This window comes from Zeus faber (assembly GCF_960531495.2).
Source record: "Zeus faber genome assembly, chromosome: 6".
NCBI classification, from domain to species: Eukaryota; Metazoa; Chordata; class Actinopteri; order Zeiformes; family Zeidae; genus Zeus; species Zeus faber.
The window spans coordinates 21847211-21899949 of NC_137201.1; the positions used below are offsets into that span (position 1 = coordinate 21847211).

The window sequence follows — 52739 nt, forward strand, 5'->3', positions numbered from 1 at the left end:
ACTCCTAAGGTTTTGTGCGCCACAAACTGGATATGAATTTCCCACATTGTCCATTATTAAATCTGTTTGTTGTACAGTAAATGCTCCGTGTTGGCCGACCTAGACGGTCAGCGGCTCATGATGAACGAAGAGGGTAACCTCACACAGGTGAGTGCCAGACTCTTGAGTTAACAGGAAAGAAATATTTCCGTGCTTAACTTGGCCGAAAGTCTCAGCAGACCTTCCTCTGCTCAGTTTTTCTGTCCGCATGGCTGAACACTTGTACTGGATCGGTAAGGGAAGAGCCAAGGGCTTCTCAAAAGCCTCCTGTGATGTGTCCGTTGTGACACCACCATGCCTCTCCACGGCTCCCTGGGCTTCACGGATGCCTACGCTGTGAGATCACATCCCTCCGACTTCAGCGAGTGGCCGTTCAGGGGCCGTGGCGTTTAACCATAACGTATAAATGAGAAGCAGACAATTAACAGAGACTCACCAGTACTCTGGGGCAAAATGTGCCAAGCTGAGCGGCACTCCAACAGCTCAGTGCATTCAGCATTTCAGTGCAATTGTTGGCATAGCCCGAATTTAATTTTCAATTAAGCATGAAAAAGAATGGAGACTGGATTCCGTCAAGCGCTACCAAAAGAAACCCCCGGGAACCTCTGTGTGAGGCGCTTTCACATGACTGTCATTGTAATTTCCTCACAGGAAGGTTTGTGGTTCCCCTCGTATGAAGTTTTCTGTGAGTAAGGTAATAACTGTGGCCTCTGAACTGAGTGACTGAACAGCGGGCGCACATTCCCCGAAACCACCAAGCGCTATCCCTGATGCTATCTCATTTATGCAGTGCTGAAAAATGAGAACTTTAACTAGGAATGCCGTTTGGTTGGACTGTTGCTGGCATGTTAGGTGAGTATAAGTGGTCCAGGACAGGGGTTCCAAACCTTTAGTCCCCTCAGAGACCCCCTTAATTAAACTTGATTCAATTTGGGACCAAAAAGACTTCGAATACACTGGGGTTTTCATTTTTGTCCCAATTGGTTCTGTTGTAAATCGGATCCTCTGTTGTATGATCAAGGTTTTTCGGGCAGACAATACATTATTACGTATAATCATGGATTTTTGGTACAATTTATATTTGAACTGACACACATTTTTGGAACCAGGCGGCTGAACTCGTCCAAGGCCCCGCGACCCCACCCCCCACCGCAGGGGTCATCGGTCCAGCAGGTGCACTATTTGGAACCGTCATGTTTATCGCCCTTCAAGGTGATCGGCCCAACGGGTCAATACTTGTAATAACTCATGGTTTGGATTGGTAAAGCACCAGGATCCAATCGGTGCTCGAAAGCCTCACACGGTGCTGCGTCCTGCCAGCGGTGGAGGACAAATGTGCCAAAAATCGCTGGGTTTGGCTGCTTCGCCCCCTCGACTTATAACACCGATGTATCCAGCTGAGGTACAATAATTTGACACCTCTTAAGCAGCAGGACTCTTTAGCGTGACAACCACGGCTTTGTTTTATATTCCTGCCTATTTTGAATGCAATAAAAATTACAGTCAGCAACATCCAAACTGTGTTTTTATCCACTTTGGACGTTTGGCCCTCCCAACCCCCGTCAGTCTCCTTTATTTCTTCCTTTCCTATGTGGGATTTAACATACACTTTGTGGTAACCTTGCTAAGTTATCATTTTTTTTTTTCTCGGTGTTCCTCAACACTGAATAAAGGCTTGTTTCTCTGTGCTTGCTTGTTAAGACTTCAAGGACAGCTCCCTCCATCTGGCATTAAGTATTCCGTGTGCCAGTGTCGGGTTAACTGACACTCCTGTACTTAAGCTAATGGCAGCGAACAGTCATCTCCCATGAGGTGCTCACCTTGGAAAAAATCACCCTGCTCCCTCATCCCCAATCATAGTGGTGCTCTCACCACCCACTGAATGAAACCGTGGGCATGAAAAGAGGGATTGTTTCACTATTCAGGCATATATGAGGGCAAATGAAAACATGTAATACGAATGTCCTCCCCTGTATTTGCCCTCCTTCCGAATTCAATGAGACATTGAGAAGTGCAAAGAGTGAAAGGTTTTGCGAACGCAAAAAAGGGCTGAGTCAGCAGATTCTCAATAATATCGCAACTCGGTCGGAGCAAAAACATTCCTTCAACAATTGCAGCTTAAATGTTTAAATTCTAATTACGTTGCGAACGTCCTTGTGCTTTTACAAAGCCTCTGGAAATGAGCAGCGCTCGAAGATTTTAACCCTGAAAACCTGTGAAGTGCCTCAAAATGCTGCTCTCACTGAGGCTTAAGTCCGGCGGTTCCTGTCTGTTTCACAAACATTGACCTAAGGAGAGGATGTCACTCACTATGATGTGATCCAAGGCATAAAGTCTGATATCAAATACCTGGAGACACCAAAGAGAAAAATATGTTTACGTGCAAAATTTTGAATTGTAGTGTTATTAAAGTGTTATTATAGTTTAAAACTACAATTTGGAGGGACTGTGCATGTATTGTATGCCACTTAAAACAATTTGCATGTATTTATTAATCCCTTTGCAGGAAATTAATCCTCTGCATTTGACCCATCCTATACCTTGGAGCAGTGGGCAGCTGCATTGCAGGGACCAACTCCAGCTCTTTTGCCAGTGCCTTGGTCAGGGGCAGCAACAGGAGTATTAACCCCTAACATACATGTTTTTTTATGGTGGGAGGAAACTAGCGCACCCGGAGGAAACCCACACAAACGGGACCTGTGACAGCTGGGATTGGAACCCGGAACGTTCTTGCTGCGAGGTGATGGTGCTAACCACGGAACCACCAGAAATATTTATTTATTTTGATAAATTGTATGGAGCCGGACTCAGGAAAATTAGGTTCTAATCCTAGTATTTGAAGCACAGTCAATTTTATTACGTGATGTTCACAAACATCACACAATGAGTGTGGTGGTTTAAAAATATACAAATGTACAATTATACATATATACACACATTATATATAATATAATATATTAATTATGTTATATTCAATAAACAAATAAATAGATACAAGAAAATAATTATAAATAGATAGATAGATAGATAGATAGATAGATAGATAGATAGATAGATAGATAGATAGATAGATAGATAGATAGATAGATAGATAGATAAACAGACAAATACATAGATAAACAGATACATAAATAGATAAATAAAACAAACAAAAAAATAAATAAATAGATAAATAAATAAATAACTACATAGATAAACAGATAAATAAATAGATAAATAAATAAATAAACAAACAAATAAATAAATAAACAAATATGAATAAATAAATAAATAGATAGATAGATAGATAGATAGATAAACAATCAAACAAACAAACAAACAAACAAACAGATAAATAAACAATCAAACAAACAAACAAACAAAACAACTAAACAAACAAATAAATAAATAATAACAATAATAATGTCTAATATGGTGTACATACTTTAATCAATGACCCCTGTTGTGAGTTTGAAGGCTGGTTTGGGGAGGGTGACTATCTCTGGCCAGAGAGACCGTTACATAAAAATGCACTAAAGGTGAGTGTGGTTGGGAGAGGAGCACCTCTAAGAGCATCGCGGCCCGTCCTCCTCTGAACCCCCTTCTCAATGGAAACCTAAACAGCTTTTTAAGAATGAAGAGGTTTTTCAGTTTGTTGCTAAATTTAGGCCAGCCCAGTGGGAGGCGGCAGCTTCCAGAGCCATTTTCAACAAAGATGAGCCCCAGGTCCTGCCCAGCGCCCAGCGGGTGGTGGCTGCCGGTGGTCCGCCTTTCTCTTATGCACCGGCTCTTAAGTAAACATCAAAATCCTGCGGTCAACTACAGCATGGCAACCAGCGAAAGGACTCACTGTGCAGCCGTACACAGCTAAGGTGTGTTGTCTCCCCCGCCTCCCTCCATCTCAGCCGCCTCCCCCCTCCCAGAGGCCTGGCCAGGGGTCGAGGGCCAGCGACGAACCTTGATGTGCCACAGCTCAAGCCTGCGGGGAGCTCCTGCTGGGGGCAGTGTTGGACTGCAGCTCCCACCCTGTTACCACAGCAACCACATCATTACTGCAATAGCCGGATCAGATTTTTGCGATTGTCGTCGAATTGTCATTGATTAATTCAGTTGAATCATTACCACACAGACTCGGTACGGGAACGGGAACTACGGGAACATTTCACATTCCATTAATTAGGACTCATTTCAAGGTAAATGTCGGCTCGGCTCCATTATGGCAGTGAAAGCACATTTGATAGATTTCACATTTTGGTGAAACATAAAGATAACCTGAATGTTATCTACCGCCGTACATTTGCAAAACCGCTTTCATACCACATTTTGGCAGGCCATAGAGTGTTATTTACTGAGATGAGTCGATGCCTGCGTCTGATTAAAATAATTAAGGCGTTTCGTTCGTTCGTGTAGGGCTACACAGGCAATTGGGACATTAGCCAAGAAGTGGTATCGTCATCCAGTTCAATGAGGCCGCTGACTCCATGTGGTGATTTGAAGATTGGGCATTCATCAATGATGTGCTTTGAGGAATCAATAAAACAATATGTCTGTGCATTGCACAAATTTCCGCCTTTTTCGACACTGTTATCGCAGGATTTGCTTCCAATAAACAGCTGTGAAATTGACAGTCCCCGACTTTACCTGTGGATAAACACAAGGGGCAATAGGTGGGCCTTTATCCATTATGCTTTGTTCTTGTGTGCTCCCCTACACATGGAGACCATAATTTGGGGAGTCTCAGTGGCTACCTGTGAGGACCACAGGGGTGGCAAATAGCAAGGCTGTGGCTTTCTGAGCTTCTTAGCAGTGCAAGCAGAAGGATTTACGGTAACTCTCAGACAAGCGTTCACAGCTTGGACTCTTGGCAAGGATTCGATATTGTCCCTGGCCGAGCATCAAACCCACTGGACTTGAAGTCCAAAAGTACGTACACAAAACCCTGGGATGTTTGAATGATAAATCGCCGACATTTAGCGGCAGGATGAAAAAAAAGAAAAAAAAGGAAAAAAAATTGGCCTTGCTGGGGATATCAATTTTAATTTTAATTCACATTCAGAATGCGCGCTGGGTGGCTTGATTGACCATCGCTCGTCCCCCGGCTCAATTGACATATTTCTTTATTTTTTTTCCCCCGCAAATTCAGCACAGGTGTCAAAGTAAAAAGTAACCCCTCGAGTTTGAGAGAGCATCGAATGCCAATCACTCTGACACTGACTTCACCCCGTGGCTCAGATTTTTTATTTTTTATTTTTTTTTAAACTCAATGTTTTCAAGTTGCTATCTAGAATCTTTCTTCACGTATTTCCCCTCAGTGTAACTGCGCCCCATTCTTGCGCCGGTGCCAGCTTGCCATCGCCAGTACTTATGGTTTTGATAAAGGGGAAGCCGGTTCCGAGAGCTTTCCCGACTGGGGTCCAGCTCGGGAAAATAACGCTTAACACGCAGCGAAACATCCCCGATTTAAGCGGTCCCTCCTGCTCCAAAGCGGAGATCGCCGGCGACCGGAGGCGTCTCTTCGCGCGGCTGGAACCTGCTTCACGCGCGTCGCCAAGTCACACCAAATGAACATTTGCATCCTGTATTAACAGTATTAACAGTATTCTATTAGAGCGCTGACAGACGACGGTGCCAGGGGCTGTTTTATGAAGCCGCAGCACCGAATCTAAGGTCAACGAGGATATTTTGAGCCAAACACACCGAGCCGCCACCCCGGAGTAAAAAGCTCCGGTGCTAATATTAGGGAAAGACTGATTACGGTGCTACTATTAGGTCTTGGCGTAAATTTTTGCAAAGTGTAAAGTCGGAACGCCCTCAGCGCCGCTCTTTGGTGCTCGGGCCCTCGGTCCTCAATGGCACACTAGATGATATTATGAAGAGCCAGTCCAAACATGCCAAAGCAGACCACAGGGTTACTCACAGCCCCTGCACATTCTTTTGAGGGTGAAATGTGACCCGGTCCTATTTTTCAGCAGCTTGTCAGACTCGGTGTGGTGCACGGAGGTAAACTAAGAGGGAAAACTGTTGTCACCTTTCTATAGCTCTTATTTTCTCTCGCTTACAAGATGGCAACCTTAGGTGGCAAGACGAAAATATGCGGGTAGGCGGGGCGATGGCGAGAAGTCGCGGGGGGAAAAGTGGAAAGCTCGAACGGGCCGCGGCGATCGCAGGGTTCATGGAAACCTCAGTGGAAGCGAAGCGTAGCGGCAAATTGGACGGCGTTTGTGCGAATCTCAACTCGGCATCAATATGGTGCTCCGACAGGGGTTCCCAAACTTTTTTTTTTTTTTTTAATGGCTTGGAAGACTAAGCTCTGCCTGAGGACACCACCCACTCCCCCCGCCCCAAAAAAAAAAAAAGTTGTATATACTTTGTCTGCCCATAATAACTGTCGTGTGGTTTAACATTTGACTTAAACAAACAAAAAGTGGAAAATCTCACAACAAAAATTCACCATTCATCGGTGGAGTCGTAGGATATCGACAATATGTCGAGAATATGTTTTATGACATTTATTTACATAAAAGACGAAGGAAATCATTTTGCCGTGGACCCCCTGCGATTCCCTTGAGGAAGCCCTGGGGGGCCGCGGACCCCAGCTTGGGAACCCCTGTGCTCTGACACCATTGCGTTGTTGCGCTAGGGATCATAGCGAGCAGCATGAACGTCCTTCTCACGTGGGACCCTCTAGCTTCGGGCCAGGGCAAATACTTGGAGAAAATTATTTCTCTGGGGGCAATGTCTGGGATTTATCATGCATAATTAAAACATGCATGTAGAAAGATTATAGATTTGTGACTTCGTGTTCGGGACCGAATTGGATACATCACCCCGGCTGCGGTACGGCAGAGAGACCTCGGCGGAGAGAAAGACATCTTCTCTGCGTCCCCGCCCCGTTGCCCCATTAAAGTCTTTGTGGGACGCCATCTTCAAAGGCCCGGACGGGGGAAACCCCGCCGGGCATTCAATATGTCCGAGCTTGTCATCGAACGAGGCTCACTTTGAGAAATGCTTGTTATGACTGCCGCGAGGCGTGTCCGCCCACTCGGTGCCCGGCGAGAGGGACAGAGCGGCGGAAGTCTTCCAGCCGCTCCGGTCGTACTTCATCTCAGCGGCCTGTCCACGCTGGGGGAGCTGGAGGAGATGGCGCTGGACCGGGCGCCTCCACCCGCCTCCACCAAGAAACACAAGGAGCTTTAAAACAGCAGGCCGATCTCATAACTGAGTTGTGAGGGAGGGAATGAAAGCCGGGTTATTAAAAAAAAATAATTGGGGGGAAAAAAAAATCCTTCCTGGTCCCACACTAAAAACATTTTAATGATAAACAATGTTTTTGTCTGGTGGATGTAAGTATTTTATCACAGTAGGGCCCCGAGGAAGAATAATATACCAACATGTCATTTTTTTTTTTTTTACGGTTTAGAAAAATGTTGAGAACAATAATATTATGTGGACAATAATGTTCTCAATAAATATGAATTTCTTTTTAAGGAAAAAGGAAACAGAGCAAAACGTGCTTTTTCTTACGGAAGCACCAGAGACCTTCTCCAAACAGTTGCATCTGGATTTAACATTGACTCCAGATGTGGACGTATCCTTACACATATGATCCATCATCCATCCATCCGTCCGTCCATCCATCCCCCAATCCGCCCATCCGCCCATCCGCCCATCATCCATCCGTCCATTCGTCTGTCCATCCGTCCATCCATCCATCCATCAATCCACCCATCCATCCACTCATCCATCCATCTGTCCATCCATTCTAGAACTGTTCATTTATTCATTAATTGTGTCCATCCACATGTCATTTTGTAAATCTCATCATCCATCCATGCATCCATCCATCCATCCATCCATCCATCCATCCATCTATCCATCTATTCATCCACCCATCCACTCATCCATCCGCCCATCCATTCTATAACAATGCATTAATTCATTAATTGTGTCTATCCACATGTCATTTTGCAATCTCACCATCCATCCATCCATCCATCCATCCATCCACCCATCCATCTACCCATTCATCCATCCACCTAACAATAACATTGACTCCAGATGTGGACGTATCCTTACACATATGATCCATCCATCCAACCATCCATCCATCTATCCATCCATCCATCCATCCACCCATCCACCCATCCATCCACCCAGCCATTCACTCACCCATCCATCCACCCAGCCATCCACCCACCCCTCCATCCACCCACTCATCCATCAATCCACCCACCCATCCATCCATCCACCCATCCATCCATCCATCCAGCCATCCATCCAGTCCAGAAGCATGTGATATTTTGCTGATTGGTCCATCCATTGCTTCCTTATAGGACCAATTATTCCAGCTGAAAAGGTTCCCTGAGCCACAAACCTAAACATTCCTCGAGCCGCAAAAGGAGTTCACCTCCCCATTGACCAAAGCTCACAGTTCAGGTTTTAAAAAAGGGGGCTTGGCCATCCAAGACATACAGTACAGCCAAGTTTACCACTGAAATAATGATTTCAATATATTTTAATTTCCGCAGCCACTTTCCCACATTACAAGAGCGTAATGAATTACCAAACAAAAGCCTCAAAAGAACTCCCTTCTATTTCTCTTTATTTAATGAATTACCGTCCACCACACAAAGAAAACAATAACGGCAAGTTTATTTTTCTGTGGTGTGGCCATTTCAGCGGGGCGATTATTCACTGACACCGGCTTCAAAAATTCCTCAATCAAGTGTTTCAAACGCCGCTGAATTTACTTTTGAAAGAACGAGAGAAAACTGTATTTTGCACATTAGCATTTGTTAAGAAGTGACGCATTTCACACAAGTTTTCAACTAAAACATCGTATTTTATTATGGCAGGAGCGGTGTTAGAGCGTGTTTCTGGGATACGAGAGGATTCAATGCAGCGGCTTCATAAATGGAATAAATGTGAACAGGAAATGTCTACTCCCTGCAGCAGATTGTTTAAAATTGATTAAAAATAATCAAGACGAGTTCGTACTAAGTTAACTAAACACATGATGCAAACGATTGAACACTGATATGCAAATGAGCCGTTGTATTTATTGATTGGAAAACAAATAAAATATCTGTGTAAAATATCTAGACAATCTTTAACTTTGGTAATTGCACATCTTTCTGGAATTGAGCTTGAACATTTCAAGCCGGTGGAGATACTCGGCGTCTTGTCTTCATGGGGGAAAGTGGTTCTAACAATATACATAAATACATAAATCTAAGTTGCCTGAAAGTGTACGCATACGCACGCATGTTTGTCTTGTTGTATTTGGTGGCACCGCCAACGATAGGACGGCTGTAGTGAATGTTTGTGTGCTTGTTGGTGAGTGTTTGTATAAATGTGGGTGTATATGTGTGTATAAGTGGCCTGTGTGTGGCCAGACTCGCTGGGCTGATCTTGGCCCCCGGCTGTTTCTGGCGTTCAGCACGTCTGTAAAGAAGCAGCTGGAGGCAAAGCCAACACCGGTCCTGCTTCAGGAGCGCCCTGCCAGCAGCGACAGATTCCAGAACTTTCCATGGTCCCGCGTCGCCATGCCAACAGGTCTTGGCACGGCGCGGCCGCCCCGGTCCGCACACCTGGCCCACCAAGAGTCCAGAATCACCTCTCCTGTCACTGTGTGATGAACAGGTCATTTAGAACCCAAGTGTTTGTGTGTTTTTAAGAGTTATGGGCCCAGGTAAAGAAAACAGCGTGGCAGTGGACCTCCTGTGTGTTGCCCTAATCAAACAGCGCTGAGGAGCCGAGCAGCGGCGGAGAGCTGCACGGAGCGCCGCCTCATTCAGAGCTTTAACGGTGGAAAAGCCACACAGAGGGATATTCACAGAAGCTGCATTATGAGAATGGAGCCGCATGAGGGTCCTGATAATAATACTCGAGCCGCGGCTCTGATCTTGTCCAGGGCGGCGCGGCGGCGTCGTTCGCTGCTCGCACGGGCCCGCAGAGCCTTCTAGTTGTGCATGGAAATATTCCCCCACGCCTCGAATGATTGCGAAATGTGGAGATGACTTTGAAAAAATACAAATCACAGCCAGGGTATTTTTTTTTAAATGTCTTATACTTCTTCTGAAGTTTATGTTTCACTTGTAGAATGAAAAAGTAAAGCTTCAGCTGAAATTCTAAAACATATTTTATTCTTCCATTTGACCATTCGTATATAATATATCCACCTAATAATCATAATTATTTATTAGTTCATATATATTTTACGAATAAATCAAATTTGTTTGTTATTTTTACTGTGATCATCTGGAGCTATTATACAATCCATGATGGGAACCGCATTATATTATTATATGGATACAATATATTACATTTTATATGATAATATATCATATAATATTTATATATATAGTATCATATATATACACCATATATATAAGATGATATATATATATAATATATAATTATTATATATAAGGTAAAGGGTCCAATGTGATCCACTCCAAAGATGATTGAGAGGTATTTATTGTCTCCTTTGTATTACATTACATTACTTCATATAAACAGACTTAAAAACATTTGACATCAGTATTCGACTATATCACATCGTCATCATCAAATCCTTTAAGAGGAACAGGTGCCAGTGGTTGACTCACAGAATTTTTTTTATTGTAAGATTTCTGCTCATTTAGGATTTTTTTTTTTTGGGGTATAAATCCAGCATCTGACTTTAACTCTCAAACATCAGGACCAATGTACGAAGAAGCAGCATCACAGGCGATTATTTTAACATTGACCTGGATTCTTTTCACAGTAATGGAAAAGAAGAAAAAGAACACGACGATCCCATGGTTCAGAATACTGAAAGTATTCAACTCGTTCAAATCACATTAGAATGAATCCTGCTTGTTGACGGGGATACACTCTGTGAGTGTACTGCGAAGCGGCCTTGGATTTATTTTGGACAATATTGTGTTCTCTGGAAAGGCCGATGAGCGGCTCCTGTTCCTGGGAGGCATGTCGACACGATCCCTGTAACACTAGTTCTCCCTCCGAGCCGCGCCAGCTCCCTGACAGCAAACACATGCGACAGATCTCGTATATCCCTAATCTAATATCATGTGAAAAGTGGTAATTTGATCAAGATATTTTAGGCTTGGTGAAAGAGAGCTCTGATCGCACGGAGAGGACTGAACCCAGTGAATCGCGGCGATCATCATCGCTCCGGCGCTCCGACAGCATCTGGGCTTGGAAGCCCTTCCACGTATCCTTGAATCGGTTTGCGACTAGTCCACTCTAATTCAATTATGGGGGGAAAAAAACAGCTCAAGAGCTGATATTTAAGGAGGAAAAATAAGAGGTTATGCACATCATAAAAATGCTCATTTCATCTGGTGTATCTTGGCGGGACATTTCGCAGGAAAAGGCCGGGAGTCGTTGACATGGGAGACAAAGTTATAATTTCTTTTTAAAACGCCGTTTTGCAGAGACTCTCTGCAAAGTTCAGGTACGACTCCCACCGACAACTTCTAACCCTAAACTGGCAAACGGTCACGGAAACCCCATCCAACAAATAAGACACACCTTCACACTTTGCACGGTGAGGTAGCCGGAGCGGGGGGGGGGGGTTGATTTGATTTGTGTGCGCACGTCATGCGCCCGAGCGCCGTGATGGACGAGCAGCGGCAGAACGAGCCTCTGTCCTGGTCCTGGTGAGACACCGGGTCCTGCCAGCGCCCGAGGATGCGTGGGCCTCGGTAAGTGATCAGGTGTTTGACTCTGTCTGCGAGGAAGGAAGTCCTTATTAATGTTGAGGAGGCAGCAGAGTCCAAGCAACCTCAGGTATGCCTGACCACACACACACACACACACGCACGCACGCACGTGCACACGCACGCACGCACGTGCACACGCACGCACGCACGCACGCACGCACGCACACACACGCACACATACACACACACACACACACACACACACACACACGGTCTACCATGTCAATAGCGAAAGGTCTCTGCTCTCGCTGTGCTTCGTTACTGTAGGTGAAGCTGTGCTTTCACAGGAAAAGTCCTGATTGGGAACAGATATCTCCGCAGCTGCGAAGGTGTCAGCGCAAAGCCGCCGACACGTTTAACTCCTTTCTTTTGGCCGGAGCTCCCCGAAAAATCTCGCTGCTAGATGGAGGCGTCGTCTCCATCTTGACCCACCGGGGGCAAAACACCCAGACCCCCCCCTGTTTGGCCGCACCAAACTGGACGCAAAACGCCGGTGACATGCAAAAACGAAGAGATCACACCTACACAACCACTTTGCTCCCACCATAAACACTGCATTTAAAGGTCTGCAACACCTCCTTTTCCCCCTGTAATCCATCTGCACCGCACAGTTCGGCTCTTACAACCCCAGCCCTTGGGACAATGAAACACAAACATATTCAGTGTGCCTCAATTTTTCCAAAGTCACCCAACTGGAGCCAAAGCCCATCTGGGCGAAAGGGGGATCCAGCGCTGAATCAGTGGCGCTTTATTTACGGCTCTTAGAATACAAACTCTTAAAAAAAAAAAAGAGCCCATTTCCCTTCTGCTCCTACATTAGACGGCATGAAAGCCAAGCCTTATGCGACACGCAGCACAAAACAAACAGTGGAGAGCGCTGCCTTCCTTCCTTCACTTTACAAGGGGGATGCAGATTGGAGAAGTATGTTGGCTGTTGTGAGCAAATCCGCCTCCTGGATTTGGAGCCTGTTGGAAAAGCACCGTCAGGCCGCCTGGCGGGGCCCATGTTTGGGTTACACACAGCGCTGATTTATCTCCTGCCCAGAGTGTGTAATCGAACGTCTAATGGACTCACTGCTCATTAGTGAATTAACACTTTTAAACATTTACCTCACCAAGGTCAAGCAAACCCTCACAGGACAAATTATATTGACGTACACTGAAAAATATGATGTGAGGTGTTAATAAATATATTTGAATATACAGAGCACTCCACATGTGTTTTGCAATATAGGCCAATATGTTTTCATGACCTTTTTTCCAGACTGGTATGGCTCAAGATCATATTAATAGAATTAACTAATATAATTAATTAATTAATTATCATTAATAATTCATTATTATTACGTAAATAATAATTATTATATATTCATTAATCAATATTATGTTGTAAATATAATACTTCAATTGTAGGAAATATTTACTAAATATATATATATAGATATATAATAAATATATATCTCTTAGAATATATGAACATTTGAATAATAATGAAATTTATAATGAACTTTTCAACTCATGAAGATGATAGTTATTTCTCTTGGTTTCAGTGTAATTACAAGCTGAACACGTTGTTGCAGTAAATTGTCGCCAACACTGAAACACAGAGGACGTCAATGTGTTGGATCTCCAAACATGGAAATGATATTTCCACTGCATAAGCACATGGTTTCAATTTCACAGTTAAAAGGTATTTTTTGGGGGGGGTTTTCAAGGGCGGGTATTTATATATACAGATTTTTCCAAGTAATCTTTTCGGGGAGGATAATGTGGCGCCCTCTGTTGAAATCAAATCTCCCCAGACCTGCCTGCATGTTGTGGTTGATTTTGTTGTCGTCGTTGTTGTTGTTGTTGTTGTTGTTGTTGTTGTTGTTGTTGTTTGTATAGTAGTTTGAGTCTCATATTTAAACATTATTTTTCATTTGTATGTTTTCCTCATAAACAATAATCAATGTACACAAACGCACGCAAACATATCCGAACATTCAATGAGATGCAAATTGTATCTTCATAATTTGAGTTCAAATTGAAGTTTAAATCTCATGTTTAACACATGATTTGATTTGATTTGTTCTTTTTTTCGCATCCATTTTCTTTTGTTTTTCCATTCTGTTCTGGAGAGATGCCAACACGTCAATACGTCCGTACGCCAATACGCCATGTGAATACGAATATCACAAGATCAACATCATTTTACAAATATCAACACCTGAGCCTCATTTAAAAAACCGGAGTACAAATGCTTGGGAGTTTCGTTCCATTTTTTTAGCTCCAACCCAGTGACTGAGAATAACACCGCGTCAGCAATTCTTCCATTTTCACTAAACCCTTAAAAACCTCGTATCACATCTTGCGTTGGTGAGATTCTCTCGGTTCACATTTTGCCACAGACGGATCCAAACTTTTTGAAATTCGAGTTTATTTATTTTTTCTTCGTGAGTCGAGCGGAGGCCTTTGATAGTCCTCTCCATGGCCCCCACGCCCCTTGCCCCGCGCCCCGGTGTGCAGGCGGGGCGGGTGGCCCTCCTCTCCCCCTCCCGCCAGGTTGAGCCGTCCAGAAGCCGCTCGGCTGCCAAGCGGCCGCTGGGACGTCCCGGGACGAGACGCCTGAGCATTGAGTCGGCTCCATTTAAAATAAGCTACGGATAAATAAATACAGGGCCTATAAGTTCACTGTGCAGTAATTGGTCAGGAAACCAACAGAGACAAGCTCATTTACGGTAAATGGATCAGCTTTGAGTCGGTGAAGTGCTCTTGGCTCGCGCCGTGAATTATAATGATTTGGAAATTTTCTAGTGAAGCACTTTTTTTTTTTCAATGTGTAAATGTTCCCCTGAAATGTCTCCTAGATATATCTTTTCTTTTTTTTTTTTTTTTTTTCCTCTGGACAAACAGAACGGTATCTGTGCCTCAGACTCTCCAGTAAATATAGAAGGTTCTTAAAAATAGCAACATGACATGAGTGTTTATGGATGACGTACTGTAAGAGCGAGTTTAGGTGGGGAACGAAAATAAAGGAAGTTTGACAAATTTTGATAATTCCAGTTGAGCATGTTACATTTTTCTTACATACACACATACACGCACACACACAAACACATGCAATCACACACACACACACACATACACACACACACACACACACACACACAGACTCACACACACGCACGCACACACGGCACGCACGCACGCACGCACGCACACACACACACACACACACACACACACACACACACACACACACACACACACACACACACGGTGGTTAGTCTGACCAACCATGTTGACCAACTGGCTTAGCTGTGGTTACGCACCGTGCACAGGGCACTCATTACTGGTTAGAGCCGCTCTTCACTTGTACAAACAAACCCTGTGTTTGTGTGTGTGTTTGTGTGTGTGGTGTGTGTGGTGGGTGGGTGTGTGTGTGTGTGTGTGTGTGTGTGTGTGTGTGGTCCGTGCAATCTGGCTTTTATTAATCCTCTGCCCATTAATACGACGCAAGACGAAGACCTGCAAAGTTTCAAGAAAACATTTTTCATCAGCCTCAAATCTTGTGCACAGTAGTTTGCGGCGGCGGAGGCCCCGTTCCTCCAACCACCGCCCCGCCCACCACCACCACCACCCTCCACCGCCCCCGCCAGCCGACCCCCCCCCCCCACCCTCGCCGGACGGCGTGCCATGCCACCGCCACAGACCACAAAACATAAAACACCACGGTGGGTTTTATGTTGCGTGTAAAATGCCGTTATAACTCTCCTCCGCTCTTAACTAACTCCGCGCTTTTCCGCTCAGACAGAACTATCTGTACCCGGGGCAAGGCGGGCGGAGGTGCAGAAAGAGAGAGAGAGAGAGAGAGAGAGAGAGAGAGAGAGAGAGAGAGAGGGAGAGAGCGGGCAGGGCGGAGCTGGGTGGTGGTAGAGGTGGCGGGGGGGAGTGGGGGCTCCTGGCTATATGTGTGTGTGTGTGTGTGTGTGTGTGTGTGTGTGTGTGTGTGTGTGTGTGTTGCTTGGCAGCGGGACAGGACTTTATGGTAATGTTTTGGGTGATAGGTCAGGGGCAGGAGGGTGGCGATGGTCGGTGGCGGCGGTGCGGTGGCTGTATGGGGTTTCAGGACGCCTCCAGCTGGCCTGGGGTCCGCCTCTGAGGTCAGAGCGGGGAGAGGGGGCATCAGACACTGGGCAGCTTGTGGTTTGGGTTTGGGGAGGGTGGCGAGGACCCCCCCCTCCCCCACCCCCCACACCCATCCCGATCCTCAGAGCCTCCGAGCCGGAGCACAGGGCCGCTGCAGTCAGACACCCCGCTAACAACATCTGCCAAGAAAGAAATGCTAATGCTGCGGCCGCCGCATGAGGCCGGGTCAAAGACTCCGAGTTTTGGATTTGTTTTTCGGCTCCTCCAACCGCTCTGGATCACATCGAGCGTGTAATCAAACACATATTCACCCATTTTTATCACGGGGGGGGGGGGGGCTTCTCCCGCTATTGGAAATTTCTGGTGGAACCAGGCCCGTTATTAGAAGAAAAAAAAAAAGTGCACAAATTCGATTCCACTCGCAGAATTAGATGAGGGCAGAAACGCTGCCAGGCAGGAATCATTTCATCTTAAAATTACATTTCGCAGGCAAAATGTCTGATGGCAGATATTTCCTGTATGAAAAATAATTATTTAATGTACCTGTGCTCTAGACGGAGAGCGAACAACAAGCTTTTGTCCCGGCGGGGACCTCCCGACTCACTGTCTCCAGGAACTTGACATTTATGGCTGCATTAAAAAAAAAAATCAAGCTGTAAATAAGAAATCTGCCTCCAGGTATTTCCTAACATGGATCACTGTATATCACCAACAGCCAGAGCGGGCGAGTAACACACTACATGTAATGAGGATTACGTAATCAGACGCGAGAAAGTAACTGCAATCCACCCAGCTTCTACCCAGAGGAGTTTCACTAGTTTTGATAATTGCAACGAGTGGGTTTATATACGATACAGTAATTCCTATTTGTTATTATTATTTAAATTATTCGGAAACCTTTTGCTATTTGCTACGGACTCTTAAAAATTGCCCACAATTCATTTTCTCTCAGTTTTTAAATAGATACTTGAAAACTGTCATCCAGTTTGGTTGAAATACTTCATGTTTTATGTTGTACAAACTTTTCTAAACAACTTTATTGAAGGTACTACATTGTGCATGTTTGCAAATGTTTCCAGCGCCATGAAAGCGACATTTCTCATCTTTCATCTTCTTCATTGCAACGTAAACTGTGAAATTAAGGATATCTGGGCCACTAGGTGATCCAGAACCAATGTGAAAGCATTCTGACCACTCGTGCTCATTTTTTCCACTTTCCACGTTTCTCTGCTTTCGTTAAACTTGAGTCGACTCGGGGGCTCCGGACGGAGTCGGACATTCCAGGTTCAGGAAGTAAAAGTCCGGCTTTAGTAATTATCACGACCAAGAGGTTTTCGACTAATGAGAGGAATCAGAATCCAACGTGACAGGATTTGACTTCCCGGACGCAGAGTGGTCCACCTCGGGGTCTCGACCTGGGAAACTTAAACTCCGCTCACACATAAAAGCCCCCCCGATCGTGGAAATTGCTGAAACATTTACAGGTAAAAGTGCACGTGTGAAAAGCCCGAAACCACAAGTCAAAACAGCTAAATCTCTCAGTCCTTCTCCAACAGATGAGTGACAGCGGAGGTCGTGTTTTTCTAACCTTGAACAGGCATTAGGTAATTTTCAGGATCCGCCGAGCGCAGTGTGTGTGCGTCAGGAGCCGGTCACGGCTCCACAGGCACACACACACACGCACACACACACACACACACACGCATGCACGCACGCACGCATGCACACACACATACACACACACACACACACACACACACACTCAACCTGTGCATTGTGCTCTGAAACCACAGCGAAACGCCAGATACATTTCATTTTGATGTAAAAATAACACAGAATATTGTGTTATCAAGCCGAGGTGTTATCGTTGTGATAAGGGAAACTTAAATAGTTTGCATGATTTAAATAGTTTGCAATTTTTTTTTTTTTAATCAAGTGCTGCATGTAATGGAAACGTGGGTCGACAATGTAGGACATTTGCTCTCCGTAATGGAAACATCTGTTAAAATATTATTTTCATGAATGTTCTGCCAAACATACACATTTAAACATGATTTCAGTGTGACACATGCCCCCATATCTATTTGGTAGACTGACATTGTCAATAAATTAATGTAAAAGCTATATATTTAATACTCGATGGAACATAAACTCATAAATATCTCTGCAATGCAAAATATTCCTGTTTTTACAGGAACACACCCCTTGTCATCCTCAATATCAAAGTTCTGACAAACAACAGAAGGGGTGCATGTGTGTGTGTGTGTGTGTGTGTGTGTGTGTGTGTGTGTGTGTGTGTGTGTGTGTGTGTGTGTGTGTGTGCGTGTGCATGTCTGTGTGTGTGTGTGTGTGTGTGTGTGTGTGTGTGTGTGTGTGTGTGTGTTGGTGTGTGCGGGAGTGTGCACGGTTGTATAGCATTACTACGGAGGGGAATCTTTCCATATTAAACAAAATATAGACAAAGACGTCTGATCCCGGTGCACAAAAATGTGATCCTGAAAGAATTTTGACACGTGAATAAACCCCCAAACCGAAAAGAAAATAATTAGCATCAATGTCCACCGCCACCATAACCTATGTAGCGTATACAGTGTATATATATCTATATATCAAATAGCTGTGTGGGTTTTCCAAGCCGTTGTAGCAGTGGAGAGGGCGCAGGCAGCGTGGAGGAAGGCCCATTCCACGGATGACAGTTATGATTGGTAGGTGTGAATGATTAAGAGAACGCCGTCCAACTGCTCAATGTGCAACATTGTGGGCAAACCTCAGATGAACCAGGAGAACACCGCGCTGCCCATATTTCATGCCTAAAAAACCATTACGAGGAAAAGTAACTCTGTAAAAGCAATTCTTCAAGTGAGGTTTTCCGAGCTAACAAACCTTCGGGCTCCCATGTGAAGACGGGGGCCCGAGGGCCGTTACCGAGCGATAAACCTGCGGCTTTGTGTTTGTTGAACGCTGCGTTTGATCAAAGGGAAAATGGTGGGAATTTATACAGAACACCTCGTTGCCTTTTTATATGTTCGCTTTTTTTTCTCGCGTCGCAGTTACATTTCCCATAGAGTCCACGGAGATCTTTGCAGTGTTTGCAGTGAAGTGGGTTATTAAATCTTAACGGCGCTCGCCGATCGATGACAACTTTAAAGTCGGGACAATGGCCGTGACTCGCTGTGGGTGTGGGGTGCAGGACACGTAAAGGAACCAAAAAAAAACAAAAAAAAAACAACCCAAAAAACCCCAGCTTGCGGAGAACTAAACGAGTCCACATGCGGCTCCACAACAACAGAGAGACCTGTTTCCCAAACGCGAAAAACGTTATTTATGACATAACAGGGTGGGCCAACGCACAACGCGTCTAAAAATAGAGGGTGAGCTCCGATATTATACCATTACAACATGATATCATTATTATAGAATGAGGGTGTTTCTCTTGAATGGGTTTATGTGGACGCGGAATAAAGTGACTACAGTGAATAAAGTGACTACAGTGACTAAAAGTGACTAAAAGTGATTAAAGTGAATGCAGTGACCTGTTGACATGTGTGAATGTGAAGAGGATGAAGAGCGGACAGGATCGCTGCTCTGTGTTGAGAGTGCAATTTAACAGGAATCAAAAGCAGCTTTCTGGCTCCTGGTCCGTGCGACGCTGTCTGCCAGGAAATGGGGATTTTTTTTTTTTTTCTCATATTTTTTTGCAGGTAAAGTCTTAGCAGAATGGAATCAAATGAGGTATTTTTTCCCCCCCTACCGAATGCTACACTGGTGGTGGAGGGAGGTTTGGGGCAAAGCAGTTGGAAACAAGAAAGAGAGTCGAATATTGAAGAACGAGGGTGTGTGTGTGTGTGTGTGTGTGTGTGTGTGTGTGTGTGTGTGTGTGTGTGTGTGTGTGTGTGTGGGGAGGGGGGGGGTCGGGTCGGCCACGGTCCCCGAAGTCCTCCAGGACCCCCGAGCTGAATTCAATCATGACTCCTTGTAAAATGCTGAGCACGTTATTAAGTAAATTGCCACCCACTGGGTATAAAGTTTAGCACGTATTAACCCCCCTAAAGTACTGTGGAAATATAACGCTCGAGTGTCCTTCATGGAAAGGGATTCGGAACAAGTAACTCTGAACTCTCTCACAACGTTGCTTTGCATGTTTTTTGGGAAGCATTGAATGAAAGCAAAGAGCTGGGAGGGGTGGACGATACTGCAGATTTGTTTTAGATCGAAGGTCGTTTTGATTTGGTGCTGGAAACATCGGCCGCGGAAGAAATGATCAACAGTGACGACAGCCGTTCGAAAATAGCGACGCGGGCCTAACCTCGCACTCCCTCGTGACGCGACCTCCTGGGAAACCAATCCTGCAGTGCTTGAAATTGACGAAAGCCCATATTTGCCGCATTTAACGCGGCGCACTTTGACTCCACTGCGCGCCGATGAGAACGGAGATCTGGTCGTACCGCCGAACCACGCCCCCCACCAGAAGGAACTGCAGAAAATGTTTTGTATTTTTGGATACCCATAGATTTTACAACTCTAATAGCAGATTTTAAATCTGTGAGATGGATGTTTTCTAGTGTTCGGATCTATAATTTCCACGTTTGCACACTTATGATCGTTTTCCCCCAAATTCTGATCATCAGTATAAATGATTTGTGAATACAGGTGTGAGCGGAGTCGACACTTTTGCTGCGTGCGATCTACAGCCTTCCTGGGGAGATGCTGCCGGTGTTGGCCCGACAGCTTTGTGCGGTGGTAATTCCCTGAAGAAGGCTGTGGACCAAACCGTTGACAAGGTATTTAACTCCTCCCTAGTCTCCAGAAACCCCATTCTGTAACATATAATGAAGATGAGACCCAAATCTTTAGTGTTATATGAAATACTGACATCGGCATCTGAACATTGGGACAATATTTAATTTGCAACCAAAACATATGGCAATAATACAGATTATATATCAACGATTAATTGGTTATTGATAATCACTGACTCCTGTTAGCTTTTACGTATTTTGTCTAAATCACAATAATTGATTTACCATTTGGCAGACGGTCTAAAATAAAAATAAAATAATGATTTTCTATGTGATTTTTTTATTTAAATTAGGAACACAATAATAAAAGTAAACTAAAAGAAAAAATCAATGGATTCTAACGTTAATGTCAAATTATTATTTGATTACATTTTTCATTATAACCATTTCGATCATTGCGTTTCATCATGTTGTTGTAGGGTCACAGTGGGCTGCTCTTGACCAACATGAGAAGTATTTCACACCATGTTGTCTTATACATTGGGTTGGTTGGTTGAACTATCCTTAATTAATGAACTGTGAACGCATTCATACGTTTGCAAGAGACACGTCGAGTGATGCTCCACTGAGTGAACGTGCACAAGGCAGCCCATAAACCCCGCCGAGCTCCCTGTGCGACGCTGGGTGTGGGTCGCCGGGCAGCGCATGCTGGGCAAGCACGGCGGACACCTCGAAGCCCCCCGGTGACCGTTCGGTGGTGAGCTGGTGTGTGGAGGCGGAGTGGAGTGGAGCTCAATGCTCCTCAGTGAGCGCCTGTGGCTTGGGTTTCTCTGAGGTTATGGTCATTCTCCCCTGGGGAAGTGGTGAGGCCTGCCTGTTTGCATTGGAGCTACCACCACCGCCACCACCACCACCGCCACCGCCACCGCCGCCCGCCTCCGCCGCCACCCTCCCCTCATACAGCCTCTGCCTGGTGCACCACCCTTACCTCCACCCGTGCACACCTGTCACATCTGCTCCATCAGGGCTGCGATGACGAGCGGCCAGTCTCATTCGCGGCGCGCCTTTACCTTTTGAACGTGGCACAGGTGCCGCCGCGTTTGTGCACTGTGCAGGTGTGTGAGTGTGTGTGTGTGTGTGTGTGTGTGTGTGTGTGTGTGTGCGTCAGTGTGTGTGTGTGTGTGTGTGTGTGTGTGTGTGTGTGCCCACGTGTGTGTGTGTGTGTGTGTGTGTGTGTGTGTGTGTGCGTGCGTGTGTGTGTGTGCTCACGTGTGTGTGTGTGTGTGTGCGCGTGCGTGCGTGTGTGTTTGTGTGTGGTCAGTGCGTCGTTGCGATGGGGCTGGGTGTGAGGTGTGAGGAGCGTGGCAGGACCGGACCTAATGGGCAGGGGCTAAGGTAGAGCCTGCATCTCGTACCCAAAGAGGAGTTCCACTTACTCCCCCTGCTCTGAGGTGATGCCTCCACTCCGCTGCTCCTGAAAGCTGAAGTTAGGAAGGACCCAGTTGGTGCTGCAGCGCTGTGGCTGCTGCCGGGCTGCTGCGGCTCTTTCTATCTTTATCTGTGTTTTCATTGGGACGCTCGGGAGAAATAAATAGCTCAACATACACTGTTGGGAGGCAACTGAATGGGACGGACTGGCAGGGGGGGTTCCCCAGGCTGCCCTCTCACCAATGGATCTTGACAGAATTTGTGAATTAGTTGAAGTGCGCTTGGCAGTGTGACCTTTTTTTTTTTTTTTTTTTTTTTCTCATTTACTTTTTTTTCCTCCCCCCCCTCCGAGTATACAAAGTAAGCTCCTGTAAGGAACTTGCGGACCGTGGACTTTGTGGATCCTTTGTCTGCAGGGAAATCACATGTAAGTCTCTCTCGCTCCGTGTTTGATTTTTGATTGCATTGTGTATCGATGGAGGAAAGGAAAAAAAAATGTCATCCACTCCATTTTTTACTTGATAAGTATATTTGATGTCTTCGTGCACCAGGGGTGATATCGGACCGGTCGATATGTTAATGAGTAGGTATGCATGCATGTGTGTGTCGGACAAAGCGCCGATTTATCAGTGCGCGCTGAAGGAGGAAAGAAGATACCAGATGTTGTGTTTTTCAGATGTTTGGCTCCAGGATGTGTTCTGTGTGGATCCTCCATCAGTGGAGTCTTGCCGTGTTCTTGCTCTTCACCCCATTGACTCTTTATGGGAGGCCAGTTGAGGCACTTAGCAGCAGGACGTGAGTTACTTTTAAGTTATTTTCATATTATATTTCTATTCATTACATCATCTACACGAGCGCTATTGATCTATTTCAAAGTGAAGACCCATAAAGTATCATTAAAAATGGAATCTTTGAGCTGCATGTTACTGAACTATGCTGATCAAATGAAATTAATTTCAACATGAGATCTTTCTGATTTGTTGTCACGTACTTTCTCATTGTTGCTTGAATATTGTCGCTAAAATAGTTGCTTATTCAGATTCGCAGCCACATTCTGGGGGTAAAGATTGAAAAAAAAAAGTTTTGAAAAAAACAACAACATTTTGCCTTGGGGTTAGTTAGTAGATTCAGGGCTGCAAAGTCTTGTTTTTGCTGCCACCTACTGTCTCAAGTGTTCCTTAAGCATGACCTTGGGTTCTTGGTAGTGAGCCACTTCTAAGTCTTTCCAGTTGCAAACAGACACACACACATACACACACACACACACACACACGCACACACACACACACGCACTCGCCCACACACACGCACACACACACGCACTCGCCCACACGCACGCACATGCACGTATGCACACGCACACACACGCACACACACACACACACACACACACACACACACACACACACACACACACACACACATACACACACCAGAATAAAGGCATAAAAGAAGTTTGGGAAATATATTTTCGGCATTGAGTTGGATTTTAAAGCTGTTTTGTTGCCATTCTAACCACAATGCTGGCAGTCCTTTGTATAGTGCTGTTATAAAATCCCAGTATTTACCTCCAAAGGTTTCTATAGAAACTTAATCCAAGTAACTCCAGTGCCGTCTGTGCTCCTTGGTGCAGGAGGAGGTCAGTGAGCCACGCCCAGCTGATGCACGACAAGGGGCGCTCGCTGCAGGAGTTCAAGCGCCGCATGTGGCTCCAGGAGCTCCTGGAGGAGGTGCACACGGCCGACGAGCCCAGCCCGTCCCTGCAGAGCGGGACGGGGGGCCATGCCGGGGCCGGGGCCGGGACCGGGGCCGGGACCGGGGCCGGGACCGAGGCTGGTGGCGGCGGCGGTGGTGGTGGCGGCGGCGGCGGCGGCAGCAGCACCACCCTGCGGCAGAAGCCCCCAGGGGCCACCAAGAACCACCCTTTGAGGTTCAGGCTGGACAGGGAGGGGGCAAACCTGCCCCAGGAGACCAACAAGGCCCTGGCCTACCAGGACCAACCGCTCAAAGTGGCCACCAAGAGGAAAAAGAAGGTGAGGCTGGGCAGGAGGAAGGAGAGCGATAAGAAGAGGAGGAAGACGCGTTCCGTCCCGGCAGACGACGCCCAAAGGACACGATACCCACAATGCCCCGCTCTCGCAGCTCCAGGCTTTTGGACACTTCTGCACTGAGACAATGACACAGAAGTTCAAGAGACTCAAAACCCACGACTGAATCACTTCATATTCTCGCTGTGGGGCCTTCGCTTGTATGATTATAATCCGCTGTCTTTTTGTTGTTGTTTGTTAATTTCACGTCTTATCTTAACGACATGTTTTTAGATTGATATTTATTTGAACAATCTGTAAAGCTCAATAACCCGGAAGTACTTCAAAAGAATACAATATCATATGGTCTTAGCCCCTTCCCATTGTGTGCACACGTAGAGCTAAGTGATGGAATATTTATTGTCTCCTGTACATAGTGTATGGTGGTCTGCATTTGGGTCGCTTTTCACGTAGTTAACTATTTTTGACACACACTCATGCCGAAACTGGTCGCTGAATCCATCTGTTAGAACTGTTCTTCCATAATTTATTTGTGTATTTATTTTTGTGAATGTATTGTGGTGCTGCTGACTGAATTCCATAATGCACTTTAGTTACATCCTGTACATGTTCTCATGTGGTTGGTTTGTTAATTCGCTGTTTCGTTTCGTTGTTTCTTTCCAAACCTATGATCCCTCACAGATTTAGAACGTATTGGATGCTATATTGAACCCACTGTAATCATTTAACATTATAGTTTATTTTTATATAATAAGCCACAGTCAGTGACTTTCCAATTCATTTGATTGTCTTCACTTGCACTGAGGGTATAATGTACATGTTTCCAAATAATCAAACATTAAAACTGTAGCCGTTGAAAACACGCTTGGTGGTCTTTGTCCTCCAGCTGTTTCTCATTGAACAGACTGTTATTCATTTGGGCACTTTGGAGAAAAGATGCATTTGTAGAACAAAGAGCAGATTCCAGAGTGGGATGAACAATGTATCCTGGATCAATGTGTCCTCTCATCCCAACCCGGGGTGCCGGAACCCCGCAGCTGGTTGCAAGAGGCAACAGGAGGGTCGCCATCCGAGGCGTATGTTTCCTAATAGTCAAATATTGGTTCAATAATCCAAAAGAGTGTCAGTTCAAATATAAATTGCGGCAAAATCCACACAGCAAAATCCACGACTATATGCTGACCACTAAGCAAAGAAAAAAAATTATAGATAGGCCTGTCTCAGATTGAATCCGTTTTGTCGGTGGTCTCTGAGGAGAATCGGTTGCTCAGTACGTACCTTGTTATGGTCAAAAAGGATATTCATGATATTAACTTTGTGACACTGGTAAAATACACATGAAGTTCCCCGTTACTCTTTTCTTCAGTCCACACTTTTCTATCCAGTTCAAATTGATTCAGAGACACGAGAGTGAGTTCAACACAAAGGACGGATTTGACATCTCACCTGTCATCGTACTCGTATGAGCGTACAATAAAATACAACTTTCAATCCAGAATCTTCAAACACGTCGTGACCCCACGACAGCTGGCGTGTCCTGGTTTCATGTTATTCGTGTGACCACAGCACTAAATCTGACTGATCCCGGAATTCAAACTGCCTGTGGATGGGGGGAAAAGCAGACAATCGACAAGAACATTCAATTACACATTGCAAGGGGTAAAACATTCCCCTTTTGCGGCATGTAAAAGTATGTGCCTTGGTAGAATAAAGACAACAAATAAAAACAGGTTTCTTGTTACTTTTGGGTAGGACGGAGAGGACAATGAGTTTGTTAATGTCGCTCGAGAACATGTGGCCAATTTTAATGGCCACCAGCTCCGCGGCACAGGCAAGGTAATGGAGGGCAGAGCAAATGCATCAGTGTCAGCTATATCCTGTGCTAAGAGCTGCAGTGTGGGCCATTAGCTGACACAGAGCCATAAATGCTGTGGCATAGCCTGATAAAGCTGCCGTCGAAAGCCTGCAGCTCACACCGAAGAAATCAATCTCACAATGGGAAAGGCATTAATAACTCACAGGGAAGGGAAAACACGGAGAACACAATCAATGGATGGGTCATTTTTCCTGAGCGAGGATCCGTCTTATGGTAGTTAGAGGTGCTGCTTATGGAAGATACTCTTCCATACAGCAGCTTCACGGCTGGGGAACGGCAGGGGAACGCGGATAAAAATGGGGACAGGTCGGAAAACGGTCAACGAAAAGCCATGTAGCCCCGGGTCACTGAGGTATCGAAAATACAAACGGAATCCCAGAGAATGCACAGTAAAATGGGTTCCTGTATATTTGTGTTTTGAGGAAATATTTGATAGCTGGAAGTTTAAACCCCGGTCTACATACTTCTCCCTTTCTCTCCTTTACTGCCCTAGCTATCACAGTAAGAGGCCGCGCGCCGCCATTGCTGTTCCAATTTTCGTCGCCTACATTAAATGTGGTTTGTCTAATACATGTTGTCGTCTGATGTTTCTATGTTCATGTTTCGTCAAGTACATATTGAATTTTGTCTGCTCGTTTATCCGTCTTACCTGCGGTGATTCTCCCTCCCTGTCTTAGAGGAGCAATGACGATTAGTTGAGAGGGCCAGAGAGCTGAACACGATGATGAGCATCGGGACAAAGTAGTAAAGTACAAACTGGCTCGGCACCACCTGGCAGGGCTGCTTGTGGAAGGCAGGGAGGCAGAAGGTGACGTTGGCCACGCTGGGGCCCCATGCTCTCTCCTTGGTGGCGAACATGCGCAGCGGCAGGCGGATGAAGAAGCTGAGAGGGCTCAGATCGGGACGAACATGAGGAGGACCAGGTTCTCCAAAGAGGTGGCGTTGGTGGCGTTCTTGTATAACAAAAAAAAAACGTGATGTTGTCATCCCACAGGTCGTCCATGGGACAGGGTTGTTGCAAGCGGCTCTTGATGATTAATAAAGAGTGGCGTGGGACTCCACTTGCAGATTAACTCTGTCTTGCATGCAATGGCAGACAAACACCCTTTGTTGTATGCCAGGCCGGAGAGCTCAGGTCACAAAAAAAAAATAATAATAAAAAATAAAAAAGTTTAAACCACAATGCATAGAATGCAAAGATAATGTAAGATAATGTAATAATGTGACAGTGGGACACAGACACATATTAAGGACACGATCCATTGTACCTCATACCATGCCGCTTGCTGATTACAAGGTGTCAAAGGTTAAAGGTGTTTTCCTCCACCGCAGTGTAAAAAGGCTGCGCGGAGGCGCTCTCTCTTTAAACCACTTCAACTGGAATCAATTTGATCCAAGTAATGTTTGCCTTCCCCGCTGCACGCGGCAGGAACAGGCTTAATGAACACTAAGAGACTGAGAGCTCATGGAAAACATCTCACATCGCGCTCAACATGATGGACGCTGAGTCCGTCGTTCAAAAACAACGCTGCTTTTCACCCTGTGAGGAAAATACTTCCACAGAGACAAGCCCCAAGACGCTCGATTAGAGGGAGACTACAGCATGGTGAGTCTGTTACTACAATAGAACATTTTATTGATTCCGGGGCCGATTTCCCGGGATCGAAAAGTAGTGAATAAAACTACGCAGATCTAACCAATTATTAGAGGCAGTAAAGTTGTCACTTCTATGTTAATCTACCAATTAAACAGCTTGTGGTGGGTCAGTGGTCAAGGTTTATGTGACTTTGCTGCTTTATTAGTTTCCTCAAGAGATGTTGTCAACATACAGGGCCCTTTCATACAGATTTCATGCGGTATACATACTGTATGTTTTGATGTGGGATTCTAACTCCGGGGTGTCTCACACAGACTGCTCCCGACACCTACGGCCTGATCTTTGCCTGCACCTGTGGGGTCATCCTGGGCATCGGGCTCTGTGCCAACCTGCTCGTCTTCTCCCTGTTTGCCAAGTACAACACCTTCCGCAAGAACCGACTGGACATCCTGCTGCTGAGCATGACGCTGGCCGACTTCCTCACCCTCCTGCTCATCCCCTTCACCCTGCACTCGGCTGTCAGCCAATCCTGGCCCCTGGGGGACGTCTCCTGCAAGGTCTACCAGTTCCTCCTGGCCTTCAGTCTGGCGGCCAGCACCTACTCCCTGTGCGCCGTGTCCATGACCCGCGCCATGATCATCACCAACCCCTACCAGCCACCCAACATGGACCTGGTCGTCCTCATGTTCGTCCTGGTCTGGGCCCTCAGCTTCTTCATCAGCCTGCCGCTGCGCATGTTCGCCACCAAGGAGAGCATGGGCCCCAGCGTGGCCAACTTCACCTTCTGCCTCCCTACCATCCACGAGCACCACTACCAGGTGGTCCTAAGCCAGTTTGTACTTTACTACTTTGTCCCGATGCTCATCATCGCGTTCAACTACGTCCGCCTGGCTCTCTTCCTCCAAAAGAGCCCCGTTATGTCGCTGGCCAGCTCCCGGAACACCCGCCGAGCGTCTTTAATGGTGTTCTTGGCCGCAGGAACCTTCTCGGTGTGCTGGCTGCCGAGCTATGTGTTGGAGCTCTGCGTGTACCTGGGCTTGTACCGCCATGGCCTGGGCTGGGAGATATTCTACTTCATCTGCACGGTGCTCCAGTACCTGCACCCCTGCGTGAACCCGGTGCTCTACGTCCTACTGTCCAAGCGCTACCGCCACAGGAGGGCAGAGTGGCTCTTCCACTGCAACAAGAACAGAGTGCAGCCGCAGGTCAACAGTGTCACCACAGACAGCTTCTAGAGTTCACTGCACCCACCCAGCAGGTGTGGAGGCAAGGGTGTAACTTTGGATTAAACATTGGGGTGGGGGACTTGAGGTTTGCAACTTTTTTGTTTCAAAATGGCTGTTAAATGATGGTTTAATCCTAAATTTCAAGGGGAAAAGACCAAAATTCCGTGGCATACACCAGTGCCTCTCAGCGTGATGTTTGAGGAGCACCAGGGGTCCTTCAAGAGGTTCCAGGGGTCCCCCGGCAAAATGATTAGAGGTTAAACTTCATCATTATTTAATTAACAGGACATTAGCACCATTAGGGAATGTACAATAACGACTGTTTGGATCCTAGTTTCACCCTAAGTTTAGTATAGACTGGTGTGGAAGTCTGGCTTAAGTCATATCTAACAATAAAGGTCTCAGTTTGGGGTCAAAGAGACAAAGTCTTGACAAAATGGGGTCTGTGGCCTAATGCGTATCAAATCGAGGGTCCTTGCAATGTAAAAGTTTAAGAGTCACCGATCTACAACTAGAGCAGTGCAGAATAAAATTGGCTTTCTCTTTAGATATCATAACACATGAGTGTTATGTTATCTAAAGACATTTAATAGTGATAAGAGAATGGATTGAGTCGGCTATTGAAGCTGTATATGTTAATATTTTAAGTGACTCTATGCTTTATTATGTTTTATATTCAAGGGGATTTCCTGTCTTTTCCATTTTGCTTTTCATTCTTCAAAGAGGATTTGTTGAAAATAAATGTGAAACCCATGCCCTATTCGTGTTCACAGTCAATAGGTACTGTAAAACTGTTTTTCTCACATGATGTCATTCAAACAATTATTGGATGTTTATTGCACTTCACCGGAAAGAACGGTCTCTGATTCTCTGTGAGCCAACACTGTAAATAATGTTTTAATGCTCTTGACATGATGCAACAAAGCTGAAAGATAGCAGGTCTGTCTGGTGTTGCAAAAGTACAATAAAAGTGCTTCTAATAACTCTGATTTATATTGATTGATCCATTTTCTTCAAGTCAGTGATTTAAGTTAAGGTCAAAGTTACGGGAAGGAGGGAGCAGCATAGCAAGTTGAGTCCTGGCGACTGGTGCAGTAATTAGAGACATGCCGTCTCCGGACTTGAAGCCTTAACTAGAGAGAGGTGCGCGAGGCCGCAAGTCTGCGGCACCAAATACTAGTCAGAGGGTTTGATTTCATAAGATTACATGATATATGACACCGAAGATGAACATTTCTTGGACACACACACACACACACGCACACAGACACGCACACACACACACACGCACACACACACACACACACACACACACACACACACACACACACACACACACACACACACCGATCCTGACCTGTAAATTTTGTGCTTCCCTATGTCAACAAGAGTCTGCAGAGAAAACTTTAAATCAATTCACTTTTGAGAGAAAACAAGATTATACTGTACATCAAGAGACAACCAGAAATATCAGAGCGCTAAGTTATAGTTGCAAACCGTGAAATGTGAAGCGCTGTGGGCCTGGGAAGGAAAATCTCTTTCAGATGGTCAGTCATACGGCCGAGCAATGCCATGGACACACTACACAACTTTTAGTCTTGTGATCGGGAAACTTGCAGTTTTGTGGTTTCACACTATGTTCTGTCTGCTCCTGGGCAAATTCCAACCAGCCCACTCTCTACAATAAACTGGTGTTTACAACCCCCCCCCGTCTTCTATGTCTCTGTGCTGGAGGGCCCTGAAAATGCCACTTAGGTGGCGTGTGGTGGCGAAACGGCCACACTGGTGCCTGAACAGGGACTCTCCGGCCTGGGGAAGGGACACAGAAGGGCCGTCCGAAGATGCCCTGGAGCCACCAGTGCTTCAACAGGCGGCCTCAGCACCAACCCTCTCCAGACGGGCACCAGCAGCACCCAGGGGGTCCAGCAGAGGACCGGGGGAGAAGCACGCGCAGCAACCACCACAGGTAACCGCTGGCAGCTAGCTTCTCCGCCCCGCAGCCATCGCCGGGACCATCCAGCAGTCCAGCAGCCGGGCCACCCCTCCAAGCAGCCCTGCGACAGCCAAGACCAGCCATGCCTTCACCAGCCAACAAAGCAGCCCGAGGTCCCACGCTCCAGAGGAGGGGAGGGGAGTCTGAATTGTGACTCTCGGGGAAGGAAGCTGGTCGACCATGGTGTTCCGGGGAACCAGGTCCTCTGGAAGGGGACCAGTTAATTATTTTGGACATCTGTTTATTAAGGTATGGAAACCCTGTTTTTCAGAGTCCAGTGTTTTATCATTTTAGGCACAGTAGGTCTGACCCAAGGTCAGAGTCTTTATTTTAGGTTTAGTAACCCTATGTCAGAGTCTGTATTTTAGGCTTTTCTCTGTTCTCTGCTCGGTGTGTGGGCGGGGGAAAGGGGGTTAGGCTTCGGCCAGGTAGTCTCCCTCGCCTCAGTTCGGTGTCGGGGGTATGTGGTGTGGGGATGGTGTGGTGAGCAGCCACACTTGACCTGGATCTAGGTGATTGGGATCAGGGTGGCTGCATACCCGTTCGTCGTTGGTTGGTACAATATGCAACAGGTTGAAACCACCATTCCAGCATTCCCTCAGGATAGGAGCCCTTGTCATGACATGTTCTATCTGCTCCTGGGCTAATTACAGCTAGCCCACTCGAATAACAAAAAAAAAAAAACTATAACAATAAACTGGTGTTTACAACCCCCCTGCTTCAGTGTCTCTGTGCCGGAGGGCCCTGAAAACGCCACTTGGGTGGCCTTGGGCGGGTGGTGGCAAAACTGCCACAGTATGTTGTGTGTTTCTGCTGCTCCGCTGCACTCCCGTCTCTCCTTCTCGACTCCACCCCCCTCACTCCGCGTCTGCTCTCATTGGCTGTCGCTCGTTTCGTCGCTGCCGAGTCGATTCCGACATGATCGCGCCGTGAGCAGCTCACACCACACGCTGAACACCACAACCTGCTGTAGCCTACAAAAAGTAATGACGAAAAGTAGTTAAAAAATTTTTTTATTTTAAATTAAATGCAATATTAGTGTTATTCATTCAACAATAACAAATGTTACACTAAGAAACACCAAGAAAACCACTTAACCACTAAGAAACGTGTGACAATGTGAGTTTACCATTTTTAAAAAAGAGATTTCACTTTTATTTAAGGCTTAAACGTTTGCCCTATTGGACTGCATTCAAGCACAGTGACAAGCTGCAGCATAGTGGTAAGTTTCTCGATAGTAAAGCGTTTAACAAAGTTATACATGATAGGAACCAACATTTTAATAAGGCCTGGGCTGAAAAACAGCGAACCTAAGATCAGATGTTATTGAGTTCAGGTGTTACCGCAGCAGAACAGTGCAAGAGTTTCAGGTCAGGTTTTCACCGACTCTGCTGAGTCAGGAAAACTCGGGAAAGCTCAAATTTAGACTTTTCATTTTTTATTTTATTTTTTATGGTGAGAGGGCAAACTTCCAAGACACCTACAGTGGGAGCTGCTGCCAGGATGTTATTTAATTTCCCCTGTCACTCAAAACCTAACAACCTGGTCAGTATGCATCCACTTCATTCCACACAGATCCAGATGAATTAAGACGACTGTGCCAACGGCAAGTTATTGATAATCATTTTAACCCTTTGTATCAAAAACAGTACTAAGTTTGCCGTGTGCTCAACAACATAGACAAATTCTGTTTAACCATCCAGTCCAAAAACAAAGTAATAAAAAATGTAAAAAAAGTATTTTTCCAGACAGTTTTTCCCAAGTCTAGGAGTCGGGAAGGCACCAAGATTTTTTTTTAAATGTACATTATTCAAAATTCTTCCTTCTTCCTTAGAACTCAAGCCAAGCCTGGATTGCTAGTTTAGTGCCTTCGATATAACTTCTCATTTTTTAGCTTTTTAGTTCCAGGACCCCCAGAGGGTCGAATGAGTCAAATTTTTTTCAATAATGTGGCTGTACTAATAGGTGCAGCATTCAGGCCGTTATTTCGCGAAACCTCTTCTCCAAACCGCCACGCCACATTCTAACGAGCGCAGACCTTCTTAACCGTTTCCGTGGCGATCCTCAGCAATCTGGTGCGTTCTCAGGGGAGACTGGATTCTTGACACTGTTTGTGCGCTAAGCTACGGACACAGCCGAGAGAAAGTAGTTGTGGACACACACTGTAAGATCAGAGGGCTGTTGCCATGAGCTAATCATTCCATGTGCACGGAGGCAGGTGTTGAATGAGCGTCGCTGCTTATTTATAGGAGTCTCTGAGGTTCCACAGCGGAGGGGTTGAGTTACAGCACTGCTGAAAGCTGGAAATACACACGCACATACACACACACACACACACACACACACACACACACATACAGAGGTACACGCACAAACGCATGCACCCACACACACACACATACACACACACACACACACACACACACACAAATTCACCTACACACACACACACACACAGATGGGCACACACATGCCCACAGGTAGTCACATGCAGACACACACATACAGACGCTCATTCACTATACACACACACAGACAAATTAACGCACACAGACATACAAATGCATACACACACACACACACACACACACACACACACATACAAATGCACACAGGCACAATGCACATAGACACACATGCACACACAGTTACACACTCAGATATGATCACACTTACACACACACATATGCACATAAATACACACAGAGACACACAGATGCACAACCACATTAGCACACACATGTGCACATACACACGTTCACACAGACACACACACACATACACATAGGCCCACACATGCGCACACACACATATACACACACACACCCACACACACGCACACACACACACACACACACACATGCACATGCAAACAAATACACACGGAAACATAGATGCACACATACATACACACAGGCCCACACATGCACACACACGCACACACACAAATGCACACAGAGATGTACACGGACACACAATTGCACATACACAAATACACAACGCACACACAAAATGCGCATAGACACACACGCATAAACAGTTACACAATCAGTATCACACTGATGTGGGCATTTGCACACGTACACACACACACACACACACACACACACACACACACACACACAAGGATAAATCTTTAATTTGCACCTGTAGTTGGAGGTATCTGTGTGTGTATGTGTGTGAACATGTTGATGATGATGTAATAAATCCTGGGGGTGTGAGTGCAATAGGAAAAACACATTAAGGCCACACTGACCACAGTGAAAATGCTAAAAAAAATAAATGTGAGTTTTGGCCGCCGGGCAGAGAACCGGACTGGCAGAAAGCAGAGGGCGTTCTTCAGGTCCATGTCGGTTCTAATAATTGGGAAGTGTTATTGGCCACTCAGTGAAAAATAAACTGTGGTTGAACTTGTTTGCTTGATTCGACAGAATAAAACAAACGTTTTTATATTGAGAGGGCAATAAGCGACAGCGTTTCAGAAATCAGAAAGTGACGAAGGAAAGACTCTCTCCTCAAAGAGAGAAAATGTCGTGATTGGGTGAGAATTTTGAGAAAATGAAAGAATTGATTGGGACTGTCAAAAAAATAAAAAATAAAAATCGAACAGAAGTCCTGAAATCTTAAACTGGCACTCCGTAAGATTATTTTGCTCAAAAATCCCATATTTGATTTGACTTTCTTGAGCTGCCACTTTATAAGAAGCAGCCATGCAAAGTATCTGTGTTATCCACGTCCGCCTCTACGTATCTTTTCATCGTTGGTTCCACTGTCCGTCTTTCCCCGTAAAGAGGAGGGGCGGGAAGTGAAAGGCAGCCATGCTCGATAAACTGATAATATGGACGACCAAATATCCACCGACAAAACAAACAAATGAATCAATCAGGAGAAGACAAACTTGAGGAAAGAAATAAAAAAAATAAAAAAAAAACCTCTGCAGTTTAGAATGGAACTCTGGGCCTCGGGGCATCGTCAGCCCAACACAGAGGCTCCTGTGGGTTTCCATTTTGGCTTTCAAATGATCCTGGTCTGGGCTTCACCCCTTCTCCGCAGAACGCGGACCCGGGTCTCGCCCTCCGCGCGGCCCGGCGTGAGCGGACGCGGGGGCACACTTCAAAATAGACCCTTTGATGTTGGTCCCGATTCGCCGCCGCCGGGGGGACGGGGGCTGACGTCTCCTATAAAAGGGAAAGTCTCAATCAAAGGGGTGAAAGGATGATCTGGAGGGAGGTGCGCGGAGGTAATTCCGAGCGGCCCAGACCCGTGCTCTCCCAACCCCCCCCCCCCCCCCGGTCTCCGGTTTCGCCTCCCGGTTGTTACCTATCAGCGAAAAAAAAAAAAAAAAAGGGGAAACACGGACGTCAACTCGGGATGACAGCGGGCTAAAAGCGGCAGCTATCAAACCGGGCCGGGTATCCCCTTTCGGGCAGTGGAAGCCCCGGGCTCGCACACTTTTGGGTGAAGAGGTCCTCGTCCTCCGCCCGCACGCGGAGGAGCTAATGGGAGCGGCGTAAACACGGCTCAGACTCCATTAGGGGGGCCACTTCGCGCGGCTAATTGGGGTGGATCGCCTCGCTCGCGCGTCGCATTTCAGAGGCCGCGCCGGGCGGCGAAACGTATATTACGTGCAGGATTCAGCTCCGATCTACGAGGCCTCGGTGCCTCCCGCTCCTGTCGGGGGACGGCCGGTCGTTACAGATCCTTCCCTCTTTGCCTTTTTTAGGGTTATTATTGGATATATAATCCCGTTTTTCGGACCGGCCGTCTCCGAAAACAATTAACCGAAGGAACAGATAAAGGAGGAGACACCCCTGAAGCAGAAGGTTTTTCTTGGACTCCTCCCCTCGTCCCCGAGCGGCTGCCGTCGCCGCGGGAGCAGGGAGGAGCATTTATTAGGCGGGGTCGAGTCGCCGTCGATTTCATTTCCAGCCGAATAGTTGGCAGGGGAATGTCGTGTTCCATCGGAGCCGCAGACTGGCAGGGTTGACCTTCTAAAAAAAATCCTCCTTCAATTTATGAACTCGCGCACACACACACTCACGCCGACGCGCGTGCGCACACGCACGCACACACACACACACACAAACACACACAAACACACACACACATATGCACACACGCACACACGCACGCACGCACGCACACACACACACACACACACACACACACACACACACGATATGCACATGCGTTCATTCACCAATCGCTCTAATAGCACTCACGAAATACACACTTACAGATATACACACATGCTTTGGAAATACTTGGCCAAGCGTTTTTTGGGGGGATGGGGCGGGGGTGGTGTCGTTGGGGGTGGGGGTGGGGCGGTGTCGTTTGAGGGGGCGGGGGTGAAAGCCGTGAGACTTGCTGTCACAAGTTCCCGCTGTGATTACCTCACGTCTGTAACGGGTATTGAAGTAATGTCATCCTGGCTATATTTAGACGGAGACAAGGCTCCCGGGAGATGGGTCACAATTTGCACAAAGAATCCTGACTTCATAACTGCTCGATTGCGAGCTATCGTGGGTCTCCGGCTCCGCCTGCGGTGTTATTTTCCTGCGCTTGTTTAAATTTGTTGTATTCAGCGATCAAAGATTCCCCGGACTTTGAGGAGAAGGAGCGAATCATGCCAATCAAACGCGAGTATCCTGGAGCTGCCACCGAGGGGCGAGGGGAGATCGCGGCAGAGGAACAGTGGATCCCGATCAATCTATCACCGATACAGTTCTTTATTTATTATTCGGGAGCATTTATCAGCGTGACGGGGGACATTCCTCGCCGTGTTTGTCGGTGTTTGTCTCCGTGGAGACGGCCCAGGCCTGACACCTGGCCACTTGACGCAGACTGACTGGGCCTGCTGTGTGTGGGAACATCAGCAGTGGGCGGCACCAAAACCCTGACCCTGTGACATTTGACTCTGTCATCCAAATCCAAACATTCCCTCAGTCATGGAAGGGACGGCTTCATTTTTCTTTCTTTTTTTTTTTTTTCTTCCTTTCTTTTTTTGGTTTTCGCGCTTGTTGGGACCAAATCACACGCTTTTAAAGTATTAAAGGGGGATTTGTGAAACCCGACGGCAGGGGTTTGCACAAATCCCATTTGGATTCATGGGGGTCAACAAGTTATCACAATAAAGAAGGCAGAGATGATTAAAGTGAAACCATATGCAACAACTTTGACGATGTGTAGTTTAAAGAATACTTGTCAAAGTGGCTAGTATCGCTGATAGGTCATTAAATGCATGATTTTATTTTTTTTTAACTGATGGTCAAATAATGAGACCCCCCCCATTCATGCTCTTCCGGACTCCCCTTCACTTCTCTATTGGAGGGTATGTGGAGCTGCTTTACAAAGAAGTAACTCATCTATGAATAGATCAGAACTTGTCACGGTACAAACATAAATCCACTCTATTATTGTGCACTGATTTCACAATTGTCAAAGAGTGGGTTCTGAAGGATAAAACGGCATATCTATATTTTGACAGATAAACCCCCTGAATTATTTGAAAAAATCCCATTCCGCCAAATAAATCCCATTTCATCCCGACTGCATTTCTCTACTCCATTAGTGCCCAATTAGCGCTGCATGTAGCTCTACTTTACACGGCAGCTTGGCAGTGACCCCGGCGCTGGGTCACATGTCTTCGCAGGGTCCCCCGTGTTCCCAGTTGCGAAGTCAAACCCCTTCGGCGCTGCGGACGGTAAATGTTTTTTTGGCTGCGGCTTCCTCCGGGCGCAGTCCCCTCCGGCTGCTCAAGTGTCAGTCAAGCCAGCACTTTCCCCCCGGCATGGTCTGGACAGGCCCCCGGGTTATGTGAAGCTCGATGCTTTTAAGCGCCTGAGATTATACATTCGATCTTTCCGGAGAAAAGGGGGGCTTAAATTTGAGACACATATTAAAAAATTCACCTGGAAAAAAAACAAACAAATAAAAACTGATATGCTGTGTACAGGCCTGTCCGTCACTTTTTCTGGAAGTTACATCGCATTTCTAAAGATGTGGATAACGATCGGGACTCATGTCTGATTTCCACTTCTTATCTTATCTTATCTTATCTGTTCTTATCTGTTCTTATCTGTTCTTATCTTATCTTATCTTGTCCTGCACCGGTACAGTAGAGTGAGTGAGTAAGAGAAGGACGGCAGTGGGGACCGTCATCTGCTCAGCCAACTTTGGGTGGAGGGGGGTGGAGGGTTTGGAGGTTAAAACGGTGTGAATATGATATCCATCTCCAGCCACTGGGACACCGCTTGCAAGTGGAGATCTGTGGGCACAACAAAGTTGACCGCGCTGAAGGACTAACCTCACAGGGAGGAGAATTATAAAACAATACAACCTCTGGACAGATAACGGCTCATGGTGGTGAACTTTTATGCCCCGGGGTGAAAGGATTTGGCCATTTTCGGCGGAGCGCGCAGGCCCAGGAGTTCCCATAGCAACAACACACAGCCAAACAGCGAGGGGAAGGGGCCGAGGAGCTGAGCGGGGCTGACGGGTTACCCTCGGCGGGTGCAAGATGACTGTGGTATCCCTTGAGAACCAGGACGACACGGCGGTGGTCCAGGACGCGGCAGATGTGGAGTGGGCAGAGCAGGAGTGCAGCGAGAGGGTGGTCATCAACATCTCCGGGCTGCGCTTCGAAACGCAGCTGAAGACCCTCTCCAGGTTCCCGGCCACGCTGCTGGGAGATCCGCGCAAAAGGATACGCTTTTTCGACCCTCTGAGAAATGAATATTTCTTCGACCGGAACAGGCCGAGCTTCGACGCGATCCTCTATTATTACCAGTCGGGAGGGCGGCTGAGGAGGCCCGTGAGTGTGCCTGTTGACGTATTCATGGAGGAAATTAAGTTTTATGAACTTGAGGAGGAGGCCATAGAGCTCTTCAAAGAAGATGAGGGGATGTTGAAGGAGGAGGAACGCCCGATGCCTGCCAATGAGTTCCAGCGCCAGGTTTGGCTGCTGTTCGAGTACCCAGACAGTTCAGGGCCCGCGAGGATAATCGCCATCGTTTCTGTCATGGTTATTCTGATATCTATCATAATATTCTGCTTGGAGACATTGCCCGAGTTCAGAGAGGTTTACGCACCCGACAATGCGGTCAATGGCAGCGCCCAAGGCAGGAGGCCCAACCCCTTCACGGATCCGTTTTTTATGGTTGAGACACTTTGCATAGTGTGGTTCTCCTTTGAGTTTCTGATGAGGTTCCTTTCGTGTCCCAGCAAACCGGTTTTCTTTAAGAACATCATGAACCTGATAGACGTGGTCGCCATCGCGCCTTATTTCATCACCCTGGGTCTGGACCTGGCGGAGCACCAGGGCAGCAGCCAGCAAGCGGCGTCCCTGGCCATCCTGAGGGTCATCCGTCTGGTCCGAGTTTTCAGGATCTTTAAACTATCCAGACACTCCAAGGGTCTCCAGATCCTCGGCCAAACGCTCCACGCGAGCATGAGAGAGCTGGGGCTGTTGATATTTTTCCTGCTCATAGGAGTGATCTTGTTCTCCAGCTCTGTTTACTTCGCCGAGGCAGAAGATCCCGATTCCGGGTTCTCCAGCATCCCCGATGCGTTCTGGTGGGCGGTGGTGACGATGACCACGGTTGGGTATGGAGACATGTGTCCCTCCAGCATTGGGGGTAAATTTGTTGGATCTCTGTGCGCCATCGCCGGAGTCCTGACCATCGCTTTGCCGGTCCCTGTCATTGTGTCAAATTTCAACTATTTCTACCACAGAGAGAATGAAGAGGAGGCGAATACCCCGTACGTCCATGTGACCTGTGGTCAGCAGCAGACCTTGTTTGGTGAATTCAATTCAAGTGAAAGTAAACAGTCTCTCTCCAAGTCAGAGTACATGGATGACGACTTGAAGACCATGAGATACACCAACAGTCCAGTGGAGTCATACACTGGGAAACTGACTGACGTCTAAGGACACTTTCTGGACAAGCAGTGTCTTCACAGAGAACATGCACCTTTGGGATTTTAGACTGTGATGGGAAGTCATTTTGTGGGCACGGTATTTGTACTTTTACTCCAGTAAAAGGTCTGAGTAATTCTTCCATCGCTGCCTGATATACTAGCCAGGCGTATTTGTCACTGTTAAGTTACATCAGGTTTCTAACACTGTGGCAAAGACCAAGACTGCCATGTTCGACATTTTCTCAGACTCTTCATCTAAACACAGGGAGAACCAGGTATGTGGTGAAGGATTTCAAATTGATTAGACAAATGTTTATAATTAGTCTATTCAAAGAGCTTATTTTTCTGTTATACGTTTACTCAAAATACTTAAATACTTTACCTTGAGGAGAAATGGCAATATGGTACCATAGCTTTTACTAGAGTCATTTTGGGTCAGGGTATTGGAACTTTTACTTAAGTAGAAGGTCTGAGTACTTCTTCCACGACTGGTTTTAGAACCCACACATCTAAAATCGAACTATTTTACACCTAATATTAATTATAATTGATTTGGTTATGCAATAATAATAGATTGTTTTTGTATTATCACAAGCAGAAGGTAAATAACTCCACTCAGCTACTTAATAGAAATGGACCAATGAGTTGGACACATTGGCATAAGTGGGCTTTGAGCGCCATCGTGTGGCCATTTGAAAGTTCTGTAAAAAATAATGAAAAGGGGGAAAAAAAAAAAAAAAAGATGGTTACTGTTGTGAACGATTCTCAATGTTACTGTAATAAATTTGAACTCGTTTACTGGGGGTTCTGTAAATGTCATGCAAGGATACTTTATTTTAAACGGAGTACTTTATCATATGCCACAGTCTGCTTCGTTTTCCAGTTGTTTGCAGGGAAGGCAGATACATAGAGGAAGCATGTTGGTCATTCAGAGCTGCACCAACTGCAAAGTATGACATTCTATAATCCAGCTGACTGGCAACGGAGCTGTACAATTTTGGCTGAATCCTCATGGGTTCTCTGCGCAGAAAATACAACAGAACATGCATTTGATTTGCTTTACTTGTCACATGCAATCATACGATTGAGGTGCAGTGAAAGGGCAAACTCCAGAGGCTGTGCAAAAGAAAAACTCTGAATCAGAAATATATAAATGTAGAAACATATAAGCTTAAGCATAACACACACTACACCAGCCTGCAGAGACCTCAGTGCACAGAGAAAAATAAGTGTTACACTTTTGCAGGGTGGGCACTGTGTGGACAGTGTTGTCATATCAAACTACATTCTTTTCGGTAGGCCTTATAGATGACCATGCTTCCTTTCTATAAGTAGCCTTGTGTACATTTTGCATATTTTGTACATATTTTTGTGCATTTCGACTTTGAATGATATCTCAGCTATGGTTGTATAAACGTTGTGTTTGTGCTGCAATTTGCTGTAAAACCACCAGTTTGCTCAGAATAGTGTTATATAGTCTGCATGAAATGGAATAATAATAATAATAATAAATATGAATTATTATTATTATTATTATTTCTAATGGAATCTTAAATTTAACTTATATATTTATTTTTATATGTATAGCTTTCTTCTTTATCTTTTTTTTTTTTATGAATAAATTATAAATAAGATGGGGGGGGGGGAAAACCCAAAAAACCCCACAGATGTCGGCCTTTTTCATTGTCAGAGACCGAGAAGTCAGAGGTCAAAGTCATTCGTGTGAAAGGCGGCCGCGTTGTTTAATCGCAGAGCCCCGAGAGCCGAATGTGGCGCTGGACGACACGACGCCGGTCGGGCGAGCACCGGTTCCGTGCGTTGCATAAGGACGAATGACATCGAATGGCAACGTCCGCGCTCGACCTTTAAAAAGCGGCCGCTCCGGGTCGGAACCCGGTGCGCTGTCCGCGGTCCTGAAAGCTGCGGGTCAGGTGACACGGGGCGCTCGTCGCCCCCCTGGGGAGTTGGACCCACGTTTGTTCCTGTCGTCGTGATACTTCAGTTCCGTTTAAATAGGAACCTATTCACATTGCAGAGGCAAATGGAAAACATATAAAGTGAGGGATACAATAAGCTATTATTATCATTATTATTATTATTATTATTACTATTATTATTGCTTTGATATGATTGTTATTATTGTTATTATTATTATTATTGTCTGCTATTATGGTTTCTCTCTTAGTAAGGTAGAAATTGCGCCAGTGCTGGCACAAAAATCCTCCTGTTTTGTGGTTTAAAGAGAAGTTCTGGATGGATGTGTTTTAGTACAGCCGGTCTGCATTGCGTCGAACTCCCCTCCTCCTCCTCCTCCTCCTCCTCCTCCTCCTCCTCTCTTTCACTCTTCCTGTCCTCCTCCATCTCTCCTCCTCTCCTCTCCTCTCCCCGTCTACTCCTCTCCTCGCTTCCACTCTTCCCCTCCTCCTCCTTCCACCCTTCTCCCTTCCTCTCCTCCCCTCTCCACTCCTTCCCCTGCTCCTCCTTTCTTCTCCTCTCATCTTCTCTCCCCCCCCCCTTCCCCTCCTGCCTTCGCCCTCTCCACTTCCCATCTCCCCCTCTCTCCTCTCCTCCTCCTCCTCCTCCTCCTCTCCTCTCTCACCCTCTCCTCTTTTTCTCTTATCCTGTCCTCCTCCTGTCCTCTCCTGCTCCTATTCTCCCCCTCCCCTTCTCTCTCCTCCTCCTCCTCCTCCTCCTCCCCCTCTCTCCCCCTTCACCTCCAGCTTGCATGTGAAATGCATGACAAGGAACATGATTATGAATATCTCAAAGTCACTGCATAGTAATTGATTCTCCCACACTTGGTCATCACTCCCTCCTCTCTCTCTCTCTCTCTCTCTCCCCCCTTCTCTCTCTTCACCCTCCACCCCCCCCCTCTCTCTCTCTCTCTCTCCGTCTCCCCCCTTCTCTCTCTCCACCCTCCACCCCCCCTCTCTCCCCCCTTCTCTCTCTCTCTCTCTCTCTCTCTCTCTCTCTCTCTCTCTCTCTCTCTCTCTCTCTCTCTCTCTCTCTCTCTCTCTCCGTCTCCCCCCTTCTCTCTCTCCACCCCCCCTCTCTCCCCCCTTCTCTCTCTCTCTCTCTCCCTCTCTCCCTCTCTCCATCTCTCTCTCCCCCGTGTTTTTTCCTCTCTTCTGGTCCTGGAGGAGGGGAGGGGGCAGGTTCTGCCCGTCATTCCACCCCTCGCCTCCCCGCAAGAGCACATTTCTGCTGATGCAGTGATGTCTGGAAATGTCAAGGGCTCGTTTATTGCCCTTAATCCAGCCCCCCCCTGAGCTGCGGCTGCGGGGATCTCTCCTCCCGGAGCGCCGCCGCCGCCGCCGCCGCCGCCGCCGAGCACCGCGACCCGTCTCCGTCCCCCTCCGGCTTCCGCGTCCTCGTCGTCAGCGCTCCACGGTCCGCGCATCTCCAGCCGCAGCGGAGAGGAGTTGTCCCCCACCCCTCCCCACCCACCGCCCGCCCGCCCGCCCACCCCTCCCCAACCCCCCGGGCGGATAGAGGGACGGACGCAGAAACGCTCCGGCTGCTGTAGTATGGGCGCAACATGACATCCGCGGGCGCCCCGTCGTTGGACGCCTCCACACGGGGATAAAGACGCATTCAAGACGCTCCGAGGTAAGCATACCCCCCCCCCCCCCCCCAAACTTCACCACTTACAAAAATTGGAACGGATAAAAAAAAATGCAAATAAAAAAAAAAAATGCATGTGTGGGATGCGATTTTGCGCTCAAATGCTGTTGTTTGTGAGACTATGCTGCAGCGTTGTCTCGTATTTCACACTTTTATCCTGCAATAGGCCCCGGTGCTGTATGCGTAAAAAAAAAAAAAAAAAAAAGACATTATGCGTCAAAAGACATTCTATCATTCTGTGTTGATGGGAGTGTTGATGCTGAGGGTGCACGGTGCAGCCCGGTGCTGGAAACCCGCATTTAAGGCGCATGCATGCGTTTTTATCTGTGTGGAACCGGTGATTAGCTTCATAGTACTGTAGGCTCGGGGAGGCGTGTGTGTGCGTGCGTGCGTGCGTGCGCGCGCGCGTGTGTATGCGTGTGTGTGTGTGCGTGTGTGTGTGTGTGTGTGTGTGTATATAAATAAATAATGAAGGGCAGAAATCGCTGAGCTTGCAAATATCTGGGCTGTTCGATCTCTTGTGTTTTCTCTGACTGGGTGACAGAGGCAGCAGCAGCAGCAGCAGCAGCAGCAGCCGCAATGGTGGAGTCAGCGAGAACCGCAGAGGAGCCGCACTGAGGCGCCGCATCCGACCCCCCATCTGGGGACCTTAGTGGGCCGAGAGGAGGGAGGCTGGGTGGAGATCTGTTCACCCCCCCCCCCCAAAAAAAAACAAAAACACAGCCAGAACCTGAATGCCTCCTTAAACCCTCCTCCCCGACTCCTCCCAAGATGACTGTTGTAGCAGGAGAGAACATGGACGAGACCTCTACGGTGCCTGGCCACCCGCAGGACGCCTACCCCCCGGACCACGACGACCACGAATGCTGCGAGCGGGTGGTGATCAACATCGCGGGTCTCCGGTTCGAGACGCAGCTCAAGACCCTGTCCCAGTTCCCAGAGACCCTGCTGGGGAACCCCAAGAAGAGGATGCGCTACTTTGACCCCCTGAGAAACGAGTACTTCTTTGACCGAAACCGCCCCAGCTTTGACGCCATCCTGTACTACTACCAGTCCGGGGGCAGGCTGAGGAGACCGGTGAACGTCCCGCTGGATATGTTCTCGGAAGAGATAAAGTTTTACGAGCTGGGGGTGGAGGCGATGGAGAAATTCCGTGAGGATGAGGGTTTCATCAGGGAGGAAGAGCGTCCTCTGCCAGAGAAGGAGTTCCAGCGCCAGGTCTGGCTCCTCTTCGAGCACCCAGAGAGCTCAGGCCCAGCCAGAGGTATTGCCATAGTGTCTGTGATGGTCATCCTCATTTCCATTGTCATATTCTGTTTGGAGACTTTACCTGAGCTTAAGGAGGACCCAGCAGGCCGGAGAGAGACTATAGGGAACATCACTGTCTATTACAAGCCAAACATCCTCACCGACCCCTTCTTCATTATTGAGACCCTGTGTATAATCTGGTTCTCCTTTGAGTTGATAGTGCGCTTCTTGGCGTGTCCCAGCAAACCGGCCTTCTTCAAGAACATGATGAACACGATCGACATTGTGGCCATCATCCCGTACTTCATCACACTGGGCACAGAGCTGGCTGAAGACCCAGAGACAGAGGGGGTCGGGGAGCAGGCAACATCTCTGGCCATACTCAGGGTGATCCGTCTGGTCAGGGTGTTCAGGATCTTCAAGCTGTCTCGACACTCCAAAGGACTGCAGATTTTGGGGCAGACACTCAAGGCCAGTATGCGAGAGCTTGGGTTGCTGATCTTCTTTCTGTTCATCGGGGTCATCCTGTTCTCCAGCGCCGTGTACTTTGCTGAGGCCGAGGAGCAGGGCTCCTACTTCGGCAGCATCCCGGATGCCTTCTGGTGGGCCGTGGTGTCCATGACCACCGTGGGCTACGGGGACATGGTCCCTGTCACCATTGGAGGCAAGATTGTGGGTTCCCTGTGCGCCATCGCCGGAGTGCTGACAATTGCGCTCCCGGTGCCTGTGATTGTGTCCAACTTCAACTACTTCTACCACAGGGAGACGGAGGGAGAAGAGCAAGCCCAGCTGCTCAATGTCAGCAACCCAAACATCCCATCTGAGACCAACTCCAGCCGCCGCAGCTCATCGACCGTCAGCAAGTCAGAGTACATGGAGATTGATGGGGACATAAACAATAGCATCGACAATTTTAGAGAGGCAAACCTCAGAACTGGCAATTGCACTATAGCCAACCAAAACTGTGTGAATAAAAGTAAGCTGCTCACTGACGTGTAGGACATGAGGACGGCTGGACTTCTGGGTTCCGTCCCACGAGGAGTCAGATGCTTTATTTACCTCCCAAGGCGCTCCATGGCATTAGGTCTTAAACCATGCTCAGCTATATAGTGAGGAAACCATAAAGAAAGCTATCATGGTAGGTAGATAGAGTAATTAATTCTTATGATCCTGCAAATACACAAATATGTTTCAAAAAAGAAGAAAAAAAAATCATTATTATTATGCACACAAAGCATTGACGATGACTGTCCAATCACGCAGCAGCGTGACGATTCAGATGTTACAGTATGCATGGAGATAACATTCAGCAAGTTGCACAATGCATCAGAAAAGTCTGCAGTGATCTGGAGACCAGTGATTGTCGCCTGGAAGTTTAGGCGATCCCTCTAAAAAGGATCTACTTTTCAGCAAAGCACCTTATAGGAAGAAAAACAAAAAAAAACAAAAAAAAAAAAAAAAAAAAAAAGGACTGATCTCTCCCGTTTGGATGTAATGGAATGGTGATCTACTCGCTTCACGGACATCCGCAATGCTGCTATTTTTCAGCAGATGCTGTAATTATGATATCACCAAGTGATTCAATGCCATGCCCTCTAGATGCAACACAGCACAATGATAAAAAGGAGCGCCATATAAGCATGTTTAGAGACTTTCCATTTTGATATCGACATGCATGAGACATAGGCCTCTCTCATATGATGGTAAATGTTCTTTTGGATACACGCCTTCACTCCCTTCTGAGTTGTTTTCACACTGAGTGCACTGAATAATTTTTAATTTGAAATGCTAATCATTTAGAAGTATAGGAAATTGAATGTTCAACCTTAAGGGGAAAGTACATAAATGAGATCATAGCATGAAAAAGTAACCTGCATTATGGCCTACTGACGAAGGAACTTTTGTATCCTTGTATATTTAATGCATGGCATCCGTATACAGCTTGTTGCAATTCAGGTACTTTGCAGTGCCACACTGTCAGGGAAACCATGGAGCTAAAATCCTGGATGTTTCTGAAATGTGACAAAATATATCCGAAAAACCCAACTTAGGGATGCAGAGTTTCTCATTTAAAAAGTAGTCAAAGAAGCTGAAGAAATATTATCAAAAATGCATATAATAATATTAAGCACCAATTACAGTAATACTTCAATTATTCAGTGCATGGACCTTCTTTCAGCAAGTTAAAGTTAAAGTAGTATGAGTCACGCTTTCCATTTCGCCAAAAAGTTAGTAAACAAAATCGAGAACCAAAACCCACCTCACATTATGACAGATTTGTTTCAGCATTAGTTGCTAGTGCCTTTGCCCTCCTCACCAACAGGACCAGTGAAAAGTGCCTCTGTGTACAATGAAAGTAAGGAAGGCGAGCAGATTTGGTCGAGTTTCTGTTTTTTCTCGCGGACATTCTGTTGATGGTGACGGCAACAACGAGCGCGGCGGCTGAGAGAGCGAGAGACCCGCGGCTGCCGTGCACAGCCTCCTCCTGCCGTCACACCAATTACTTATGACCTTAAGCAACAACGACGGATTGTACTTCGCGTTTCCACCTTGTCTGAACCAAAGGAATATCCACATTGCTTTTTTGATATTGTTTTTTTTTTTTTTTTGGGTCATCTTCAGTTCCCTTAATTTGTGTGCCATGCATCTTTATATATCTCTACCTCAGTGAGGTCACTGAAGATTAAATGCGGAGCTTCACGCTTACGTGTGGGCCTTCCCTTTTTTTTTTGTCGAGAACGTAAAAAAAAAAAAAAAAATAGAACCTTAGGCGTGAACCGCGGTCGTACACCACCGACCCCCCGCCCCACCCCCTCGCATAGCCCCCTCCAAACATAGCCTTTACATAAGCACTTAGGACACATAGAGAACCACAACCCCACTCCTTAAGCGCTCCCTTTCCAAGCAACGCACAATCGAAAAAAAAAACAAAAAAACGTGAACTTGTAGAGCGTCGTGTTTTCGGCGGCCTGCTTCGGCCCCGAGACGATGGTGACGGGCGTGACGGTTTGGGCGCGAGTCTCACGCCCGGATGTGTCGTCGTCGTCGACGTCGTCGCACGCGCATGTGTTTGGCGGAGAGGACGGAAAAAAGTTCCGGGGCCCCTCTGCTTTTGCACAGTTCGGAGTTGAGTTGGATCGGGGACGGCGCGGCAGGTTTTGCTCATCGCTGGCCTTGTGTACCCCTACTGACGGGCATCTGAAAAACCCCATTAGCCATAATAGACGAAATGAAAATACACAGCAGATGGATGAGGACACTACTTGAATAATATACGTCACTTATAGCACTGAGATCAGTTTTTTCAAGTGATAGTATCAATAGATAGAAACGTGTTGTGTGCTCTTATTATTATTATTATATATATACTGTATATATATACTGTGTATATATATATATATATATATATATATATATATATATATATGTATATATATATTCAATGTTTTGTCTCAAAAAAAGGCCTTGTGAGAAAAGCCGCCCAACGCAGGCCGATCTGAATGTGCTTCCTGAATGTGCTTTCCGTTGCTCCGAGGGCTCCCAGTTGCTGGAGCTTTCGTCGGCGCTGCCACCGCTCGGTTCCCCCTGGCGCACGGACCCGCCCGGAGAACCCTTTACGCCGGCGGCTCATACCCGAGTCCCGCCTGGAAGAGGCCCTCTTTGATTCCGTGAATCTGGTGGGTTTCTTTCTTTCGGTTTTTCGCCGGCCGTCGTCCCCCCCCCCCGTGCGGCGCCGATCTCTGTACTGTATCTCCCGAAGAGGGGACCTCCGCTCGCGGCGGGGGAGGGGGACTCGTTGGTCGCTGTTGTCGGAGTGGACGGGTGATTATGAACGCAGGAGAACACGCTTGGGGTCTTTGAAAAAAGAGAGAGAGGCGTCGAATCGGAGCGGGGAACCTCCCGGCACAACCTGCCGTTCTTTAATGGGGGCGCGATCGGAGGGTTCGCTGAATAACCAGGTGGGATGACGTTGGTGTTTCACGGAAGTTTGCGTGCGTGTATCTGCAGATGAATATTTCAGAGTCCGGCTGAGACGATCCCTAGCGTTACAAGTCCTCGTGCTACTCTTGCTGTGAGAGCGACCTGTGTACGGTGCTATGCATTACCCCCCCACTACCCCCACCCCCACCTCCCACCTGAGCAATACATCAGCAGAGGCTTTTTGTAAAACACGGAAATCAAATCTATTTTGGATGAAACAGAAACTGCGATTACTTGACAGATACTTAAAACAGGGCTGTTTGTGTGTCGACGTCTTTCCTTCTAGTCTGTGGCGCGTGAGTGCGTGTGTTGTTTTTTTTGTTTTTTTTCTAAGGTCAGGGGAGTCAGATGCAGAGCTCGACACATTTTGCTGAGAGAAAACCCGTGAATAAGCCCAAAAAATAGCGCCTGCGCTAACGGCTGGCTCCATCAAGTCCCCCTGGTCTAAGCGGAGTTGTTTACAGTGAGGAAACCGAGGTTGATGAAGGGGCTGGGCCGACCTGCAGCGTGGTCCCCGGCGGAACAGCCCATAATGCACTTAGAGGATGGCGTCGTCGGTCCAGCGGACTGGATGGACGCGTGGCCCCGTGATGAGGGAGAGAGAGTCCGAGAAGGTGCCTATATTGTTTGAACATTTTCCTTTTTTCTTTTTGCACTTGTTTAAGGCTAATGTTTCATGTATTGTGCTTATCGAATCAAAACACACGGGAAAAAGGTCTTTAAAAAATGACCGACGTGAAACCTATCTAAACTAAATACCACAACTATTCTATAACTATAGTAAGAAACTTATGCCATTCTATCTAGATTAAAAAAATAAAAACAGCTACTCAATACCGCAGTCATGAAAAACAATGAATCTTATTGTAAGTGTTCCTTGTGTGTCCTATTTTTTAATGTGGCACTGTAATATGACTGAATGTTTTAGGAAGAACATGCCATACGCTGGAGCACCAGAGCCTCGACGTGTCCGAGGAAACCGCTGTAACGAAAAATACGGCACGTTAGACGACACGGAGGAGAAGTGTTTGAGTGTTGCGACCCACGCTTTGTTTGTCTCATTGTTTTTGTCGAACGAACACACCCTCCCCGACACCACGACGACCATTTTCCAAAGACGAAACCGGCGTACCTTCTGCTAATGTATAGACACGTATCTCTACGGCAAGCTACTGGCGCCAAACCTGCATGGTCAGTGAACGACTGCATGAGCTTCGAGCTTTTTCAAACTGTAGATCGACGAAACTACGGCTGCACCATTCGAAAAAAAACAGACCCTTGCTTCCATCCGCACCCAAGCTTTAACACGGAACCCTCGACGGGAGCCGTGTTTTGTTTTTGTTTTTTCTTCCCAAAAAGCAACTAAGCGGCGGGCCCCCCCACACTGAGGCGGGCGTCGGCGCCCGTCAGGTTTCCTCCGGCTCGGCTCGGGCGGTGCGATCGAGAATATTAAAGGGCTAGTTTCTCACCTGTTTCTCTCGAGTAGCGGAAGCGGAATGTTCTTGGGTGGGCGGGCGGTATTGAGACCTCTGGTAGACGTCTGTAGACCCCGCGGTCGAACCGGGTTCTGGGAAAGGGTGCCCGGGGGCATCCGGGCGGGGTCGGTGGGATGTTGGATTAACGGCGTTCTGGTTGGTTGGGGGTCTGGACCCTTTGTGCCTGAAGTGGGCGCCGCTGAGCACGGCCTGTGTAGGGACATGGTGGACCTCGACGACCGACCGCTGTCCAGCAGCGATGACCACACCTTGCTAGGGACAGCGACGAAACGACACGGGAGCGATCGATATGAGTTTGTCTTTCTGTCAAGCATGCAAAACAACAAAGATGATGATGATGATGATAATAATAAGAATAATAACAACCTACGACAACAACAACAACAAGTGACTAAGTGCACTAGGAAGGAGAAGCCGGTCGGTCTGGGACTGGCTCAGAAAGACAACAGGACCGTTGAGCCTTTCTGTTCATCCATTTGCATCCGAACCCCATCCATGTGTTTCCATCCGCCCTCCTCCACCTCCTCCTCCTCCTCCTCCCTTTTCTCTACCAAGGTTTATTTCCCGACGTGTTCCGTTTGCCAGATGACGACAAAGGCATAATCTGTGATCTATGCAAGGGTATTTTCTTTTTTCCCCTCTATCACCCGTTATGATTTCGTCTGACATCAACTTAAATAAATTTTTAAGGATCAGCTGGTGTTATGTTCATTTGGTGGTGCGTGGTGTGCTTGTCTGAGAGTGTGAATGCGGCGGCTCCCATTTCGGACTGGGACGCCGTCCAGCCCCGAACCTGTCAATTACCTCTATCTCCATTCGGCCGTTCCAGGCCCCTCAGTGCTGCCACTCAAATCTGTCGACCCTGTATGAACATTTTTTTCATGTTTTTGTTCCGAATTTTGCGCAAACCACATTTGACCATAACTCAAACACATTGAAAGACGGATAAAACACATTATATAGTCAGCAGAGTCCAAATATCAACTATCTACTTATCAGAGAACTTCCTGGGGTGTACAATGCGACGTGCCTTGGGGTTTCAATCCAGATTTCGTGGCCCCTCTGACCCCGCCTCTTTCCCTCTCTGAAGCCATTAGCAGCGTTTCAGGGGGCGAAGGTGATGGTTCCGCGCTAAGCCTCGATCCCAGGAGGTTGCTTCCTATCTCGAGCACTGCCCTGGACTGCTCCACGCACGCACGCACGCACGTACGCAGGCACGCACACACACACACACACACACACACACAATTAGAGACCTATGACATCATAAGAGAATTACGATCAAGAGTTTTGATGTCGTCTCATTATTCAAATGTCGAAACTGAGACAAAGTTTTTGCTTTTCTCCAATTCAAAAAGCACGACACGAGTCAAGTGGGAGGAAAGACGACGTCTCATCTTTGAAGAACAAATAAACAGAAACACGGCCGACGTGTCTCCTTCATACACTGTAACAACCTGTTCCATTACTCATTTCACATGATGGTATCGTCGTCACTTAGCTTTAATGAATGAGAAGTGTCCTTTTTGGGGATTTCAGAGGTCATACAGCTTGTCTGTGTTTGTCGTTTAGCATCAGAAATGATCCCTGAAGCCCCTTTTGGTTTGTTTTAATGTTTTTGGACACAGATCTCATGACATTCTCGCAATCATTTTATCACTGACAATGTTATTTACTCAGATAAAAGCATATTAATAAGACGAAAACTCCTACATTTTGGTCGCTGGGTTCACCAGTATTGCGGCACAGAGTGTCTGTCTGTCTGTCTGTGAACGTGTGACACTTTAACAGTTGAGGATCTAAACATGATTCATCTCCTGAAACTGCTCAGCAGGACGGCTGCAGAGGACGAGCGAGGAATGATGCAGCCCCGTCTGTCTGCCTGTCTCTCTGCCTGCACTGTATGTCTGTCTCTGCACCTGTCTGTCTGTCTCTCTGCCTGTCTCTCTCTCTCTCTTCCTTTCTCCACCACCATCTCTCTAGTGTTTGGGATGCTGTGACCCCCAGCAGAGCGGCTCTCCTCTTCCTTGTCCTCTGCATCGCCCTCAGGAACTGCAGCACTCCACACTCTGCAGGCAGCGGCTGGGGTGGGGTGAGCTGGCGTCAGCTCAGGCTCCCCCGCCCCCCCTCCTTTCTCATCCCTCACTTTCTCTCTCTGTCCCTGTCTCCATCCCTCCCTCCCGCACTTTCTCTCTCACCCTTACTCCATACCTCACTCTCTTCCCCCCTCTCTCACATTCTAATTTCTTGTCCAGTCCGGGATATTCTCTCTCTCTCTCTCTCTCTCTCTCTCTCTCTCTCTCTCTCTCTCTCTCTCTCTCTCTCTCTCTCTCTCTCTCTCTCTCTCTCTCTCTCTCTCTCTCTCTCTCTCTCTCTCTCTCTCTCTCTCTCTCTCTCTCTCTCTCTCTCTCTCTCTCTCTCTCTCTCTCTCTCTATCCCTCACTTCTCCTCTCCAGCCACTCGCTGTCTTATGTCCAGCACATGTTCCTTTGGTACTTTCGTATTGTTTTGCAGAGATGCTGGGAAAGTAGTAACGGAAGCAGAGCAGTGGAGCGCCTGGATTTGATCCAAGGAAGTGTCGCGCTCTCTCTCTCTCTCTCTCTCTCCTGCTCCTCCCTCCATCACACCCCTCGACAAGGGTCCTGCGACAGCTGTTCAACAAACAGGTTATTATCAAGGAGGGTGC

At 46.9% G+C, this 52739-nt stretch overlaps 4 protein-coding genes across 4 annotated transcripts; all 4 read left to right on the plus strand.

Annotated features, from left to right (window-relative positions):
- The first annotated feature begins 22069 nt into the window (after window positions 1-22069).
- On the plus strand, window positions 22070-24932 carry LOC307231148 (parathyroid hormone-related protein-like). Its single transcript, XM_080001735.1, has 3 exons — window positions 22070-22472; window positions 22722-22840; window positions 23679-24932. Exons 2-3 carry the CDS (start codon window positions 22722-22724, stop codon window positions 24214-24216), a joined length of 657 nt encoding a protein of 218 aa, XP_079857861.1. The 5' UTR covers window positions 22070-22472; the 3' UTR covers window positions 24217-24932.
- A 2313-nt stretch (window positions 24933-27245) lies between these two features.
- On the plus strand, window positions 27246-28801 carry LOC307231998 (galanin receptor 2a; the record flags this gene model as incomplete). The annotated part of the gene is made up of 2 exons (XM_080002879.1): window positions 27246-27275; window positions 27881-28801. The coding sequence occupies 2 exons, from the start codon at window positions 27246-27248 to the stop codon at window positions 28799-28801; spliced, it is 951 nt and encodes a 316-aa protein (XP_079859005.1).
- A 9379-nt stretch (window positions 28802-38180) lies between these two features.
- On the plus strand, window positions 38181-39714 carry kcna6a (potassium voltage-gated channel, shaker-related, subfamily, member 6 a; the record flags this gene model as incomplete). Its single annotated transcript, XM_080002456.1, has 1 exon — window positions 38181-39714. Exon 1 carries the CDS (start codon window positions 38305-38307, stop codon window positions 39712-39714), a length of 1410 nt encoding a protein of 469 aa, XP_079858582.1. The 5' UTR covers window positions 38181-38304.
- Window positions 39715-44099: 4385 nt separating this feature from the next.
- kcna1a (potassium voltage-gated channel, shaker-related subfamily, member 1a) lies at window positions 44100-45575 on the plus strand (the record flags this gene model as incomplete). The annotated part of the gene is made up of 1 exon (XM_080002298.1): window positions 44100-45575. One exon carries the CDS (start codon window positions 44100-44102, stop codon window positions 45573-45575), a length of 1476 nt encoding a protein of 491 aa, XP_079858424.1.
- Window positions 45576-52739: the final 7164 nt, after the last annotated feature.

What these genes read in the sequence shown, in the direction of transcription:
- LOC307231148 (XM_080001735.1), top strand. Translation starts at nt 22,722, where the DNA reads ATGTTTGGCTCCAGGATGTGTTCTGTGTGGATCCTCCATCAGTGGAGT. An exon ending in GAGGCACTTAGCAGCAGGAC is followed by an intron (nt 22,841 to 23,678) that starts GTGAGTTACTTT and finishes TCCTTGGTGCAG; the next exon opens with GAGGAGGTCAGTGAGCCACG.